This window comes from Rattus rattus, chromosome 8 (assembly GCF_011064425.1).
Source record: "Rattus rattus isolate New Zealand chromosome 8, Rrattus_CSIRO_v1, whole genome shotgun sequence".
Lineage (NCBI taxonomy): Eukaryota > Metazoa > Chordata > Mammalia > Rodentia > Muridae > Rattus > Rattus rattus.
In genome coordinates, this window is record NC_046161.1 from 56,148,067 (window position 1) to 56,208,279 (window position 60,213).

Genomic DNA, 60,213 nt, shown 5'->3' on the forward strand with positions numbered 1-60,213 from the left:
TTTTACTTTTTTGAGTAATAAATACTCTAAAAAGCCATCTATGTCACCTTCCGCAAAGTTCAGGGAACACCACAGAAGAGAAGAAAGACTGTAAGAGCGAGAGAATGGTTCATGAGCCCCATCCCACTCCCACCCCTCCTGAGAACCCATAGGCAGCTAGTGGTGCCTGGAAAAGGGAACATATGTACATGTACACACACATACATGCATGCATGCATACATCTATGCACACACACACACTTGCACACACACAAGCATTCACAGGAACATGCACATACATACACATACATGGAAGATGAAGAGAACTAGTAGTGAAGAAGTGGGTCAGTGGAGGTGGGAGGGAGACAGGAAGGAAATAGGGATGAACATCATCAAAATACATTACATACACGTATGAAAGTCCCATCATGAAACCCATTATGATATATAATCTATACATGCCAATTAAAAGACATAAAAGTAAGTATCCTGGAAGAAGGGGCAGAAATAGTTGTAAGGCTTTAATTCTTTCCCTTTCTGGAAAGAGCAGAGCTCTACATGCCCAGACAGGACCACATGCTTTTCTGGTTCGAATTCTAGCACCGCCACCCCTCACTGAAGGAGACCGTGCAGTATACCCAGGTCCCTAAGTCCTAGCTTTGCTTCACAACATGAGAATGCTAACACTCACCTCTACCCACTGCAGAGGGTTCTTTAAGGATAAAATGAGCCAATGTAGAACAAAGGGCTTTTGTGGGCTGTGTAAATGTTAGGTCGTTCTTTCAATAAACATTTATTAAGCATGTACTCTGAGCCGAAGCCTGCGCTAGGCATGAGGGCCTCTCAGATGCACAGAACATAAAATGAACCTCTGCGGTGAATAATTTAGCAACATTTAGTACATTCACAATGCTGCCCAGCCAATGCCTCTATCAGGTTCCAAAAGATTTTCTCATCCCCAAGGACCGAGGAAAAGCCAGTCCCATTAAACTGTCACTCTTAAATTTTTTATTATGTTTATTTAGAGTGTGTGTGTGTGAGTGTGTGTGTGTGTGTGTGTGTGTGTGTGTGTGTGTGCGCGCGCATGTGCTCACATGGGGGATCAGAGGATAACTAGGGGAAGTTGGCTCTCTTTTTCCACTACGAGTGCCCCATCAAACCCAGATGACCATGCTTGGCAAACAAACACCTTTAACCACTGAAGCCTCTCACCAACCTCTACTGTTCTCATTTTAGGAAACGTATCTTGCCCTTTTGCTTTTTGGCCCTAGTAGATTCCTACCATCCCCTTGGTCACTTATGACTCCAAGCCAGCCACCAGATCCAACCTCAAATTTTATGAGGCCAAACCCTGGCTACTTTACCAATCCAAGAGATGCCAACGCCAGTGCCTGCCATTTTTAACGACCCCAGGCCAGAGGAGCAGGTAAACGGCCGTGCGTTTCAGTAAATTACCTTTCCTAAAGAGAGTGTCATATTTTTCATGTGCCCTTCTCTCCTGGAATCAGTTCCTATTTGACAACATCCTGTCTTCCCATCAGCCTGTGCGCTTGGCTAATGTCCTCCTTGTCAGGCTGGGGACTGTCAGGTGCTGGGAAAGTGGGGACGGGTGGTGTTTGGGCAAATATTAGACTTGGCCACACTCACTGTCCATGTCAGGAACCCAATTGGTGTTATTGATTGACAGATTCGGGGACCAACTGTTTAGAAAGCTGAGCCCCCTCGGATTGGACTAGGTGTTTCTGCAAACAGCCCTAATGCTGGGCAAACAGGCCTGTTGGAAGGAGTAGCCCGCGTGTTAGCAGAGCAAACCGAGTGCTGAGCAAACAGCTTAAAAGAATGTGACCACCTCCACGTAACCTCAGCCGAGGTATTGATCCCACTGGAGGCAGGAGAGAGGCCGAGTGGGGAACAGAGAGATACAGACCCAGGCAGAATGTAAATGTTATCTTTAAGCTTCGGCTGTCAGGGCCCTAATGGGCATCTGTTTGGCATTTGTCTTCTTGCAAATCTTTAAATCCAGGTCGGGGCCCAGCATAGAATTTAATAACAACTTCTCTGAGAGATGGGGGCTTGGGACTCACTTCTTTCCTCAGAAGCCCACGGGGCCTTTCTGTTTTTCCTGGAGGCAACTGCCTCAAGTGGGAAATATTTAAGTGGGAATTTCTGAATATGCAGAAGGCTTCAAGAAAGGAGAAAAGACTCCAACATAAGTCTCCCTCCCCTCTCTCTCCTGCCCTGCCTCTCTCTTCCCGTGTGGATGTGTGTGTGTGTGTGTGTGTGTGTGTGTGTGTGTGTGTGTGTGTGTGTGTGCCTGCATGCACATGGAAGCTCGGATATCAACATCTGAGCATCTTCTTCCAACATGCCGCTCCTTAGCCTTTTTTTTTTAATGATTTATTTATTTATTATATATGAGTACACTGTAGCTGTCTTCAGACACACCAGAAGAGGGCATCAGATCTCTCATTACAGATGGCTTGTGAGCCACCATGTGGTTGCTGGGACTTGAACTCAGGACCTCTGGAAGAGCAGTCAGTGCTCTTAACCACTGAGCCATCCCTCCAGCCCTCCTTATCCTTTTGATGCAGGGTCTCTCACTGAACCTGCAGGTCCTTGAGAAGTTGGGGCAGCTGTCCATGATGCTCCCCCTCTCTCTGCCTCCCAGCGCTGGACTGCAGGTGTGCACTACCATGCCTGACTTTTTCTATGATTTCTGAACATGTGAACTCATGTCTTCATGCTTGCTCAGCATGATATCACCCACCGAGCCATCCCCGCAAAGTGTTTCCTCTGACCCTTTAGCTGCATACACTTTGAGAGCCCTGGGCTCTGGCTAGCTGAACCCGGCCTCTCGGAGCCTTAGCTTCTGTTTGGAAGGTGGAGCATGTCCCTACAAGGGGCACTGAAGCTCAGATCAGACACATCCCTACCCAGGCAAAAGCACTAGACATAGCAAGCACTGTTTCAGGTCTCCTAAAAGCTTCCTCCATGACTGAGCGCTCTGAGGCCGCCTCCTACTGAACCACAGCCCTCCCAGTTCTTGGATCACTTCCCCAATCACAAAGGGGCTAGTGTGTGGGTCCATATAGAGTCTGGATTATTGAGATCCCAGAGATAGAAACTGTCCCAATGTCGTAGAAAAGGACACCAGCTACGCAAGTGATTTGTGACAATACAGAAGTGATGAGGCTAGGCCTCCTAAAGAGAGAGCACAGCAGGATGTCTGATGCAGAACCCAGAGGTGGGGGGTTGGCTCCATTGGTAATGAACGCACCTGCCTTGCAAGCACAAAGACCTGAGTTCCATCCCAAGAAGCAAGGTAAAAAGCTAAGAATGGTGGTGCACACTTGTAATCCCAACCCCGGGGAGGCAGACACAGTGTTCCTCTGTTTCTGGGGCTCACTAGGCCAACCCAGGCAAATGAGAGAGCCTTGTCTCAAAATAATGGGTAGCATACCCAAGTAACAATACCTGAGGTTGTCCTCTAGCCTCCATATGTACACACAGACGCACATGTGCACATGGACACACACACACACACACACACACACACACACACACACACACACACTCCAGTAGCCCAAGTCACAAGCAGTGGCAGGACTAGGCCTGATGCCCCTGATCTACTGTGCCCCAGCATGCACCACACTCCTGCTTCTAAAAGGGAAGGTCCTCAAGCAAGGAAAGCTGTCCCCACATTCATTCCCACACTCTCAGCCCATGTCACCCTCACAGTTGCCAACAGGAAAGGCGATCTCTGCATGCCCTGTCGGGAGGAGTTAATTGTTACAAGGCAGGGATGCTCCCGTGCCTGAATGCATAGTAACAAGCAAGTGACGGTTTAAAGCACTCAGGTTAGAGCTGCTTTCTCTTGGGATGCACCAGCTAATGAGAATGATAAGGACTACATATCAGTGAAAGCAAGCTGACAGATCACTGAGGAGGCTGAGGGATGCCCGGAATGCTCAACTAATGAGTCACTCTGCAAAATGCAACCTGGGGCTGGGGAGGTGGCTCGGTGGCTAAGTGTTTGCCAAGCAAACGTTTGGATCCCTGAAATCCAGAAGAGCTGGACACACTTGGAGGCTCCCTGTACTTTCGACTCCAGAAGGCAGAGACAGGGGATCCACAGAGTGAGCTGGCTGGAGAGACTAGCCACCGTCACCCTGCGCTCCGGGCTCAGCTGAGAGAGAGTGCCACAATGAATGAGGTAGGAGAGCAGAGGAGGATGACCCCTGGCTTCACCCTCGGGCTAACACACACACAAACACACACATGTTCACACATGCTTCACATACATACGTGCACACACAGGAAAAAAAAAACAGTTTTCCTTTTGTAAAAACTGCTTATCTGGGGCTGGAGAGATGCTCAGTGGTTAAGAGCACTGACTGCTCTTCCAGAGGTCTGAGTTCAATTCTGAGAAAGCCCGTGGTGGCTCACAACCATCTGTGATGGGATCTGATGCCCTCCTCTGGCGTGTCTGAAGACAGCTACAGTGTACTTACATAGATAAAATAAATAAATCTTTTTAAAAGGGGGGCTCTTAAAAAACAAAAACAAAAACAAAAAACCAACAACACTTTTCTGCATTAACCCAGGTCTGGCCCATGATGAAAACTGCAGTCATTCTTTAGCCACTAAACTTCATATTCACTTTAATATCTTCAAAACCCGCCAGACATGGTAGCACCCACCTTTAATGCCAGCAGTCAGCAGGAAGATCAATCTCTGTAAGTTCAAGACCAACATTGTCTACATAAACAGTTCCAGGCCGGCTAATATGCATATGGGCCTAGAGAGATGGCTCCATGGTAAAGAGCACTGGCTGCCACTCCAAAGGATGCAGATTCGATTCCCAGAACCATCATGGCTCACAACCATCCTTAACTCTAGTTCCAGGGAACCTGACAAACACTTCTGGCTCTGAGGATCCAGGCATGTACACAGTGTGTGCAAATACATGTAGACAAAACACAGACACATAAAATAAAAATAAATAGTTTAAGTTCTTTGAAGCGTATACCTATACAAGATGCGACCTTGAAAACGAGCAAACAAAGTTGGCCATAGCCCGTGCCAGCTTCACACGTGTGTGGCCTGCTGCCTCGGGGCTCCTGCCTGGCCTAATGCTCTCCTGTTGTTCTCTTGGAATTCAGACGAACTTTTGAACAGAGGCCCCAACATTTTCCTTTTGCCCAGGGATCTGCGAACAGCATCACTAGTCTTGTGCCAAACTGTTAGAGACAAAATGAGACGACACTGTTGGAACCAGAGATGGGGATTCATACACCATGTCCCCTTGGCTGTCGTTTGGGTTAAAATGGCCATTTGTTTTATAATGCTGAACCAAACTGAATTCTGCCCTGTGAAAATTGGCTTGTTTGTTTGTGGGAAAGAGTTTTGTTCCATTAGAAGTCTTGATGAGGGGCTGGGGAGGCAGCTCAGTCGGCAAAGTGCTCGCTGCACAAGTTTGAGGACCTGAGTTCAATCCCCAGCACCCACATAAAAAAGCCAGGAGTGGTGAAGCATGCTTGCAGTCCCAGTACTGGGGAATTGAGCCAGACGGATCTCTGGGGCCCACTGGAGAGAACACCTAGCCAAATCCTAGGGTTCCAGGCAAAAATGAAAGATAGATACTGTTTGGAGGAAAGGAGGTAGACATTTCCTGAAGAAGGACACCTAAGGTTGACATCTGGCTTCTGCAGGCATGTGCACACACATGCACACACACCTGCACACATACACAAGGCTTTGTAAGTGTAACCCTAAGCCAGTCTTTCTTTCCCTGACCACATTCTGAGAGGAAGCACCCTTCTCACCTGTTGCCTCTGCAGTCAGAAGCCAAAGTAAGGGGCCAGTCCCACCCTTGCCTGACAGCCCAAGTTCTAGTTGATTTCCTCTGCTATAAAGTGAGAGGGGATGAGGGTCTGGGCCCAGGAGGAACTAAGTCAGCTTCACCCTACCTGTTTCTCAGTTGCTCAAAACTGTTCGCCAAGAACATGTCTGATAGTGTTTTCTGTTGCTATAACAACATGCCAGAGACAGGATGATCTGTAAATGATAGTGTATTTGGCTCACGGCTCTGGGGTTGGAATGTCCAGAGGCTCGATTCTAACATCTGTCTGCTTAGGGACCACCCGAGGATCTTCTTGCTGCATTGTACAGCAAGACCATGCAAGGGTGCAAGCTTCGATCTCCCCTGTGCATCAAAATGGGCACCATTTTTACAATGCTGAGATAAACTGAGTCTGAATTGTGGAATTTGGCTTGTGTATACCAAAAAGTTTTGTTACACTAGAAGTTCTTCTGAGGGCTGGAGAGAGACAGCTCAGTCAACAATGACTGATGTTATCACTGAGGCCCAGGCCTCAGCACCTCATCTAACCTATTGTCAAAAAGGCCTCACCTCGACTGACCATTACTACATGAATTAAGGATAGTTTCCAACATGCAGACTTCAGGGACACACGCAAACCAAAACATATGTTCACAGCAAACCTCGTCCTGGAAGCTCTAGTCAAGTAAAATTCTCTCCGGAACGACCGGGCTTGTGGCCCAGACCATCCAGCGGTACTTCCTGAGTTTATTCCATTACAGTTGACCCTGTTCAGGAGGATTTGTCAGTTTTCAGCCTGATAACTGGACTTCAGGGAATAAAGATGTCTCATTGGCTAAGAGGATGTTCTGCTCTTGCAGACGGACTCTCATTTGAGTTCCAGCACCCGCATCGGGCCACTCACAACAACTTGTAAAGCCAACTCCAGAGGATCCCACACCCCCTATGACCTCCAAGAGCACTGGCACATGTATGACATTACACACACGTATACATAAATCAAAATTAACTTTTTTTAAAAACTGGATTTGGGGCTGGAGAGATGGCTCTTGCATTGGTTGCTTTTCCAAAGGTCCTGAGTTCAATTCCTGGCAACCACATGGTGGCCCACAGCCATTTTTAATGATATCTGAGTCCCTGTTAATGATATGTGCAAAGACAGAGTACATAATTTGTGTATGTATATATATAATACATGAACTAATAAATCATATATATGTGTGTACATATATGTGTATATATATATGTATGTGTGTGTGTGTGTGTATATATATATATATATATATATATATATATATATATGATCAAATCTCTAGAAGGCCCCTGTCAAAGCATTCACAGTTCATAGGTTCATGTGGGCCAGCAAGATGGCTCAGCAGACTAAGGTGCCTGCAGCCAAGCCTTCAGACCTGGGTCCTATCCCTAATGCAACCACATGATGAAAGGAGAGAACTGAGTCTCTCAAGTGTCCTCTGACCTCCATTCATAGGTACAGACACAAAATAAATAAGTAAAAATGTCGTGTGTGTGTGTGTGTGTGTATGCGTGTGTGTGTGTGTATGCGTGTGTGTGTGTGTATGCGTGTGTGTGTGTGTGTGTGTGTGTGTGTGTGTGTGTGTGTGTGTGTGTGTAAAACCTGCAAAAGCAAGACACGGCTATGTCTTGGTTCTTAAAGAAAGTCCCTACATGTAGATGAGCTTTTGTGACCCCCCCCAAAAATGTATGTCATCTTCTGCACCCATTTGTCATTAGCTTGATAACCTGAATTTCAGGGGCTAGAGAGACAGCTCGGTGGTTAAGAAGTCTTCCTGTTCTTCCAGCGATTGCCCCTAAACCATGGCAAACATCTTTAAATGCAACCACATCCTCATTTAATATAATTTATGGATAACCCTGAGTCAGGTTGCAATCAGCATAATGGCATTTACCTAGTAGATTTTTAAGTAAACATTCTTTCACATTGGTTATGGTCAGTTGCAAGGAATGTTAATTTTGAAAGCAATGTGTTTTAAACTTCTTCCAAGCCACAATCCTTTTTCTGGGCCCTGGAGAATCTGTGGTTCTTGGGGAGTGAGTCTGTAGTGCTTGCCAGGTGAATACGGGCTGCCCTCAGCCAGCCCCTGCTCCGAGAAAGGCCACCCTCACCGTATGGAGCAATCATTTGCACGGCCCTTGGAATTCAGCAGGACTGTCTATTTAAAGTCTACTTCAGACTAGAGAGAGATGGGAAAGGTGGGAGAGTCAAGTGTGGATTACAGAAAATTGAACTTTGATTATTGTCAAGACAGCCAGGTTAACAAGGTGTTATCTAACAAGACCTTAGGGGGCAGCTTTACTGGTTAGGACAAGATTGTTGTGTAATTAGCTTATCAACTCTGTGTATGTAAATGAAGGCTTTTAAAGTCCTTGAAACCTGCTTTTGCTCTTGAGTAATTTAACTGTCTCCTCTGGATGCTCTTCATTGATTCTCTCCAGCTTGGACACTTCCCTGGAAATTAAGCATTTATGGAAGTCCAGCTTTCTCCTCAAAGGACTGTGCCAGGGGATTGAGGTGTGAATGAGATCCAGCCCCTGACCTCGCCCTGCCTAGCGTCTAACCAGGGACCAGAAAGCTGTTTGTGCAAAAGACCGGGTCACTACTTTCAGCTTAGCATCTTTGATGCCACAACCCAGCTCTGGTCATCTGAGCCCCAGGTGACATACAAGCCACCAAGAGTAGCCACTGCTTGATAAAACCTTGTCAAGGGCTGTGGTTGCAACTTAGATGGTCAAGTACTTGCCTGGTACATATGAGGTCCTAGGTTCAATCCTCAGGTATGGTGACAAACCTCAGGACTCAGAACTGAAGGGGTAGAAGGCAGGAGGAGCAGGAGTTCAAAACCATCCTCGGATGTACAAAGAGTTCCATGCCAGCCTGAAATATGTGTGACCCTGTATCAAAAAACAAACACACATACAATGATATGGCTTAGTGGGTAAAGGCATCTACTGCCAAACCTGATAGCCTGAGTTTGAGCTGTAGGATTCGTGGTAAGAAGAGTGAATTGACTCCCACCAGTCCTCTGACCTCCACATGAACACTGTGGCATGTGCGCGTGGGCGTGCGCGCACGCACGCACGCACGCACACACACACACACACACACACACACACTCTATTGTAAAAAATATTACATATATAAACTACTTGGGCCACAGTTGGCCAAACCCTACTCTAATGAGGCAGACATAAAGAATTACTGTTGAGGGCAGAAGCTGGACAGGTGCAGTCAGGGAGGTGCTAGCACAGTGCTGGATCCAAACGGACAAGTCTGTGTTGTCCAGTGCAGCACAGTACTTGGGATATCAGTGTGTACAGGTACAGCCTCTTGACCAGCTCCTTGTGGCTCTTACCTACTCCTCTTCTTCAGACACTGAGGGATCTATGGCCTGGTGTCTTCAGTATCCCTCACAAGAACTAGGTGAATTCTGTGTGGTACCACGGTCTCACCCACAGAACCAGATTTGAAGAAGTCAGAAGCCTGTTAAATAAGATTGGCATGAGAACTCAACTGAAGGCCAGCAAGATGGCTCAGTGGAAGGAAAGGAAAAGAAAAGGCAGAGAGAGGACAGAAGATAGTCTTCACTGCCAGCCACCAGAGAGAGCTTTTGAGTTCAGAGTTCCAACCCCCGGGGAGGCTGTCTCTAAAGAGGAAGTGGGCTTGTGGATTGGTGAATGTATATGTTCATGTGTATTTGTGAACCCGCATGTGGAGTCATAGGCCATCCTTCAGATGCTATACCCCAGGGATTTTCCACCTTTTGTCCAGAACAGTGTCTTTTAAGTAGGGTAGCCAGCAAATGTCTATTGAAGTTCCAGAAGGCACTTGTATCTGCTCCCATGCCCCCATGACTGGGATTGTAAATACATGTCACCATGGCAGATTTGTACCTGAGATATGGGGATCAAACTTAGGTCCCCACACTCGTGAGACAAATACTTAACCACTGAGCTACCTTCCCAGCCCTTGAAGGCTTCCCTTCAAGAGGTGCTGAGTTATGGGCGGGACAGATTACAGCCATCAGACACCAGAGGAAGAAGGACATGCATAGAGGCAGCGTTTGAGGCTCCTGGTGTAGGCCGTTCCTGGGCTGGCTTCTCATCTAGGAAGGCTTAGAAGCCCAAGATTGGCATCCATCTGACCTCTTCATGAAGGAGCCCACACCTGAGGTGAGAGGAAGACAGAGCAAGGGTATTCCTGCTGCTGACTCAGTTGGCGGCATGGCCATTGGAAAAGGCTCCTGGGACCCAGCTCCTTCTGTGTCAGGCCCGTTACCGTCACACCCATACTCCTTAACTATGGGGCTATCATGTCTGCAGAGAGGAAATACTCTCCTCAGGTGTGTTGATTACCTTTCTGTTCCTAGGATAAAGCACCATGACCCAGACAATTCACAGAAGAATTGGGTTAGGACTTGTGGTTCCAGAGGTTGAACGGTCGATGGTGACAGAGCAGAGGGTGCAGGTAGACTTGGCATTGGAGCAGCAGCTGGCAGCTCACTTCTGCATCATCTGCAACAGGAAGTAGATCATACTTAAAACCTCAAAGCTCATCCCCTCAGTGACAAACTTCCTGCAGCAAGGCCACACCTCCTAAGCTTCTCCAAACAGCCACCAACTGGGCACAGAGTATTCAAATGTCGAAGGACGGCTCATTCAACCACACCAGGTCATCTTGAAAACAAGTTGCCAAGCTAGAGGTCAGGATGAGAGTGGCCTAAAGTCCACACCCTGGCCACTGTCGCTTACCTCAGAAAGCTGAAGAGGGTGTGTTTAATGAATGCTTGGAGTGGGAAGCCTGAGGCTTAGACTTCTGCGTGATAAAAATACATGAAGAGACGGAAGTTCCAGGAGGAAGAGTCTATGTCATCCTGTAGTTCAAGGGAACACAATCACCATGGCAGGAAGGTATGGCAACTCGTCACACTGTGCCCATGGTAAGGAAGTAGAGACAGAGCAATGCTAGTGTTCAGTTCACTTTCTCTTTTAAAAACATCACCATATACTTCTCCACAGGATTGCAGCAGCAGCAGCAGCTGCAGTGCTTGGCTTCCTGGGCTATCCAGTGTCATCCCCATCTCTGGGGTGACACTCACATCAGCTGCAGGCATGACCAAGCAGACGACCCTTCATGGGATCCTCAAGGACCATAAGAGTTGGGTAACACAGATTGACACCACCCCACGGTTCCCGGATGTGATTCTGTCCACATCTCAAAACAAGGCCATCATGGAGGGGGCGGGGGAGCCTTCTAGGGATGAGACCAAGTACCATGCACCACACTGTGCTCTACACTCCCAGTTCGTTAGTGAGGTCTCCTCTGATGGCCAGTTTGCCCTCTCAGGCTCCTGGGATCTCAAAGTAGGCACCACCACAAGACAATCTGTTGGCCATACCAAGGATGCGCTGAGCGTGGCCTCCTCCTCTGACAACCAGCAGATTGTCTCTGGATCCCGAGACAAGACCATGAAGTTATAGGATACTCTGGGTGTCTGCAAGTGCAGTCCAGAATGAGAGTCACTCATGTTGTGTCCACATAGACCACACCAGGCCAATGTAGTTCCACATGAGAGAGGCTTATTGTGGGGAAGGGGACAAAAGGGGGCAATGGAAATAAAGAGGGGAAAGAGAAAGAAGAAGGGGCAAAGGTCAGGAAGAGTCTGTCTTTTATTTAGGCTGTGATGTAACTGCTCTCAGGTAAAGGTGAGAGGTAAACCAAATGGATGCTGGGAATGTATGGCGAGTGCCATAGCAACAGATGCAGGGGTCCCTGTCACCTATAGGTGACTTCACCACTGGGTTCCGAGGTGATCTACTAAAGCCAGATCCTGATACCAACAACTCAGAATGGGTGTCTTATATCTGCTTGCTTCTCCAAGATCATCCGCCACCCTATCATCACCTCCTACAGATGAGACAAGCTAGTCAGGTTGGCCAACTGCAAACTGAAGACCAACTACCTTGGCCACATGGCTATCTAAACACGGTGACCATCTCTCCAAATGGATGTCTCTGTGCTGCTGGAGGCAAGGATGGCCAGGCTATTCTGTGGGATCTTAATGAAGGCAAGCGTCTTTATATACCGGTTGATGGGGACATCATCTATGCCTTGTGCTTCAGCCCGAACCACTACTGGCTCTGTGCTGCTGCAGTATCAAGACCCAGGACTTAGAGGGCAAAACCGCTGTAGATGAACTGAAACAAGAGGTTACCAGCACCAACGGTAAGGCAGAGCCACCACAGTGTACCCCTCTGCTGAAGGCCAGACTGTTTGCTGGTACAGACAACCCTGTGTGAGTGTTACAGGTGACTATTAGTACCCACTAGAAGTTTATGACACCATCTTAGAAATAAAACTAGCTTTCCGAAAGAAATATATCTCTACTTTAATTCCTGAGTATGGGTGTTTTGCCTTCATCCATGAGCCACACATTGTGCCTAGTGCTCACAGAGGTCAGAAGAGGGGGTTGGATCCTCAAGAATGAGACTTACAAGCAGTCGTAAGCCACTATGTGGGTGCTAAGAACGGAAGCCAGGTCCTCTGGAAGAGCACCCAGCTCTCACAACCGCTGAGCCACATCAACAGCCCTCGTTTTCTCTTCTTTATTCAGTCTTGACCCCAGCCCATGGAACGGTGGCACCCACAGTCAGGGTGGGTCTTCCCTCCTCAAGTGAACTTTCTGAAAACAACCTTCAAGGGCACACCCAGAAGTGTGGTTCCCTGGTGACTCTAAATCCAATCACGATAAACAGGCTGCTTAATCACCATGGTCTCCAATGATCTTCCTTCCAACTACTGCACCCAGCCTACCTGAGTCTCTCCGCCTACCAAGAACACAGAATATCTGACTGTTTGACTCTTGGGCATGAAGAATACCCTGGGAGGGAGGGAGTAAGGAAACCCATTTGTGAATCCTCATGGGATTTGACTGGGAAAACTTTAAAGCACAGCCCTTCCCTTCATGGTCTCCCACGCTATCTCGAACCTCAAGTCCTTCTCCAAGGTTGCCGAGCTCCTTCTGCTGTTTTATGGTCTCTGGGGTCTGCTAGCTTCAACCTGTATAAGCTGACCCCAGCTTTGCCCCTCCCTGAGGTACTACTTTGGATTCTGACTCTCCTGCTTCATCCGCCCTGACTCTCATCCTCATTTAGACGAGCTGACTCTACTTGCCCACCCCACCCCTGCCTTTCATCCCAGGCCATATGCCAGATCTGCTGACCCACTGGGAGTTGATGCCCACAGGTCAGGTTCTCTGCCTTTCTTAGACCACTGGAGCTCCAGGGCGAGCACGGTCATGGGCTAGCTGGCTGAGGAAGTCCTGGGAAAGTCCTTTCCCTTACCAGCCTCACTGGCTTGCTAAGAGAATCTCCCTGCTGCCTCTTTTGGGTTGAGGTACCTTGAGCGTGTCCCCGAGACTCGGCAAGCTACCATTTTCTCCCTACAAATGAACAATGGCTGTGATCAGCCTCCAGCTTGGAGCCCCAAGTTGTGGTAGGGAGCAAACAGTATTCAGTTCAGCATCCACTGAAGGAGAGCCCTCTCATCCAACCTATCCTAGGAGATAGGGATCAGCAGTAAGGGGGGTGGCTCCCTACTAGACTGTGTCCACTTACCTCTCTAGATGTGACTCTGGCTCCAGGCTTTTCCCATCATCTTCGCTGTCCTTATCCCAGGCTCAGAACCTTTCTCCTGCTCTCGGGCAGGCTCAGACAACACCACATTTAATGACACCCTGCCTAATCCCACAGGCTCTTCTACATATGTTCATTATGTCTTCCAGGCGGGAGCTCACTTGGCTGGAAACCAGGCCTTCACTTTTAACCCCTCGATGCATTACACATGGCTAGACAAGCCACAGGTACCTGACAACCACCTGTGCTGAACATTGCAAAGGCATCAAACGGATCTAAGCTTCGCTTCCTCCCCTTCTCAAAGAAGACACAACCCTAATAACAATGAACGCCTGGAAGGCGTTTTGTATTTGGCCAAGTCTGGCTGCAATCGTGGTCTCTACCTGTAGCCAAGGAAACTACAGGGCAGGTGTAGAAAGTAAAGGCCGGTGAGAGTCGGTGGTTTGCTTGAGAACGCAGCTAATAAATGTCAGAGTCGTGATTTGAACCCAAACCCATTATTTTTTCTGTCACATGGGCTGGCGGGGAGGTTTCAGAGCCAAGGCAGGTCCCTAGGGCAGTCAGTGTGTAACCGCTGCTATTAGGAAATACACACTCGCTCTAGATACCGGGCCACAGGGGAGGCAAGCTCACCAGACCTTGGAGAATGGCTTGAACACGTGGGAAGCACAGCTCAAGGCCAGAGAGTAGGTAAAAGGGAAGGGGTTCTGGATCATAGACTACAAGGGTGACAGGGATGATCCTTCCCAGAACGGAGAGGACATGTGAGTAAAAGGGAGCAGGCTGGGGAGATAGCTCAGTCAGTAAGCTGATTATACAAAAGCATGAGGGCCTTGGTGCTCACTGGCCAATCGGCCTAATTGATGAGCTCCAGGTTAAAGCTTCGCATCCCAAGCTGAGCAGAATGTGACGCAGAGGGACAGGACAGAGAGGCCTACAAGCAGCAGCTCCTTCACAAGACTTGAGACTCCTGGGGTTGGGGGGAGAAGGGGGCAGGTGAAGAAGCAGGTGAGACTAAGCCAGGGTCATTCTGAGCCCAGAAGCCAGAGAGATTTCTAAAACATAGGTGTCCTGCACTGACATGGGGTAAAAATGGCGGCTGGTTTCAACTGGGGAGGAAACAGGCTGTGTCACGCCATCTCAGATAATAGCCTGCCTCCGTGCGCCATCTCATTATTCCACACTTGTTCATTACCCGCCTGGATTCCGTGGTAGCTGCCTTCTGAAACCATCTTCTCTTTTAGCTCCCACAACTTCTCTCGTGCAGGGCTGAGTTCGTAGCATAGGAGCCCAGTAAAAAAAACCAATAGCTATAACTTTCAAGAATATAAAACGACCCTACCCACCCATCCCCCACAATCTGGGAAAGATTGTTCCAGAGAGACAGCTACTAACTCACGATTTCCCCCAAAAGCACTTAGCAACAGTTATCTAAGCCGTCCCAGGTTGCCTAACCATGAGATCCCACCACTGGAGGTAGAGAGCACTCCATCACTAGAGGCATCCAAGAAGAACCCAGATATCAGGGGCTCTGTGGGGGGGAGTCCCTGTGTTGAGAAGGACACTGGGCAGGACAGCTCCCATAACCCCCACCATGTCTCAGACGCCACGGTTCAGTAATGCTGTGAATTTGATCTCGTGCTGGGTTGGCATGTCCCATTCAGAAATAACCAGACTAACTTATAAAAAGAAATCTCTGTGCTTTATTCTATTTCTTTCAAACTCTTTAAATGTCAAGTTCCAGCCCAGTGCTCTGCCTTGCCGGGTGTTTGGATACCAAAGCCATGAGCGCCGGGTTTAGAATAGCGCCTGGCCGGAGGGGGAGGCCGACTTCATGCGTGTCTATTTTTACAGCCACGAGACGCGTCGCCTTCCCTCGCTGTTCACATCAATATCGCACGGGGACGCTGACACAGGGCCATCTGTCCTCACAGACTCACTCTTTTGGGGAGGGGAAGCAGAGAGAGGGAGAGGGGGGATATGCATTTTTGTTCTAAGTCTGAGAGTTTGGCATGAGCTGTGATAAATCCCAAAGCTGGCCAGAGAGGGCTGGGGCTGGGAGACAGCGTGTCCGTGTCCTGCGTGGTCAGCTCCTTCTGAAGTTGACACTTTGTAGGAGAGTCCATTCAAGTTCTCAATCACAGGATCGCTTGCCTGTGACACGCTAGTTCCAGGTCACATAAATCTTTCCCAGGCTGAACGTCTCTGGGGGTTCTTGCAGGGGATGAGAAGGTGGGGAGGGACAGTAGCTGGCAGTGAACAGAGGAGATAAGGTTCTTCTGAGACTATTTGTCACACCCAGGGTGGACCTGTTACTGAAGTTGTCATTGTCATACCTTAGCCCCTGAAGCCATAAAGGGCTGGGCTTGGGCCACTTCTCCTCAATAGGTCAAGTAAAGACACAATGAAAAGCAGAGAGAAAAGGTTGACTCAGAGTGGCCACACTGGGAATAGAAACAAGGTGGTCCATGTGCGTGGCCACACTGGGAATAGAAACAAGGTGGTCCAGCAGCCTCCCTCCCACCAAGTCCATCTTGTAGTCCTGACAGAAGACTAAGGTTTCGATGAGGCAAGAGGTGAGCATAGCTAAGCAGTCCTGGACAAGGGGTGGCGTTGCTCATCATCCGAGCTCCAGGCTCTCCTGCAAGGTGGTCTGACAAGGTATGGGAGCTGTGTGAAATCTCTTCCTAGAGACAAGGTCCCCTCTGGTCGGCAACTGTCTTCAGCCTTTTCCTTTCCCCTCTGTGAGACTCCTGGAGAAATTCCAATTTTTTTTAATAGTCTGATTTCCAAAATGAGGGGCACAGGCGTCTCTTCAGAAGATCTTCATTCCAGCCAAGATGCTTCCGTGCCCAACCTGCAAATCCTACCCAACCCTGAAGCAAGGGTCTCCAACTCCGGCTGATACAGGTGAGTCCAGGCCTGAGAGCCAAGCCAGAAGAGCTCCTTGTGGGCCCACACAAAGAAGGGTGTGGCTCTGGGCTCAGTACTGTGTCCCCAGACCTGGCTTGAGCTGGAGATTCTGAGTGCATCCCGCATTGAGGATAGGACCCTGAAGGCTCAGACTCAGTGAGTGGGCCTGCTGGAGTCTACCCACTGGACTCTTGCTATGGACTTTACCTCCCAATGTCTTTGTTTGGGCACCATGGGTTTGTATATGCTTGGCCCAGGGAGTGACATGATTAGGAGGTGTGGCCTTGTTGGAGTGGGTGTGACCTTGTTGGAAGAAGTGTCTCACTATGGGGATGGGCAATGAGACTCTCCTCCTAACCACGTGAGAGAGAGTCTTCTCCTAGCAGCCTTCAGATGAAGATGTAGAACTCTGAGCTCCTCCGACACCATGCCTGCCTGGATGCTGCCATGTTCCTGCCTTAAGGACCGAACCTCTGAACCTGTAAGCCAGCCCCAATTAAATGTTGTTCTTATAAGAGTTGTTCTTATAAGACACCTTGGTCATGGTGTCTCTTCACAGCAGTAAAACCCTACGACAGGGGTCTACCACACTTCTCCTCTTCCTCCTCCTTGACCTGTGGCCCTAACCTTTGCTGATGGCCTGAGATGCTGTCAGTCAGGACACACTCCTACTTTTCTCAATAACAAATATAGGTCTGGTCCTATCTCATTCAAATACTCCTTTGAAGGGGGACATGGTGATGAGTTCAGGAGACCTTGGTACTGCCAGTGTCACCAATTCAAAGCTATCTTGGGAGTTTCCCATCATTGCCAACCCAGAATAACATCTATCAGGAATCAGTGTATAACCCCAGTCCAATCTTTCCAGCTCCATAGGAAAAAAAAAAAAAAAAAAAACGTGCGAGGCTGGCTAGGGATGCAGCTCAGTTGTGCTCTCCTAACATGCATGAAGCCCCAGGTCTGTCCCCAGCACAGTATAAAACTAGGGATAATGGCACAGAGCAGTAATTCCAGCAGGAAGATCAGAGGTTCAAGGTCAGCCTTGGCTACAGGAGGACCTCGGTGCTAACCCCGCCCCCAAAAAGAGAAAAAGGAAACACACACACACGCACGCACACGCACACGCACACGCACACACACAAACACACACACACACACACAGAGTTGTGAAACTTAAAGCCAGCCAGAGGCTACAGAAGGCAGAAGACGAGAGATGTGATTTAATGACTTGGGTGGCTTCACGCCGGCTGCAGTCGTTTATGAACGCTGGTGTGTTATTTCCTCTTGAACAAACTGGTCTTGAACTTACAGGACTCCTCGCTGATTGGTCCAGATCATTCTGGAGCAAGGAAGGTCTTGGCAACACTTAATTCGCCCCCTGAGGAAGGGGCGGCTGTAGACCAAGAGCAACCCTGGGGTCTCTGCCTGGCCCCTCTCAGCCCTGAGGTACTTCTCAGGTGACCACAGGCACTACACACGCCTGCCTGCAGCTGCAGCCAGTGAGACTGAGCACACCCCAATCTTTGGATGTTCCCGCCTGGGGAGTCTAGACCACTGAAGCATCTTCTGGGTCTAAGAGTGCCGTCACTCTGCTATCGCTCGGGGGACATCATGGGCCAGATGTACTTGTACTGTTCAAAAATATCTAGACATGTGGGGCCTCAGATAGACAGGAGGCCCCTGGGAAATGGCGCCCAGGGAGGGGGCTCAGCCCTGTTTTGCAGTCCTCACTAAGCGGGTATCATTGTGGGTTATGAAGCTGTCCACCTACTGTGTTCTACACAGCACAGGCGCTTCCTCAGAACCCCAGATCTTGGGGAAGGGGCAGGGGAGACGACTACAGGCAGATCCATGCAGTGACAGATCTGTCTCGAAAAATGGCATGTAAGGTACAAGAGGTGGCTCAGTGGGTAACAGTACGTGTTGCTCCTCCAGAGGGCAAGGGTTAGGTTCCCAGTGCTTACGTCAGACAACTCATGACCATCTGTGACTCCAGTTTCAGAGGATCCAGCACCCCTTTCTATCCTCCATGGGTAACAGGCACACGCACAGTCTGCAAACGTATATGTAAGCAAAACATCCGTGCATGTAAAATAAAAATAAATACATCTTTTTTTTAAAAAGTGGACATCGCCAAGTAATGTCAGCTGAGGTGCTCTTATGAACACAGACATACATATGCATGTGCCTTTGCACATACACAGGCACATATTAATTCTGCAAACTGTAGCCAAAGGAACACTCTATAACCTGGCAAACCCCTCTCTGTGGGCTGTGTAGGCACCCGTGGCCACCTAAGAAAGTCACTCAGAATTTATAGCTTCAAATTCACGCCCGTGAGGTCCAATTCTGTGAGTTGCCATAAGTTTCCAGCCAGCCTTGTCTTGCTGTCCAGTATGACTTGCTGCCCTCCTAGGTCAGCCCCTTCCGAAGGGGAGTCTCGTGGGCCACCTTGGTGATGACTACAGGCTAAAGTCACAGAAGTGCTCAGGCTCTCCAGCTGACCAGCGTGAGGCACAGCAGAACTGCTGACCTGTGTGAGTGCAGGGTACGGGGTCTCTGAGCACAGAGGAGGAGGTGGAGGGTGCCTGCTCTGAAGTGTGTGTATGAGGCAAAGGGAAGGAACAGGTCAAACGTGCATGTGGTGATCTGATGGATCTTAAAGCCACGAGGAAGGAAGCACTCAGACCGAGGACTGTGATGGATAACCCATTAAAGATGCGAGGTGGGATCATTTTGTAAAGAGTGTGTGCGAACAGGTTAATAAGAAAGCCTATCGGAATGGCTGCTGGAGACGTGAGGGGGAAATGGGAGGGGGGAATTAACTGCTGGAAACGGATTAATAAACACAGGGCTTGTAGAAAGCAGTTGCTGTGGAGCCTCATGCAGGAAATTAACTCAACCCTCCACACCTGAAGTGACAGGAAGCCGCCCTCTTTCCACCTGGGTCGCTTGGGGTGACACTACCTACTGCACTATAGCTTTTGAGGGAAGCTTCCTTCAGGGTGACTGGTGGCTGATGCTTGGTTTTATTGTGTATCCAGACTTCAGCTCTTTCTCTCTCTCTCTCTCTCTCTCTCTCTCTCTCTCTCTCTCTCTCTCTCTCTCTCTTTCTCTTTCTCTCCCTCTCTCCCCCTCGTGTGTGTATCTGTCTGTCTGTCTCTCTGTGTCTGTCTGTCTCTATCTCTCTGTCTGTCTCTGCCTGTCTCTCTGTGTGCCTGTCTCTCTGTCTCTCTCCTGTCTCTGTGTGTGTCTTTCTGTCTCTCTGCCTCTGTCTCTGTCTCTCTGTCTCTGTCTCTGTCTCTATCTGTCTCTGTCTGTCTCTGTCTGTGTATGTCTGTTTGTCTCTCTCTCTCCCTCTCTGCCTCCCTCCCGCCCTCCCTCCCCAGACTCCCCACTGTGTGGCACAGACCGAGACCCCTTCCTCTCCAGATCTGCTCTTCTGCAATAGACCATCTCCCCAGGAACCCCACCAGCACTCAACAATCTAATGGCAGATCTCTTTCTCTGCCCTAGATCTCCAAGGCCCTCTGGTTGCCAGCTTAGGTTGCCACCATCTCCTTCACGAATCAAGCCCTCTTGACTGTCAAGCAGGAATATGAAGGACACTTGCTCTTATAGCAACTATGACTCTTCAAGTTGCATGTAACAGCATACAAACAACTCAAACTCACTGAAATAAAAAACTATTGGACCCCTGGGCAAGCCTGGTTTCTAACTGCAGGCCCAGGTCCTGCCCACTTTGTGTGGGAACCGCCCAGCAAACCTCTCTGACACAGTGTCCTCTAGTGGTCACTTCTGATCTTACACCTTCTGCGATGGCTAGAACCAGGAATCAAGTAAGGGCAAGATTCCTCCTCAGTTCAGGGAGGAATACTTCAGGGAGAGAGCGATCTCGTTCCAAAATGTGACTTGTTTTCTTTGGGTCATACAACCATCCCAGAACCAACTACCTTGGCCAGGGAAATCTCTGATCGGCTGGGTCTGAATCCCACATCACAGCCCTGCAACAGGGTAGAATCACAATGCCTAAGAATGGAGCCAAATGGAACTCTCTTAACAAGAGAAATCAGGGCACAGTGAACACCAGAAGGGTATGTGAAACCCAGTGGCTCCATGGGTGACAACCACCACCATGTCATAGGACACGGTCAAATGACATCTCTGATCTCAGCGCATCTGCCAACCGCAGCTTTGGCTCACCTGCCAGCCGCTGACATCTGCTCAGCACTGCTAAGGTTGGGGTGGGAGGTGGGGCATTTAGAACACATTGTCTTAAACCTTAGAAATTCTAAACTTCAGAAGCTCTAGTAAATTCGAGGGCTGACAGTCCTCAAGAGTTCTTATCAAAGGCAGGCCCTACAGTCTGTGCACACACAGTTTTGTTTTGCTTTCATAGACAAGGACTCACTATGTAGACCAGACTTATCTCAAACTCACAGAGATCTGCCTGCCTCTGCCTCTCGAGCGCTGGCATCAAAGTAGTGTGTGCCACTAGGCCACTTTATAGCTCCTTAATAAATGAGTACAACGTTTGGCATCAGAGCATGTGCCTCAAATTAAAGACACTATGTAGCCAATCAGAATCTTTGTGAGAGGAAGAAATGTTCTAGTCCATCAGAAGTCCTGTTGGTGTGTGTGTGTGTGTGTGTGTGTGTGTGTGTGTGTGTGTGTGTGTGTGCATGCGTGTGCGCACGTAGAAGCCAGAGGTCAACATCTGTGTCTTCTACTGCTCTCCACCTTTTTTTTGAGTCAGGATCTCTCATCACACCTGAGGCTCCCCATGTGGGCTACACTGGCTAGCCACCTATTTTCATGCCTCTCCTCAGCCCCAGGGGCTACAGGCAGGTGCCACCACCCTGCCTTCCATGTAGATAGATACTGAAGATTGGAACTCAAGTTCTCATGATTATGCAGTAAGCACTTTGCCTACCACCTTCCCCCACCCTGTCTCTCATTCTTGAAGGCCTTTGTATGTCCAGGTCTTCCTGTCTCATCCAAGACGGGTGTCCCAGAAGGCTGAAGCCCTCCGCACACCTTTTGAGTGCCCCGAAGATGCCTGAGAGGGTGAAGACTTCCGAGTTGGTTATCGTGCCAGCTGACCCACTGGCCGTCTGGCTGGCAGTGCAGCCTGGATCCCAGCAGTTGGCGGAGTTCCCATCTGTCTGCACATCCCACATCCCCAGCCCCACTGCCAACCAGGACTTACGCCCCACCATTAGAGACTTCGTTTGTGCCATTAATGGAAGCGTGGGCAACAGCTGCTAGAGCAGGTGCAAAGACAAACAGAGCCCAGCTCTGGAGAGAAATCTTTTGCTTGTTGGAGCCAGCTGTAGAGACAGTGTGTCGAGGTGGGAGGGGGAGTTCTTTCTGAAAGCCACAGAACAGGGTAAGTAAGTGTGGTCTGGGCCACTGTCATCTTGGAGTCAATCAGTCTGATGGGCCAGCTGGTTGTCCACACAATCACCCCAGAGCGGAATACCCTTCTCAGAGCCTGGGATGTTCCCACCTGCTCTTCTCTCTCTACAAAGAAGCTCTTACTCTGCTCCAAACCCCAGAATTTCATCCGGAAGCTTTCAGAACAGGGACTCTCGGGCCCGCCCCAGACCTCTGTAAGACTAAGTTTGCAGCTTAAGTTTTCCGTGGTGCACACAAAAGGCTAAGAAGTACTTGTTAGGCAATCAAGGTTCTACTAGCTGCCTGGTGCTTTTGCAGCCACCAAGGGTGCACCAGGGGTCACAGACACTCTTTAGGAGAGGAAGGTTCCAGTTTATCGGAAGTCCCGCAGTCCCCCTCCCCCGTGTGACTCCTGACACACACGCTGGCTCAGACTCAAGTTCTTGGGGAGCCCAATAAGGTCAAAGGAGGGACCTGTGAGATGGCTCAGTGGGTAAACGTGATTGATATCAAGGATAGGACCCATAATGGAAAGAAAGAACAAACTCCCCCAAATTGTCCTCTGACTTCTTGTAGAAACTGGGTTTTACTCTTGCCACCCTCCCCCCAATAAGCAAGTGTGAAGCCTAACGGTGTCAGGGAGGTGAGCCTGGTGGCCCACATCTGTGGCTCTAACTCTCCAGAGGCAGAGGCAGAAAGATCCTGAATTCACAAGACGAGCCTGTCTCACAAGAAACAAACCAACCCGCTGGGGAGTGACAAGTGAGCAGGAGGCCGGTGGGGGAGGAAGGGCCTGGGGAGGAAGGGGAGGCTCAGCAGAGGGAAGGAGAGAGGGTAGCCAATGGTTCTGGCTGATCCAAGGCTTAGGGGAATTCCTGGGAGGTGGAACTTTCAGTTTGAAAACCAAGGCAGTGCCAGGCAAACCAGGACAGTGGCCACTCTGCAAAGATGTGGGTGGATGGACTCAGAATAGAGGTGTCACCCAGCTGGCTGTCTTGTTCCCCGTGAGACTCCCCAGTTGCAGATTCATGACCCGGAAGCTCACTGAAATGGAGACTCCTGGGCCCCTGCCAGACGTCCTGAATCAGATATGCACCTTCACTAGATCCCTGGGGCATCTTGTCCACTTTGGCAAGGATTGGCCTTGCTTTGAATTGGTCAGAGTTTCGCCGCTGAGAGAAATAGCTGGATGCAGGAAAGATTTGTTTGGGCTCACAAGCTCGGAGGCGTCAGTCCGAGATCAGCCGGTCCCGTTCTTTTTTGACCTAGGATGAAGCAGCAGACACAGCATAAGCCATCTCAGGCCCCAGTTGCTTCTTAAGTTATAGATCTTCTGTGTGTGTGTGTGTGTGTGTGTGTGTGTGTGTGTGTGTGTGTGTGTGTGTGTGTGTGTACACAGGTACATGTGCTTCTTTGTGGGCCTGAATCCAGGTCCTCACACTTGTTCAGCAATCACTTGACCAACTCTGCTCCCTCCCCAGCCCCTCTCCCTCTTCTTGGAGCAAGCAGCCCATACACAGGGCCCACCAGAGCCCACACACCTCTTCCTGACACCCTCCAGAACCTAGAATCCTGGAATTCCTGTGCATCTGGGACTCTTCAGCCTCCCTTCAAGGGAAGCCTACTAACGGGGATCAGGTATATGTACAGTGGGGCTGTGGTGGGGACAGGGACATCATCACTAAAGAGTTTACAGAGAGAGGATCGAGCCGTGGTGGGAAGAGGAGCAATGGCCACAGGTCCGCGGCTTCCTGACACACAATGCCAGTCGTGAAGCTCCTCGGCGGATGCCTGCCCTCCAGATTATTAGGTAGATCAGTGTTCAGATGAGCAGATAAGCCTATTTCCCAGGTCAGACTGCTTCTGAGCCCTGCTTTTGTTGATTTAGACATTTGTGCAGTGGCCTGCATTTGCACTTTTACCGTGGGCCTCACAGATGTTCTGGTCAGGCGAACGACATCATTCTGACCCTCCCATGGAACACACCACCCCTCCTCTCCCGGCTCCGCCTGATCTGAAATCTATTCAAGACCCACAGAGATCAGCAGCGTGCTGCCTGCATGGATCCTTTTCGGCTGTTGCCTGAAGCTCCACTTTCTGGAAGAGACTCGTTCATTGTGGTTTGGTATGACTGAGCTCCTAATGGCCAGTCTGTCGGAAATGTTACAAAAGACAGCCCAGTACAGGAGGAGGAAAGCAGACAGACCAGTCATGGACAAGGAGGGAGAAAGTTCCCCCCAAAAAACTGCTCGGGCCTCTGGACCCAGCCACACCAGAGCCTCTTCTGCCTCTGAGCTTCACAATTCCCCAAACCAGTTACTAGCTAGAGCTGAATTTCTAATAGCATCTCTGATTCATAGAATATGTGGGTTTCAAAGCCCGAGGGGACCTCAGACCTTCATTAAAACTTCAGTAGGACTGGAGAGATAGCTCAGTGGTTAAGAGCACTTGCTGCTCCTCTGTAGTACCCAGGCTCGGTTCCCAAGATACACATGTCAACTTGCAGTCATCCGTAACTCCAGTCCTAGGGCACCTGATGCCCTCCTCTGGCTTCCACAGGCACCTGGCAATGGATATCCATGCAGACAAAACAACCATACATATAAAAAAAGTTTTTAAAAAAAAATTCATTAGTAAAGTGTTAGCCTTGCAAACACTCTAGAGGATGCAAATTGAAGCCTATGTTTAAAAACAAAACAAAACAAAACAAAACAAAAAACAAAAGAAAAAGAAAAAGAAAGAAAAAATCCAGGAGCCAGAGAGATGGCTCAGCAGTTAAGAACACTGGCTGCTCTTTCAGAGAATCCAGGTTCAATTCCTAGCACCCACATGGCAGCTTACAACTGTCTGTCACTCTGGTTTTAGAAGACCCAGCACTCCCACCTAGACATAGGTGCAGGCAAAACACTGGTTCAGGTAAAATAAAAATAAATAAACCACTTAAGAAATCCAGCAGATTTGCAATTCCAGAACAGAAAGGCAGAAGCAGGAGGATCCCTGAGGTGGGCAGCCAGTCGAGCCAAGTCAGAATACCCGAGGTCCCAGTGAGGAAGTCTGCGGGGCCAGCAAGATGATCAGCAGGTAAAGGTGTTTGCCACCAAGCCTGATGACCTGAGTTTGTTCCCTGGGACCCACGTGGTGGAAGGAGAGAATCAATTCCTCTAGGTTGTCCTCTGACTTTTTCACATTCACCATAAAACACACAAATTAATACCTGTGTTCCTTTTAAAGAGTAGCCTTGTTGCAAAGGACAGCTAAGGCTGTCCTCTCGCCTCTGCATGTGCACAATACAGGTGCACACACACCTACACTCACACACATACACTGCACCTACACACACACACACACACACACACACACACACACACACACACACACATACATGTTGTACCTATACACACAAAATTATGCACACAAATGAATAAATAAGCTTTTGCTCATTGCTACGGATAGAGTTTGAGGCCAAGAAAGGTGAGATGGCTTTATCCCTATTGGCACCATGCATCTGAACCAGAGCCCATGTCCTCACCCTTCAGCTATGGCCCCATGTCTCATCTCCTTGTCATCCCTAGGTAAGAGCCATCCCCTCCTTCCCACAACAGCAGACAGAGTGCCTTGACTCCAGTCAGCCATATCTTGTGTTGCATTTCCAGATCATCCACTGTGTCCTGAATGAGGGACAGCAGATTTCACTCTCCCCTGATTACAGGACCAACCCCAGTCTGGGCACACTACAGGGGAGGAAGGAGGCTCCCTGGATTTCAAAGCAGAGCCTCCATGTGTGCCTGGCTAAGCCTCCTCTTTTCCCATCTAACCGGCGTCTCTGAGATAATGTCTCTCACGGGCCAGCTTCTTTTATCTAACGAGCCATTTCCCAGGCTATTAGCGAAAACTCCAAGTAGAAGCAGGAATGCTCCCTGGCTTCTCTCCCCTCCATCTCCCTTTGTTTCCCGTGTTCTGCCCACGGTGCTCTTTCCCTCTCCGTTCCCTTCTTCTTTCACAGCCCGAGTTGCTAAATTGCACATCGCCAGCTACTCCTGTGAGCTCGGTCCTTAAGTGTTACATGTCTGTAACAGACACCCCGCAAGCTGCACTTATCTTCAGGAGGGGCTGGTGAGGCGTGCGCTAAATTTACATTTCCATTTCGGTGCCTATGTTTTTAAGCTGTTATTTTAGCATTTCTGACTACTTCACAGTTGACACCTACTGATGGAAAATTAAATGAAACTTGGCCAAGAACAAGCCTTCCCTCTCCTCCCCAGGCTGGGATCTAGCTCATTTTTACAAAGATACCCACCCAGCTGTAGAGGGGCAGAAGGATGCTCAGACGTGGAAACCAAAGGTTACCGTGCCGTCCCAGCTCCTGCAACTGAAAGTCCCCTAAGCTCTGAGTGGTGTCTTCTCACCTGTGAATTGGAACTACACCTGCCCCCGAAAGGTTTCTGAGCTGTAAGACACCTGACCAGGCAATAATTTGAGCATTTTCCAAAGCCCCAACACATGCTAGGTCAATTGTTTCTCCTCTTATTTTTTTTCTTCATGGGTGTTATATGTCCATGTTCGCGTGTGTACACATATGCACACGTACATGTGAAGACCAAAGTACAATGTTGGTGTCTTTCTCTACCACTCGGTGCCTGATTTTTTGAGGCAAGGTCTCACACTGAACTTGGAGCTCACTGGTTGCTAGGCTGTGTGTCCAGTGAGCTCTAGGGGTCCTCCTTCGTTCCCTCCCTCAGCACTGGGGTTACAGACACACAATGCTACACCCAGCTTTTCCAAGAGTGCTGCAGGCCTGATCCAAAGCCCCATCTGCATAGCAGGCACTTTCTGGACTAAGCCCTCCCCCCAGCCCCTGTCTCTTTTTCCTTCGCCATTAAATCAGACAAGGGCTAGAAAAGACCATCAGGATGGTTGTGGAGGAGAGGCAATTAGAACTGGCTTGTTGTCTAAACTTCTTAAATGATTACACAAAATAATTGTAAGGTCTGTCTCCTCCCTGCTTAACTTGACAGACCATGCCTCAAATGTAGGTGACACCATGAGGGGTGCCCAAGTGTGCTGTGGCAAAAACAACTTCCTGCCTGCAACCTGGTGGCCCCTCTTCACACTAAGAAGCATTTTCTGTAGCTGCCGTCTTTGTGCTCCCCCGACCCGGTACCTCTCCCTGAGGACCATCCTGATGGTCTTGTCTAGCCCTTGTCTATCTGAAATGTCTCGGTAACATTACTACACTTGCACACTGATACCTGTGGGGCTGGATGAACACTTGTATGAATGCTGGAGGAATTCAGGGACATACTCTTTTTAAAGGCCTAGAGAGGGCGGAGAACAGGACTATTGAATCTGTCTCAACTGATAGAGTGCTTGCCTAACATGCATGAGACCCTGGGCTCAGTCTGCAACATCATATAAACCAGGTGACTCCTGCCTGGAATCCCATCAGTCCGGAGGTAGGGGCAAGAGGATCAGAAGTTCAGGGTCATCCTTGTCTTTATGGTCAGTTTGAGGTCATCCTGGGCTACAAGAAACCCTGTCTCAGGACACGAGGGAGGACACGAAATGGTGATTGTATATGAAAAGAGGGAGATTCAATATGTAGACACAGAAACTCCTTCAGTTATGTTTAAATATGTGTGGTGGTTTGGATGAGAACACAACTATAGGCTCATATATTTGAATGCTCTGGTCCATATTTGGTGGACCTATTTGGGAAGGGATAGGCGATATGGCCTTGTCGGAGGAGGTGTGACACTGGAGGTATATCCTTCCCACCTCTCTCTCTCTCCGTCTCTCTCTCTCTCCCTCTCTCTCCTCTCCTCCGTCCCTCCTCCTCCTGCTGTGGGATTAAATGTAAGCCCTCAGGTACAGCTCCAGCATCATGCTGCCACACTTCCCACCATGATGGTCAAGGATGTTAATGCTCTGAAACCATAAACTTCCCAAGCAAATCCTTCCTTTAAGAAGTTGCCTTAGTCATGGTGTTTCGTCACTGTAATAGAAAAGTAAGATAAATTCTAACCCAGATTCCAGTGGGATATTTTTGTGAAACTTTAAAAGTTTCTAACTTGTAGGCTGTCCAATTTTGAAATGTAAATTCATGAAATGAACAAGAAAAGGATGCTAATTCGTTTTGTGTCAAGTTGACACAAACTAGAGTCCCCAGGAAGATGATGAAATGCCTCCGTCAGATTGCCCTTAGGCAAATCTGTGTGGCATTTTCTTGATTTGTGATTGATGGGGAGGCCCAGCCCATTATGGGTGGTACCATCCCTGGGCTGGTGGCCCTGAGGTCTATAAGAAAGCAGGCTGAGCAAGCCATGGGGAGCAAGTCAGTAAGCAGCATCCCTTCATGGCCTCTGCATCAGCTCCTGTTTCCAGGTTCCTGCCTTGAGTTCCTGCCTTGGCTTCCTTCAATAACAAACTGTAAACTAAATAAACCCTTTCCTTTCCAAATTGATTTTGAGTCAGGGTTTTATCTTTGAATTAGATAGGTAGGTAGATAGATAGTAAAATTGCTAATCCTGAAAGAAAGCACATCAGACAGATAGACAGACTGGACCAAATGTACCAATGTACAATGGCCAGATGTATGCTTACCTATGTGATATGTGGGACAGGCAGGCACACATCTTCTATCAGCAGGTAAGAGTAGCTACAGACAAACAGGTGGAGAATCAACTTTCAGCTTTCTACATAGGAAAAGCAAAAGCCAGATACCCTCAAGGATCATCAAGGGCAGGATAAGCTATACTGCAGCCCCATTTCCAGGTCTCTCCTCAGTGCCCCTTGACAAGCTATCCCCTCCCACAGCAGCAGGGGTGCTTGACCCCACACAGCCCTCTTTCTTGTACTTCATTTCTGTAACCACTTTCCTTCTCCAGTTCTTATGGAAGAACATCAGACTTCTGTCTCCTGCTGACCTCACAGCACCAGCCCCACACTGGGCATACTGTGAGGAAGGGCCAGGCCTAAGGGCATTGAGAAACTTCCCTGCCCTCATGGTTTGCATGGGCACTGTGCTGAGAGGCCAGTTGATCTTAGAACAGTGTTAAGCTGAGGGGAAGTGGAGACAGGGAGGGAGAAGCCCAAAGGGCAAAGGAACATGCGGCTGAGCCCAATGACCTGGGAACCCACTTGATGGGAGAATAGACCCAATTTCTGTGGATTGTCCTCTGACCTCCAGGCACAAACCTCCCCACACCATAAAATAAACAAAGCCCAGCAGGACAGGAACCCATGACATCCAAGGTGGTTCTAAGAAGTCTAAGAAACCAATGTAAGGGTTTGGCAACTAGGAACACAGGAATGAATGGGGTAAGACATGCCGCCCCTCATCCCCCCGGGCACCCAGACTAACCAATGTGGAAAATATCTTTTCCGCACTACATAAAAATGGGGACCCTAGCCCTGCAGGGATAAAGAGCATCAGTTGGCATCGACAAAATTCACCTTGGTCCCATTCCTGCCGCGTGACTGTGGCAACCTCCACTGCTCCCCCAACTCTTCCCCATCCCAAGGTTTCAATTCTTGGGCTGTAAACTGAGCTCAACCTTTGAGTCCCCTCTTGCCTGCCTTTTGAGGAGAGCCCTAGAATTTTCCATGGGGCAGTAGCACAAAAGAGAGCCATTGAGAACTAGAGCTGATGCCCGCTATGGGGACCCTGGACTGGGCTCTGTTCCTGAGAACGGCACAGACTGCAGCTGGGGACCACAGGGACGCCTCCGGAGGCCCCGCCAGTGGCACCGCCTGCCCGAGAGGCTCCGCTCTTGTCAGAATATTAACACCCTGGGTGCATTTGTGTGTCACTCATGATTGCGACCACGGTTCCAAAAGAATTATGCAGCATGCATATTTATGAGACAAGCCCAGACAAAGACTACCGCATTTTAAAAGATGCAATTATCTCTAAAAAGTTCGGCTTTATTTTCATGCTAATGAATACAATATTTTTAAGCAAACCTAATTGGTTTGCCTGGGCTGCTCTAAAGGCCCTCAACTCATTAGAGCTCCGAGGTCCCCTTCAGAAGGGGCTTTAGAAGGAACCAGGAGATCCAAAGGGGGCGGAGGCACAGTGCCCCAGCCCCCTTCCTGAGCCTTCTGTCTGGGTGACCAGGAGGCCTCCAGGAGGGCCACCCTGGTAGTCTGGGAATGAGGAGATCAGGGAAACTGAGGGGCAAAAGAAATATCCTCCCTCCTCTGCAGGGTAGGAGGAGCCACACCGCCCACCACAGAACTTGGGACTCTGTCTTCCTAGCAGTCACTGAAATGACATCTAGAAAGATTTAGAAAGGAGATCTTTTCCTACCGAGCTATCAGCCAAGGGCTTCAGGTTGAAGTGGATCCGAGGGTGGCTAGCCCAAGGCCCTTGTCCCAACCCCCAACCTGAGTTTTGATGTCCACCTGAGGGCTGGAGTTGGTACTAGCTGACTCCTGAGACACTGTCTGCTGTGGAAGCCTGGCTCCGTGTTTTCTCATCACGGCCTGGTGAAGGTCAGATTGCTTTCACTACTTTACAAATGAGGAAAGGGAGCCAATGAAACGACCTGCAGACCCTAGGTGTTCTCCGTGACAAGCCTAAATGCACCCTGCCTCCTTCTGTGTCTCAGGCCCCTTACTGCAGTTTAAGCTGGGTCCTTTGCTTACACTCCTGCTTATTATGCCCACACCCCCAAACGCACACAGGGCATAATGCACAACTGTGCAGGCTGGACACCGTGCAGGCAGCACACTGCAGTGCCCTCACTGATGTGGTCTATGAACAGTGCCTCTGGACTCCTGCAGCACCATACCCAACTCAGCAGACTTTGCTTCCACTGGCTTCCTGTGGGGCCATTTGAGGATCATATGCCTGCGAGTTGTACCGGAAAGATTTATGGGTCCAACCTGCACATTTCTGCTTGAACAACTCCCCTTAACCGAGTCCTCAGGGCCAAAATCCAGGAGCCCAGTAACAGAACGCTGTTCAGGAAATGACAGACAGGCTGGGGAGGCTGGGGAGGCCGGGAGACCAGCAAAGCAGAAACCCAGGCAAGCAGAGGCTAGGAGTTGGGGGCAGGGCAGCCTCCAGCCAGGAGACCGAGAGCGGGAGAGCCAGGCCTGGTGTGGCCAACTCTGAGTCTTCATGCCTCAGCTTTCCCATCTGTAAATGAGGAGCCTGAGCCTGCTGACCTCTGAGGTTCTACTCTATGCAGACATCTTTCATTTCTAGGAAGACTTTGCACAGAAGAGTGGAGGGAAGAAACAACACCTCAAAGCCAGAGTCAAGCTGTAAGAAAACAGAAAAGGGGCTAGCAGGATGACTAGTGCCAAGTTCCAGAAGTTGCCCTTTGACCTCCTCGAGCATGCGTGTGCATGCACGTGCGCACACAAACACACACCCACCCACACACACACACACACACACACACCACACACCAATTTTTAAAAATAAAAACGGGAAAAAAGAAATGTTTGCAAATAAGCCAGCTAGGGTATGATTCTACCCAACCCTGTTGGAGATGCATTCTCCATGTCTACCTCATAGCTGCAGAACCACCAGGGAAGGCTGATTCAGGAGAAGGAACGTGGATGGATCTTTAGACCAAGTCACTGAGCAGAGAGCAACAAGGAGGTTTCCACCAGGGCTGGGTCCCAGCAGCACAGCCAAGACTGAGGCAGAAAGCCACAGGCTGTGGCATGGTCAGACACTGCAGAAGGAAGGTTTCTGTGGTACTTGAAGCCTCACTGCTACCTAAGAGGAAACATCTCCCACTGTGTGAGGAAGTCACTGGAAAGCAAGAACATCGAGTGGCTGGTCTGAGGCTACCTCGAGTCTACCCTCTGCCTAACACCGCCCCCTCCCATTTGGTTATTGCTTTCACAGGCTAGAGCTGCAGGTCTTTGGACAAGAAGATGAAGATGTGTCCTGTTGGGCTGGGCATGGTGGAACATGCCTGTAGTTCAGGAAGCTGAAGCAGAAGATTATGTCAACGTCAACCGAGCCACCGGGGAGATAGCTTAGTCATCAATGTGCTTGCCCCCAAAACATGAAGTCCTGAGTTTACATCCCCAGAAACCACGTAAAGGTCAGTCGTGGTGGCACTTGCCTGTAATCCCAGTCCTGGGGAGGCAGACAGAAGACGATCCTCCATTAGCCTCGCTGAACTGGTGAGGTCCAGGGTCAATGAGAGACACGATCTCAAAAACTAAGGTGGACCGCCATCAACAAAGGCACGAATGCCGGGCTGGAGAGATGGCTCAGAGGTTAAGAGCACCGACTGCTCTTCCAGAAGTCCTGAGTTCAAATCCCAGCAACCACATGGTGGCTCACAACCATCTGTAATGAGATCTGATGCCCTCTTCTGGTGTGTCTGAAAACAGCTACAGTGTACTTATATATAATACATGAATAAATAAATTTAAAAAAAAAAGCACGAATGCCAATGTGCACAAAGCACGTACGTGCACATGAGCACGTGCACAAGCGCGTACACACCCACGCCCACACGCCCACATATTTCTCTAAGCAAAGGGATGAACTGGAAACCCTACTCAGTGAGAGCGTTCACATCAGAGGCTAGATGAGACAGCCTAGCCAGGGAGGTCCTGATTCTGAGTCTAGCCACAGGCTACAAGACTCTCCATACTTCTCTCTGTAGAAACTAGAATTCTGCTACCCACAGAGCCTTCCAGGGGTCAAGTCTGTAAATCAAATGCTTCAGGAGCTGGACTCCTGACCTAGGGGTGTCCCAGCAGGGACCCAACCAAAGCTCAGAGCCACCCCCACCCCCCAGAGTCTCTACACCCGCCTAATAGGCTTGGATTTATCAAAGTAATTTTAAGGGGGAATTTTATATGAAAGTAATTATGCTCCACTGAACTAATTTTATTAAATAGTGCTGCCTTAATGACAAACAAATCTGTTATTAATTTGTAACTGAGCAGCTATTTCTTTCAATTTGTAGCATCTGTAATGAGCCCTGTGGCCACTGCAGCCCAGAAGCACTGTTGTTGGGGGAAACAGAAAGACCTGGGAGGGGGCAGAACCTGGGGCCTGGCCCTAGTGCAGCTAAGGACACCATGTACCTCCAAAGGACCCTTCTGTCTTTGGGCTGTTTTTCTCTGCAAGATGAAAGACTGAGCCAGCAGCGCCCTGGGGATGGTCTCAGGACAGTATTGGGGGCTGGTGGTGCTGGGTGGTGCCTGAGTTCCTCCTCTATAAACCAGGGCTAACAACAGTGCCTATCAGTGAGCGCTGTGAGCTGAGCGTGCTGTGAGAGCATAGGTCAGCAGAGACTGTCACGTAAATCCCCCTCCTCCTCCTTCCTACCTGGAGACTGGCCAGGTAGCTCAGCAGCTGAGCGTACACAGAGCTCTTGCAGAGTTCGGTTCCCACAGTAGGTGGTTGACAGCCTATGTATAGCTACAACTCCAGTGATCTAACACCCTCAAGCACACACTCTCTTTAAAAAAATAAAATATTTTGAAGTAAAGATGACAGGGACCCAACGAGAGACTTAAAATGGACAGGAGCCCATGCCTACCGTCACAGTCAATTTTTGTCAACCTGACACAAACCTAGATCTACCTGGGAAGAGAGACACCCAGCTGATGAGTTACCTCCATCAGACTGGCCCAGAGGCAAATCTGGGGCATTTTCTTGATTGATGTTTGATATGGGAGGGCCCAGCCCGCTGTGGGTGGCACCACCCCTGGGCAGTGATCCTGGATCCGATAAGAAAGCAGGCTTAGCAAGATACAAAAAATAAACCAGTAAGCATCGATCCCCCATGGTCTCTGCCTCAGTTCCTGCCTGGAGTTCTTCCTTGGCTCCCCTTGTGATGGACGACAAAGGAAGGCTGGCAGAAGCCTTCCCTTCCCAAGTTGTTTATGGCAGCCTCAACAATGACAGCAACAAAACCTAACACCTACCCCATGCTAGCACCTCCTAAACCTGGGTTTTCTTTCACCCACCCCCTTTCCCCGCCCCCTCCCTGCTTCTAAAAGGGCAACAGCCTTCAGCCTAGAAAACACAAAGTGTGGACTCCAATCCCGGCTTCCATCCTTCCCTCAGGTCACCCTGTGGAGCTATGACCTCAGCGGTTTTAACCTTCTAAAGCAGACCACCCAGGCTGGCCTGTGTGTCACCATCTAGGATTAGCAAGTAGCTCTTAAATGTGCCACCTGGTACAGACAACCAGAAGCCTGATGGGGAAATGTGGTCCCCTTGCCCAATGTCCCCTGTGACTCAATCCCCCAGTTATCAGCGGTGGGGTGTCCCCCTGGAGAGTCCCAGCCTCTCTGGCAGTTTTCTGTAGGGTGCCATATCCTCCCTTCTGCCCTAAAGAAAGGGGCAAGCGCCACAGCAGGTGACACGTCAGTAGTACTCCAGGGTCAGACTCAGGAACGGGTGACTAGGGGTCGGAGCAGGACACAGAGCCTGCTCTGATCTCAATGTTTTGTCTCTTCTGCATAGGTGAAGATGGCTTGAACTCCTGAGCCTCCTGCCCCCACCTTCCAGTGCTGGAATTACAGGCGAGTGCTACCATGCTTGGTTTATGTGGTGCTGGGGATGGAATCTAAGGCTTTGTGCGTGCTAGGCAATCGCTCTACCAACTGAGCCGCATCAACAGAGCCCAGAGGCCCAATCCCCAGCCTAGAGACGGAGCCTCACTGTCAGTGCCCAGGGCAACAGTGCCCCACCCAGCTGAGGAAGCGGTCCCCAGTCCCACTTAACGACCTGCGCTTGATTTAATGTGAGCAGCTGATCTCTCTGCTTCCATTGCAAGTTTAATTTGGTGGGAAAGCGAGTTGGGGAAGTTCTAATAACACGGAGCCGCAAATAATACCAAAGAGAGTTTGCATTACGATAACTTTCCAATTAAAATGGATTAATGGAGGGGAAACAACGGCGGCGGCGTCTAGACAACATATTACCAAGTCCTTGGAGAGGGACCTGGAAAGGAGCTGGGGGAATGCAGGATCCAAACAGGTGAACTTCAGAAGCCGGAAGCACCGTCGGGTGATGTGGCGTTCCCAGGGACCAGCAGGGGCGCCCGAGCCCGGCTGTCCCATCAGCTACAGCGCCTGGCTTTCTGCCATTTGGGGGAGGGGTGATGATCAGCCCTTGAGGCCCTAGAGGCCTTTGGTATCTTGCATTCCTTATTAAAATGCAAATAGTACCTTCACTCTGCTGGCTGGCCCCCCAAGTCGGGAGGAGCCTGCAGCTACCAGAGGGCACTTCCTGTCTGGTCAAAGGCTGTGGAGTCGGGACATCCACGGAGTCTGCCTCTGAGCTTCACCGCAGGACCTTGAAGAAGTCCCCACTTCTGTACTAGAGTCCCCATGTCGCTGAGGGATCCAAGAGGTCCATCCTTACCCCTACCCCAACCCCACACCCTCCCCCTGAAACCTGAGCCTTTGGCTTTTGAGAGACACCAAGATCTGACCACTAAGGTTGGACTCCTTCACACAGGCACCAGGAGGGAAGAAACCAGCTGCCTCAGGCTCTCTGCCTCTCACCATCGGGTTAATCAATTCTCCATTCTGTGGGGTGCTATGGCAACCAGGGTCCTCTCCTTTGCAGGCATCGTATTCATTTGTTTATTTATCCGCTTACTTATTTTGAGGCAGGATCTCATGTATCCCGGGCCAGCCTCCAACCGGATGGGTAGCAAATGAAGTCTGCCTTGCCTCCTTCTTTCAAGTGGTGGGATTACAGAGGAGTGTATCACCATACCCCTGATTGTGTATCGCTAAGAATTGAACCCAGGACTTTATGCATGCTAAGCAAGCACTCTACCGGCTGAGCCACATCCCTGTCCACATAGCCAGGCCCCTTCAGAGGCCTTCAAGTAGACTTTGGCTAATATGCCACACCTCTTTCCTGCAGAACTCTCGGTCAGTGTCGCTTGACCTAGCTGGCCTCTGATTACCTTTCTGTAAATTGGGAACATGCAAGCCTCTTAGCAGCCTGCCTCCTGTGTTAGTCAAATGGAACATAAGAATTCCATCTCATTTAGGTCACTCTTGGCTTTGAAGAAGAAGATTTTAGTAGTGGTCCTAGGGAGTGAGGAAAGAGGCTGGCTGATCTAGAGGCCAGGAGACCATGAAGTCCAAGATCCCCCTATCTTCCCAGCATCTCCATCCCCCAGAGAACCTCAGCACCCCAAACTCCTTCCTGAAGTCACCAATCCTTAGGCCTGGGAAGGCTCTGGTTTCCAACCAAAGCCCAAGAAGCCTTGAGCCAGTCCTCACGGGTGAAGCGCTGGCCTTGTGCTGCCCTCTGCAGGCCTTAGTCCTCATTAAGTAGTCAAAAGAGTTGAAAAAACAAGACGCCAGTGGTGTTTACAGAATCTGGATAATTCCCTCTCTGAACCTTAGTTCTCTTCCCTGTAAAACAAGGATGTAGGACAGCAGGGTCTCAAAGGCCTTTTAGGCAGAAGTCCAAGTAGACAAGAGTCACTAAAGTCTGCACTGCGGTGAAGTTCACAGCAGCAGGTCACATCCAACACCCGCTCTGCAGGGTGCCAGCCCCAGTGTTTCCTACAACGAGGGCTCCTCCAAACTGTGCCTTTTAAAAAACAAGTAACTTGGTTACAATTGTAATTACTACAAAATTACTCCTGTGTGGTCCACAAAACATACTCACAAGCATCTCATCTTGCTGGAAAGAGGAGACTAAGCCCAGAGAAAGGCTGTCCCTAGTTCTCAGCCAGGCTACAAAGTAGTGTGTCTGGTCTGGTTCCCCTGTCTCAGATGCAGAGTGCTCACCAGTGAACAACCAGGTAGAGAAAATAGGATGAGGGAGGAAAGGGCTAGAAGGAACTCACATCCTATATTGATTTAATACAGTTAATTTTCTGCAAGGTCTCATAAATGAACGACCATGAGGTGAACTCAGAGAGTAACGAATGGCACACTAACATTTCCCACAGCCCTGTTCTGCTCTGAAAGAAAAGACCAGTTCTGCCTCCCACTAGACCTGGGTCCCTCTGTAACTCAGCGAAGCCTGACTCCCTTCCTCAGTAGCATCCCTTTGCTGGCTGAGGACCTTCTTGAACCACCCCTAAACCCCACCGCTCCCTTCTATATAGACAGGAACGCTATAACTACAAGACAGCAGTTTGTCAGAAAGTTAAATATAGAGCTAACACATGACCCTCCCCAAGGGTATTTATTTACCCCCAAAGATGAGAACATATGTCCACATAGCAACTGCTAAATGATTGTTCATGACGACACCGTCCATCCTAGTTGAGATGTCTTAAAGGTTGTAAGCCAAAGAGTGGATAAACAAACTGTGGTATATCCATTCAACTGAGTAGCATTCAACCAAGCAAAGTATTACCCCCTGCTACAATGTAAATGAGCATCGAGAACAGGATGCTGAGTCGGATAAGCCAGACACAAGAGGCCACATGTAATTCCTTCATAGAAATACTCAGGAAAACCATTTCAGAAGGCAGGGAAGTGACAGCCAGAAGCTGATAGGGGGAAGGTGAGTGACTAGCTGGTGGGGACGGAGCGGTCTATTGGGACAAAGGGTATAAAAGTGCACAGAAGGTGTGACTTCACATTACTGGGTGTGCACTGGGAGACAGCCGCTGAGTTAAACATGTTAAAATTCTCAAGACTGATTGCCTGGGTTCAAACCCCAGAAACCACACCCTAGAAGGTGGGAACGGACTCAGAAGTTGCCCTCTGATCCTCACATGCATCCCACACTCACCATCCCCCCACAATGCATACAATAAACAAATGTGAAAAACTTAATAAATATTTTTTGTTCAAAGTGACCTAGGGCCAGTGAGATGGCAGGATGGGTAAAAACACTTACTGCTGAGCCTGGTGACCTGAATTTGACCCCTGGATCCACATGGTGGAAGGAGAGGACTGACTCAGGGATTGACCTCTGACCTCCACAAGCACACCATGATCTATTTGTATACATAAGTGCATGCAAAAACATACAGTAAATAAATGTAATTTTACAAAGACATTTTTAAAAGACCTAGAGATAGCCAAGCCAAAACAGCAACAAAGATGGAGAGAGAGAGAGAGAGAGAGAGAGAGAGAGAGAGAGAGAGAGAGAGAGAGTGATGAGCAGTCAGGACAAACCATAGCCCGTTACCAGAAATTTATTTGTGCTGTTCGGTCAGTGGGTTGCCAGCTAAATTTAATATGGATCTATATACAAAGAAAACTCCTCGTTCTACATAATGAATATTTAATCATGCATGGGTCAGGCAATTTCACAGAAGTAATTAAAAGCAGTCTTTTGTTTATTGCTCAAAAATGATAGCAACCCACTGCCCCAAGCCGCAGATACACTGACATCCTGAAAACATTACCCACTGACACATGTTATTAAAGAGGAATTAAGGGTCACTTTCTTCCTGTCCCCTCAGAAGCTAATGGTCCCAAGCCCTTCTGTCTGCTCATATGCAGAGTTTAGTTCCAGGGAGGCCTCCCACCCCCAGACAAAGCTGGAGACTAGGCCAGCCTCGATTGATCCACACCCTCCCCAGACATAAGTCAGAACATATGTGAGGGACACTTGGGGAAACACCAGGAGAGCTGGGGCTGTTGCTCAGTCCATGCAGTGTTAACGCCTGGCATGAGTGAAGCTCTGGGTTTGATCCCCAACACTGCACAGAAACAGACATGGTGGTGCATAGCTACAAACCCATGCAGGAGGTAGAGGAAGGGAGTCTAGAAGTTCAAGGTCATTCCTGGATACAAAAGGAGCCCAGTCTGAGCTGCGTAAGATTCTAAAGAAGCGAACAACGTCAGGGATGGGGGTGGAGAATAGAACCCACCTCACAGGTGCTGTGAGCCTTGAGAGCGATCACCATAGCACTGCATGATGGTTTGAATGAGAAACGCCCTCATAGTCTTGGACATTTGAACACTTGGTCTCCAGTTGGTGGCACTGTTTGGGGAGATTTTAAGAGGTGTGTCCTGCCTACTTCCGATTTTTACTCTCTGCTTGTGACTCAAGATGTGAGCATACAAGTTCCTGTCCCTGGCCCCATTCTCACTGCTTGTTACCATGGCTCTGCCGGTCACCCTGGAACCCGTAAGCCAAACTAAACTCTCTTCCTTATGCTGCTTTATTTCGGCAGCAGAAAAATAACTATGTATCATGCACTCAGAAAGTGCTTCCCAAAGTGCTAGCCTTTGTTGCTCTGAGTTTTCAAAGCTAGGGATGGACCCAGAGCCTTCTGCATGGTAAACCAATGATGGACCACTGACCCTCACCCACACCCCTGTAGTGGTTTTATTTTATCACTTCTTCAAAAAGGAGGAGCCTGATTCCTCTCCCCCTAACTGTGCACCAGGCTCGGTGACAGAGCACCAGCAATTAGAGTGGAGTAACTGATGGTGTGTAAACTGATACCAGGTCATGAAGGACATCACTTCCTTCAGTTTACACTCTCTGGGGTGGGACGCTCACCGCAGCAGCTGGCTGTCATGTCATGGGCTTGCCCCAAGAGCCTGGAGGATGCTTAGGTGGGAGAGAGCCAAGGTTTCCTGCCAATGACAGGTGCTAACTTGAAAGCTATGTGAACCCTGCCATGCAAGATGATACCCACGTTCTATCTGCCTCTTCAGAGAGGACATCCCAGGAAGACATCTTAACTCTCTACCACCTAAGACCCTAACCAGAGCCTGCGACTCTCCCAAACTCATCTCTTGACCTACAGAACCAAATGTGTGTTTCAAACACAAAGATCTGAAGTGATTTTTTTAAAGTGGAGAAACATATAAATAATTTAGTCAACATTAGAAACAAGAGGAACCAAACCCACTCTCTTTAAATTCCCTGCTCATGTTCTACTGCTCCCCAAAAGCCATTCAACTTAAGAGGCTTTGTTGGGGCCAGTAAGATGGCTCAGTGGGTGAAGGCATTTGCTGCCAAACCTGATGCCCTGAGTTTGATCCCTGGGCCACATGGTAAGAAGAAAATAGACTCCTGTAAGTGATTCTCTGAAATCCACATAAATGCTATGCCATGCACCCTTACTTTCTTTATTAGGGTCCCTATTGCTGTGATGAAACACCATGACCAAAAGTAACTAGGGGAGGAAAGGGCTTATTTTGCTTATAGCTCCACATCACTGTTTAACATTGAAGGAAGTCAGGACAGAAACTCAAACTGGGCAGAACTTGGAAGCAGGAGCTGAAGCAGAAAACATGGAGGGGTGCTGCTTACTGCCTTGCTCCTCCTGGCTTGCTCAGCCTGCTTTCTTATAGGATTCAAACCACCACTTATAATTCCATCTCATAGGAAGCTGAGGCAGGAGGGTCACCAGTTTGAGTTCAGCCTAAGGTCAGAAAAAAATGATAGTTATACATGAGTGGGGTGAGACCTTAATCCAATATGCCTACTATTCTTTTTATATATAGAGAGATTTATCTTGTTTTTAATTATATTATGTGTATCAAGTGTCTCTGTGTGCATGCACATATGAGTGTGGGTACCTGTGGGTTTCAGGTGTTTGTGAGACACGAGATGTAGGTGCTGGGAACCAAACTTAGGTCCTCTAGAAGAGTAGCAAGTGATCGAACTGCTGAGCCATCTCTCCAGCCCCTTAGTGTTCTTACAGAGAGAGGAGACTCCCACAACAGTCATCCCAAAGAAGAAACAGCCAGGAATCAGCAGAGGGCGAAGCTTCAAGCCCAGGAACACCAAATGCCACCAAGAAAAAGGGACGCAACCCGACCTTCCTTGCAGTCTTTGCAGAAAACACAGCTCTACAGATGCCTTGGCCTTGGATGTCCAGCCTTCCAGCTTCCAGAACCTCGTGTCTGATGCAGGTAAGAGTGGTAGTCGTGGTACTTCCTGGCAACAGTCCTCAGACACCAATGTACGGATGTAGGAAGCTGCTTCCCGGATTGTATTCGTTGAGACCTTGCCTATCCGGTTTCGGAGGAAATGTGCCAGTGCAGATGACAAATCAGGCAGAACAAAAGGACGATGACAGGCAGAACCAGGGCAGTGGGCTTGGGGAGTGACAGGCTGAAAAGCTGTTGAGGCCCTTGAACGCCAGATGCAAAAGTCAGCAAGCCTGCCTGCATCCCAGGAGCCAGCTCCTAAAAATAGCCCTCTGTGGTGCAGGGTAGCTCATCAAGGGACCGTCTTGCCCCTGAACCAGCTCAGATGAAACCTGTACTCCCCGTGGCAACAGCCACCCCCTTTACCCTCCAGGGTTGAGCATGTAACTATAATTGCAGTACAGAGACCCAGGTGGCACCCGGAACCCAGGTAGAATAATTCTTCTGCACCCCAACTCCTGCTGAGCCCAGAGACTGGAGAGCTTTTGGCTAGAGCAGCGGGGCAATCAAGTCCTCACTGGACCGAGGCGCCATACGGCTGACCTTTCTGCTCGAAGCCCTCTCCTTTGCTGGGATGATACGCATAATTGAGATCTGCGAACAAAGAAAGATGAGACAGGAAGGGACTTGAGCGAATGACACCCTGCGTGCTGGGGCAGGGCAGGGTTCACGCCCTCACTAACAGAGCTGGCCCTCAGCCCAGTATCTGCATGATGAACATGAAAGCCACCAACTCAATTATCTCAAAGGCCTTTTCTGCCTCAATTTTTTTTCTCACTACAGGGGCTGTGCACCTTGCCAGAGGCCTTGTACCCTCTCATACTCCCTCCTGGTCTCCTAGCCCTTCATCCTGGGCCCACCGGCCGGCCCCACCCCCATCTCCAAACCGTGGTTAATGGCTGCCATGCTCCCGTCACATCTCAGGTTGCACTCTGCTAAGCAACAGGCAAAAATCTGGAAAGCTGATGGGGTCAAGAGAGGGGGCACAGAGCCTCTCTTTCAGATGTCGCCGTGAAGAAGGCTCCAGGATGGAGAGGATGCAGGGTCTGGAAAGTGCTTGCCTTACAGCATGAGTACTTGAGATGGCCCCACAGCATCCATGTCAAAACATGCAGGTGAGTGTGGTGGTGTCATCGTTGTGATCGTGGAATCCCGGCTCCGAGAAGGCAGAGACCGGTAGGTCCCTGGGACTCTCTAATCAGGCATCCAGCCTAATTAATAAACCTCGGGGCTCAGTGAGAGACTCTGCCTGTAAGACAAGGTGAATGGTTTCTAAGGAATGATGACCAGTACCAGGTAGACTCTTCTATCCACACACATTCATACATGTGAAGAGAGAGAGAGAGAGAGAGAGAGAGAGAGAGAGAGAGAGAGAGAGAGAGAGAGGAGGCCACTGAGAGCAGGGACTACAAGCCCTTTTGGTCACTGTAGAAACCTTGACCCACAGCAGAGACTCAGTAGATATTTGTGGCATAGACGAGAGACCACTTCTGCCTCTGGACATGCAAAACAAAAGGGAGCAGGGCATCATGGTCCCCAAGGTAAGGATCAGTTTCCTGTCCAGGGCCTCGGTGTGAATACCTAGTACACTCATTCTCAGATCACCTCACTCCTGCTTTAAGGAGCACCGCAGTCCCAAAGACAAGGATGTTGACACAACACCCGAAGCTGACCCAGAACATGTGGTGAGACCAGCGCGGCTGGGGGCTTGCGCATTTTCTCAACAATCCAGGCTAAATATAAACCAGGAGAAATGAAAGGGGATGTGGACAGGACATGCGGGAGACTGACCAAGAGGAGGAATCAAAGAAGCCGGCCACCAGCCTATGTTTGGTAATAAGCAAGATAATCACAGAGGAAATTAAAAGTGAGTTACCTTGAAGGAGCAAGGAGAGAGAAAAAAAAAAACTATAATTGGTTCCCTCTGCTTTTGTGTCCCAGCCCACACCCTCCATCTGCACCCAGAGAAGTTATGAGAGGTCAGAGGATTGCTCTTCTGAAACCCTTCCAGGCATCTGAGAAATGCAAACACATCTACACATGCATGCGCATATACACATACACACATACACAAACACACAGACATATACATGCATATACACATATGCACATCCATAAACACACACTCACACACATGCACATATGTAATACACACATCCAAAAACTCATACACACATATGCATATACACATATACACATCTATAAACATGTACACATGCTAACACACACATCAAAACTCCACACATTCATAAACACATATATACATGCAGCACACACACTCCAGAGAAATTAAAGACATAATATACAAAATAAAAAAATACTTCAGTTTTTGTTGCCTTTTGCTTTGTTCTGTGTTATTGGACAGTTTTACTGGGTTTTGTTTTGTTTTATATTACTTGTTTCGGGACAGCACATGCATGCCATAATACACATATGCACATCCATAAACACACACTCACACACGCACATATATAATACACACATCCAAAAACTCATACACACATATGCATATATACATATACACATCTATAAACATGTACACATGCTAACACACACATCAAAACCCCAAGATACACATGTGGAGGTCAGAGGACAACTTGTGAGAGTCAGGTATTTCCTTCCACTGTGTGGATCGTGGAGTAGAACTCAGGTCCTCAGGCTTGGCAGCAAGTGCCTTTACCCAATGAGCCAGCTCACTGGCCCCTGTGTTAGAGGGAGCTTTGTGTGGCCTTGTTTGTTTGCTTGTTTGTTTGTTTCGAGATTGAGTCCTGTGCATGCCAACTTGGCGACTGTTGGACAGGTCACTGTGGAGACCATTGTCCTCTTCTGCTCAGGACCTTCCTATGATCCCTAATGGCCTATTTGACAAAGCCCAAAGTACTGAAAAGAGTTAACGGAAACCTCCCCTTCCACCCTGACAAACCTTCTCAAGTGACTCTCTGTGGCCTACTAGACAGGCCATCTGCTCATCTTCCTGCCTGGGCTTGTGAGTCACTCTCTCCCCCAGTTTTTCTCTTCTCAGTCCTACGTCATCAGCCTCCTGCACCTGTTAAGATGGGTCATCTTGACTAGGATCCTGGAACCTGCTTACCTTCCAGGGCTCGAGTGTGGGCCCCTGAGCCCCTGCATGTGTCCCCTCCCTCCCTCCAGTCATTCCTTACATCTCAAGGTCAGCACCAGGTCTTCCCCTATGCCCCAACCAAGACAAGCCACTTCCTGCTCAGAGATGACAGCCACCCCTACACAACATGGGTCACCCCTCTGGCTTGTCCAGGGTGCCAGTGCACTATGGAGGGCTCCAGACTGAAGGGGAACTGCACTGCTTGCCCGTGGGCATCCCTTTCTGAGGTTGCTTCCCGGCTTCTGTGCACTACATCTCTGCCAGGTCCAGCCGCCGGGACCATCTTTGAAGACATTCCAGTGAGGTGGGAAAATTGACCGTGTCGGCTCCAGTAGCAGAGAGCTGGCCCCAACTCCCAATGCATGAATGCCCAGAGTCAAACTCCCAGACCCTCCGAGTTGCCATGCAGGCAGACAGCCAAAGGCCCCTAGAGGAAGCCCAGGGAAGATGCCATCAGAGAAGATGAAGGGGTAAAACAGGATGATATTGGACAGCAGCCAGAGAGGGAAAGTGCTGTGTTGAACGGTATAGAATGTTCTCACGGCGTGAGTCTGCCCCAAAGATAGCACAACACCAGTCTAAAGGTGAGGAGTCAGAAGCAGGACTCCTCCCTGAACTCCTCTCTCTCTCTCTCTCTCTCTCTCTCTCTCTCTCTCTCTCTCTCTCTCTCTCTCTCTCTCTCTGTGTGTGTGTGTGTGTGTGTGTGTCTGCATCCGACCTACGCACCCCACAATGAGCATGTAGAGGTCCGAGAACGCCTCAGGTATTGGCCCTCACCCTCCACTATATTTGAGACAGGGTCTACAAAGTATCTTACCGCTCCATGCCCTGAAAGCTGGCCTGCGATCTTCCAGGGAGTCTCCTGTTTCTTCCTCCCATTTTATTGTGGAAGCACTGAAATTACAGATGCGCACCACCACATCTGGCTTTGTGTGGGCTCTGGGCATCTGAATTCAGGTGCTCAGGTCTGCAGAGCAAATGCCCTATCAACTGAGCCATCTCCCTAGGCCAGCTTGTAATCTTTAAGAGGGCTTTTTTTTTTTAACATATTAAATGTATTATTTGTGTTCCCTGCTCCCCTATGAATGTGGTGGGGGATGGGCACATGTGCTGGGAGCTGAGGGTCAGAGTCTGGAGATCAGAACACACTCGGGAAGTCACGTTCTCCTTCCGCTTGATGTGGTTCTAGGAATCAAACTGAGGTCACCAAGATTTCACAGTAAGAGCGTTCACCCACTGAGCCTTCTCTTGGCCCATGGCAACCCCTTCCTATAGAATGCTCCCCGCACCCTGGAGTCGTTTTGCCCGGGAAGCTCCTGAAAGATGTTTTAATTTTTATTTTATTATTTTATGTACGCAGGTGTGTTTGCCTGCATGTATGTTTGCCTGCATGTATGTCTGTGAACCACGTGAGCAGCTGGTACCCACAGAGTCCAAAAGAGGCCTTCAAATTCCCTGAAACTGGAGTTTCAGACGGTTGTGAGCAAACATGTGTGCGCTGGGAACTGAACCCAGGTCCTCCAAAAGAACGACCAGTGCTCTTAGCCACCGAGCCATCTCTCCAGCCCCTCCTGGCAGGTTGTGATATGCGGACTTGCCGGCTGCGGCCCCTGAACTGTGCTGTGAAACAAGAGGGGAAAGAATTTGACATCCAAAGCAGGAAAGAGGAGTACATCAAAACAAAAACAAACAAAAAACAGAAAGACAGAAGGAGAGAAGCCAATGTTTGAAGGGAAACTTGAGAGTGTAGGGCAGTGGGAGAGATCCTAGTAGGATTCTAAGTCACGGGGTCAGCTCAGTTCACAGGCTCACATGTTCACAGGCCTCGCTCAGTACTTGGGAGAGTTGTCTCACATGTGCCTCTCCATGAGCACAGGTTCTGAGATGTGGAAGAAAGCAAAGGGCTGATTCAACTCTGGGCCTCATCTGTAGCTCAAGAGCGTAGGGACCCTCGGGCCTCAGCTGGAATCTATGCATAAACCTAGCATACGCTTCATCTTAGAGGTCCAGGACCGTCCGTCGGCAGGTCTGAGGCACCCCCTGCTGACAGCGATCACAGTGGCGGAACACTCAGCATCCCATGAACTTAGAGGAAGCCATTGACCTTTCTAAAGTGTGTCCACACACTCTCGCACATCAAGGGTTTGCAAGCCAGTGTGCGTTTCTACCCATGGGACGGTGTGACGTGTTAGACACTCCTTCCTTACACTCGGCCAAAGACCACAGCCACCCAGGGTTGGAAGTGTCCACAGAGAACAAGGGAGGCAGGAAAGGGAAGTAACTTTCTGGAAGGTGCACAGCTTTGGTCGAGAGCAAAGCTCCATCCAGACCACATCTCCTGACCCCTGGGTTCCAGCATTTTCCCCAGAGTGTCGTAGCCTCTGTGAGGGAGGTTGCAGGCAATATGGGTTTGAGGACGTTCCTTCAGATCATGTCCTGAGAGTCAGGAGGGAAGACAATCAGGCCTTGTTCCCTAAGTGACTCCCAGCAAACACATTCCTGAATCTCTGCCACCGTGCTGGAAGCCAGACTCCAAAAGTTATAAATGGGCTTTGTCTGTCTACAAATAAGAGAGCCACAGAGTGCTAGGGTCCAGAAGAGACAGGCTCTGGGCTGTCTCCCCTGCCAACTTCTGTGCAGCCTAAGAATCTGAGTTCTGGGCCAGACACCTTTCGAGTTCTACTCATACATAATAATCGTCTCCGGCAGCTACTCCTACACGGTAAATATTTTAAAATCTATTTTTACTTCCTTTATGAGGGAAAAACAACAATAGGCATTCAATGAACTGCAGTCAGTGTTTTGCAAAATATTGAATTTACTCAACCCATCAAGAATCCATTTCTTCAAGAACGGCAGAAAACTGAGGGTCGGGGTGAAGCTCAGTGGAGGCATGCTGAGCCTAACATGTGAGAGGTGCCAGGTTCAAGCCTCCAGCAGGGGAGGAGTGGGGAGGCAGAGGGGGTTGAATGAATCATGGACGTGTTATATCATTCTCTCTTTTGTTGTGTTTGTTTGAGATAAGATCTCATGTCACCCAGGCTGGCCTTGGACTTGCTATCTAATCAAGGATAACCTTGAACCTATGAGCCTCCTGCTTCTACCTCCCAAGTGCTGGGATTACAGGCATGTTCATGCTCTACTACACCCCATTTATGCAGTGCTGGGAATGAAACCCAAGGCTTTGTCCATACTAAGTAAACCTCTATCAACTGAACTACATCCCCAGTTCACCACGTGTGTGTGTGTGTGTGTGTGTGTGTGTGTGTGTGTGTGTGTGTAATTTAAGCTTACATCTCACATTAATGCTTGCTTTTCTATTGATTAAGGGGGGAAGGGGTTGAGGGAATAGTTAAGTGGTCAAGAGTCCATACAGCTATTTCAGAGGACCCAGGTTCAGTGCCCAGCACACACACATCAGATGATTCACAATCATAACTCCAGCACCAGGGGATATGGCGCTGCCCTCTGCTGACGTCCTTAGGCACTTGTATTCATATGCACATACTAAGACACACACAAATGCACAGCTCTCAGGAGGCAGAGGCAGAGGCAGGTGGATCTTTGTGAGTTCAAAACCAGCCTAATCTCAGAGCAAGTTCTAGGACAGCCAAGGCTACAAAAAGAAATACCATCTTGAAAAGCCAATAGATGCTATAAAGGAAGAAAGAAAGAAAGAAAGAAAGAAAGAAAGAAAAGAAAGAAAGAAAGAAAGAAAGGGAGGGAAAGGAAGGAGAGAGGAGAGGAGAGAGAGAGAGAGAGAGAGAGAGAGAGAAGGGTACAATGGAGCTCTGAGGAAGGAGTGCTAAGCACTCAGAGGGACCTCACTAGGGCACCATGAAGCAAGAGAAGCTGGTAATGTGAGTGCAGATCCCAGTTGCCCACTTTGCAATGATGTGACTCAAATTCACCTCACCACCATTCTATGTCCTACAAAGGGGAACACCTCCCTGGAAGGTTGCTGGGGGAAGTCTCAAAGATGACCATGTCTGGCTTGGCTTGGTGGCACACGCCTGTAATCCCAGTGCTCTGGAGGCTGAGGTAGAAGTATTGTCATCCAAGACTAGAGTGAAATTCAGAGCAAGACTCTGCTCCCAAGACAAGAACATGGCTGAAAAGTGTGACAGGTACCAGCATCCTTCTTCCAAAGTCCCATGCTTCCCTCACTGCGACTTCGTCACCCTGTGGACCACCTGCATGGACGTAATAGTTCTCTATAGAGTCCTTTCCTCTAACAACTTCACGTTCCACAGAGAGCAAGCCAGCAGAGCTGGGGAAACTCAGACGACCTCACTTGTATCAAGCACTCAACATGACTGTTCTAACAACCAGGGGGACAGCGGTGGTCCTTGAGCCTTTGCCCCCACAGAGTAGAACTTCCAGCAGAGAGGTGGGGGACAAACAGAATGTGACAGTGGGTACTGAGTGTCACACAGGGAAGATAAAGAATCAAGATCAGGGCCATTCTGGAGATCCTACTTCATAAGACTGGATGGAAACAAGCAGCTACATCCAAAAAGCAGCTTCAGGGTGACTTGCTGGCTTGGCCCCTCCCTGTGGCCACTGCAGATCAAACATCATTCTCCTTATTGTTTACTCTTTTTCTAAAGAGAAATGCTCAAAGATTGTACAACTGGACTCCTGAAAAGCTCAGTGGATAAAGACACTTATGCTAAGCCTAGCAACTGGCATTCAATCAATCCCCTGGGCCAACGTGTAGGGAAGGAAGGCAGAAAGCAACTCCCAAAATGGCCTCCGCATGCATGCCCTGGTGTGGCCTTCCCTCTCCTGATTAACAATAAGTGAAATAAAAAGAGTGTTTTTAAACTATTTAAACTCAGGCCTCACCGAGCCTCGTTTTGCTCCTAGTAGTGATGAAGGGCCTCTGAGATGGTGGCACTGGGACATAGAATAAACAGGAAGTAAATACCTCTGAACCAAACTTTCTGGGATTTTGTTTGTTTGCTTTTACTGAATGCTCTTTTTCCAAAACAGAGCTCTCATTTGTTTTTTGTTTTTTGTTTTTTTTTGTAAAGTGGGTCAGCAAGATGGCTCAGAGGGTGAAGTGTCCATGGCACAAACCTGACAACCTGTGGCACCACACAGGTAAAAGGAGAAAACCAACTCCACAAAAGATAGCCTCTGGCTTCCACCCACACCCCACACCCCACACCCCACACCCCACACCCTCCGCACATACCACACACACACACATAATAACAATAAATTTTAAGAAAGAAAGTAACCATGAACAAAAAGCCAAGTGGAGTTCCTGGCCCTGAGAGAGAGAACCAAGAAATTCTAAAAGGCCTGGTCTCTCTGCTTTGGTGAATTAAAGGCTCCATTTGAATTGATCTCTCGGGCCAGGAGTCAAAGTCAAGTAAATCCTGGAATTCCCACACCTTGAATGCCTGGCACTATGCCAAGGCTGAAGCTGGACCTGAGAAGCTGGTGTGGGAAACAGGTAAGAGAGGAGGACCTGGGACTCCAGGGGTTGGACTCTGGAGGATGAAGAAGGACAAACAGACAACATGAAGAGCTGATGAGGGTGTGGGGCCACAGGAGTGCTCATTCCCTTTGAGAATGCAAAGGGGTGGGGCTGGAGAGGTGGCTCAGTGGTTAAGAGCACTGACTGCTCTTCCAGAGATCCTGAGTTCAAATCCCAGCAACCACATGGTGGCTCACAACCATCTGTAATGGGATCTGATGCCCTCTTCTGGTGTGTGTGAAGACAGCTACAGTGTACTTATATATAATAAATAAATCTGACAGAGAGAGAGAGAGAGAGAGAGAGAGAGAGAGAGAGAGAGAGAATGCAAAGGGGTACAGGGTTGTGGCAAACAGTCCCACCGTTTCTTTTAAAATTAGTCACAGGGCCTAGTGGCGGAGCTGAGGGCATAAAGGCCCACACCACAAAGCCCAGTGGTCTGAGTTCTAGCCCCAGAATCCACATGCTAAGAGGAGAGAACAGACGCCCACAAGTTGTCCCCTGACCTCCATATGCATGTCATGGCACACATACTTATGTGTGCATGCACACATACAATAAATAAAATTAGGCAAGTATGTAGCATACATCCAAGGTATGTACCTCAGAGAATAAAAACTTACAGTCATCCCAAAATCCATACACAGAGAGAACCTATATCCACAGCAGCCAAAAGATGGAAGGCGAGCCAGGAAGCAGCCCAACCACCCACGCCGGGGGTCTACCCATGAGTAGAGCCTGCAAGCATGACAACGTACCAATGGCTGTTTCACTGTCACAAGTGTCATGAACACAACACAGAAGGAGAAAGGCAGACGCAGAAGAACTTACCTGTACCCTAGTTATAGGAGCTCCCCCACCACAGGCCGGAAAGCAGATGGGAAGTGAGGGATTTGACTGACAGGGGCATGGGAGAACCTTCTGGGGACATCAAAATGTCAGACACACATTTAGCCAAGCAGAGTGAGTTGTGTGCTTCCAATGAGTGCATGTTTCTATCTATGTTATCCGTCTTGGTAAAGTCATCAGGAAAGTCACACCAAGCTGGCGGACCAGTGTGTACCTGTGTCCCAACTCTTGCGGAGGTTGAGGTCACTGACTTGGAAGTGGGTGGGATGGGTCACGCCTGTAATCCTGACATTCAGGAGGCTAAAGCAGGAGAATGGCCACAAGTTTAAGGCCATCCTGCGCTATAAACTGTCTCGTAAAAGCGAGAAAATTAGCATAATGGATGTATATAAAGATAACGAACCCAGGAGTTCAAGAGTAGCCCAGGCAGTGTACAGGAGCTCCCTTCAAAGTGGAAGCAAGCCCTGTAAGATGAGTGGCCAAGGTCACATACGCAGTGAGTTAGGGCGATTCACAATGAGTATTTGGTTATTGTTGGAATGAGTGGTGGTGGATTTTTGGACTGGTTTTATTGTGGGATGGGTGTCATGTATCCCAGCTGGCCTTAGAATTGCTATGTAACAGAGGATAACCCTGAACTCCTCATCTTCCTGCCTCCCAAGTGCTGGGATTACAGTTGTGTACCACCACCCCTAGTTTATGGGTGCTGGGGATCAAACCCAGAGCTTCTTATATGACACGCAAACTCCCTACCAACTAGGCCACATGCCCAGCTAGACAATGAGTGATTGAATGGTTCCTGGAATTCTTGCCCACAGCCCTTGGTTAGCAAGTATCTTGGCTCTGGGCCACAGAAGTCCTACCAACATGGGATTAGACACCTACTCTGAGGTTCTAGACTATCAGAAGACACGGTCAAGATCACGCAGTGACCTACTTGCATGGACAGCTGCTGCCAGTATGGGACTACAAGCTTTTTTCCTCTTCACCACCCACCTTCCTCCGGGCAAAGGGCAGCTGGGAGGTCTTAGCTGACTCCCCCAGTGCTCAGGGCCCAGCTGGGTGCTCCCCACAGGCAGAGGGAACTGAGAGGAAGACTCGTAGTTCTTCGGGAGGCTGTGGGCTGACCACCACCACCAGGAGGTGCTTTTCACCCTTTGGCATGGGGAAATAGATTGAAGAGCAGCCGGGGCTTTGCTCAGAAAGACCTAGTTTCCCCTGGAAGCTTTTTCCAGCATAGTTGGCCAGCAGAGATAAAGATCTCAGAGACCAACGTGACTGCTGGAAAGGATTGGTCCATTCTCTGGTGCTTGTCTCCTGAGAAAGGCAGTTTGTTTGAGATCTGACTCCAACCCGCAGGGCAAAACTATGCCAGGTCCCACTGGAGCCGACAAGAGGAGAGAGGAGAGGGAGAGAGCAAAGGCCTCTGTGGGATGGAGGTAAACGAGCCTCAGGCCAAGCCCAGGAGGACCAGGACCTCTGGGTCCCTGAAGGTCCTCAATCTGTGCCTCAGGCTCTTCCTGCTGTTGCTGGGTCCTCTTGGGGGAGACCGCCAGCCTAGCTGATGCCTTGGTTCTACCGAGCCAGTCTGTGTTGAGAGGAATCCAAGGCTGGAGCCAGAGGGGAGGGGGAGGACAGAGGGAGAGGAAGAGCTGGGTGTTCCCAAGCTGGTATAGCCTTGAGAGTAAAGTCTACACACCTGCCGGACACTGTTTTCCACAGTGAACCCCTCCTGCAGAGACTCAGCCTCCACCCCCCCCCCCCGTTACAATGACCTTGGAGTAGGAGGGTCAAGAAGAAAGACCCAGGCCTCATATTTGGCTCAACTCTAGTGAAGAGAAAATGAAAACCGTAGTAAAGGAAAGCTGGATCAAGGCTGCTGGCTAAAAGCAAAGTGGAGACTTAAGCTCTTCAGGAAGTTGTACCTTAAAGGGCTGTGGGCTCCCCCAGAGCAGAGGATGAGGGGCCAGCCGCTCCCGTCAGACCCTTGGTGACTGCATAGCACCTGAGCAAGTCAGACTACCTCAAAGATGTAAGGGACAGGTATGTGCCCCGCTGCCCTGTCACGAGCAGGTAAGACAAGAAAGAGGAGACCGGAGCTGGGGAAGGAATAGAAACGGGGATGAAAGGAGCGGGGAGAGCAAGTGCTGACAGCTGGAGAGGACCGTGGGGGAGGGGGACTAATGGGCAAGGGGCTCATCCTGTAAAGTCAGGCCTGGCGACCTGAGTTCAATCCCCTCCTTGCAGGAAAGAACCAACCTCACACAGTCGCCCTCTGACCTCCACACGCACACCTATGGTCCACACACAAGTAAAAGGGATGCAGAGCAGCAGGAAGCCTGCAAAGACCGTGGGATAGAATGGAGCATACAGACTTCTAGTTCTGAAGACAGTGTCCTCTCGGGCTCTTTCCCTCTGTGCCCAGCTCAGTCTGGATCTCTGAGACTCATCTCCTCCGGTTCCTTGTACCCATGGCCTCTCGGCATCCCTCAAACCCTCAGCTTCCCTCATCCAGCTGGCCTTGGGGCCACCAGCTTCAGCCTGCTATCATCCGCTAACTGTCCCTCCTCCCGTCCAGCCCCTGGTTCTCAGCCTGAGAGGCTAGGAAGCAGGACCTGACTGGACACAATGTGTCCCAGGGGTGCAGTGGCTCCCTGCATCAAAGACGGTGTGGGAAGACAGCACCCCGGTGAGCATCCTGAGCACTGACAAAGTCAATGAGGAACATTCCCTGGGACTGCCTCCCGCTGGGTGTCCCCTGCTGCTATAAGCATCCACTCTGTTCTTCCACTCCCAGAGAATGTTCTAGAGGTAGGCATAGCACAGAGCCTGGGGAAGCCAGGTAAGAAATCTACAGTGCCACACCAAAAGAAGAATACCGGAAATACATTGTGGCTTTGTCCAAAGCCAGCAGCTCTGTCCTCCCCACTCCTAAGACAAACACATACACAGACAGGTTTCTAAGAGACCCTCACGCACACCCCAAGTCTGCTTGCCCGGGCACTCGGGCTTGCTCCCAGGGAAATGCCTAATCTGGTCTCCAGCCTGAGTTATGTAAACAACCAGCAGGTGTATTTGCTGAGAGCCCTGACCTTCCCAACAAAGGCAGGGACAGGATCACAGTCAGCTCCTTGAGTGCAGCCTGCGGTGTCCATATGCAAAATGACTTGTCCAGTAAGCCAGCCCAGTGCCCTGAATTAATTAGCACAGCCATTCCAGGGCAGACCTGAGGTTCTGTTGCAAAGCCCAGAGTCACCACCTAAGCCCAGGGAGCTTGACCTCCCAACTGAATCTTGCCACAGTCACCACATGACCCGGGAAAAGTGCCTGGACCTCTTGGTCTCTTCCCAGTGCAGAGTAAGGTCTTTCAGGCTTGGAAGTCAGTAGTGCATGCCTCCTCCTGTGCACAGAGCACAGCCCTCAGGTACACCCTGCAGAAGCCTCCTGGTAGCACGCTCCTACAGGACCACAGACTTCAGACATCTCCAGGAGAATGCTCCGTGGGTACATGAGAACAAGATGTTGCCTATGTGTCCAAATTTCAGTGTACCCTTTGTACTACACTTATCTAGTGTGTGTACATGTGTGTGCCTTGGGGGCACACATGTGGAAATCAGAGGACAACTTGAGAGAGTCAGTTCTCTCCTCCCATCATGTGGGTCCAAAGAATCCAACTCTGGTCCCTGACCTTCTGAGCCATCTTGCCAATCCCAGGGCAAAGTTTTGTTTTTGTTTTTGTTTTTTAACAAAACTGTGTGAGTGAGAGGGATGGAGGGACTTTCCCAAAACAATTAGTAGACTGGATTAAGTTGTATTCTAAACTACATGACGGTGAGATGAAAGGAAAGGTGCCCTTGGCCATTGCTGACACGGATGGCAGAGACCTGCGCAGAGTGACTGCTTGTTAATGTCCCTATTAGTCTTGCCGTGACTGGGAAGCAAAGCTATAAGCTTTTTACAGCCGGACATGATTGTGTGTAGCACGTATAAACACGCTGGTTTATTTTATTAGATTTTAGGATATCAGTTAAGAGACTTCGGCTGACAGGTTACAATATAATTTTTCCCCTTTAAAAATAATAGAAAAGTGGGGTGTGGTGACTAATATCCCATGGCTGCAAAGCTCCAGAAGTAGAGGCAGGAGGATCAGAAGTTCAGGGTCATCCTCAGCTAGGTAGTGGGTTTGAGGCCAGCCTGGAATGTATGAAAGTCTGCAATAAAGCAACTCAAAATATTAAAAACAAAAGTTTTAAAATATAAAACTAAGAGGCTGTGAAGATGAGGCTTCAGTAAGTACTGGACCTGAGTCCAGGTCCCCAGCACCAATTCAAAAACCAGGCAGGGCTGCCTGCAGCTGTCACTCCGGCGCTAAGGGGACAGAGACATCCCATGTGCATGCTGGCCACCCAGCCTAGCTGAACTGGTAAGCTCCGGGGTCCATGAGAGACTCTATCCCAAAACCCAGTGCAGAGGAGATGTTAGCCTCTGCCTCAACAGAGCACCTTAGTCCCCTCGTTCACACTCATTCAGACTCCCACCCCCTAGTTCCCAGGAAACAGTGAACTCACACACTTCCAGGTCAGGGGACTTGGTTGTCTAAGGAAGTAGACTCACACAGCATGTGCCTAGCTTCATCACTTTCAACATCGGTCCCCATGGGAGTCCTGGGTTTGATTCCCAGCACTCACATGGCAATTCACAGCCCTCCGTAACTCCATTTTCAGGGGATCCGATGCCCTCTTTTGGCCTCTGTGGGTACCAGGCAGACATGATGCACACACATTCATGCAGAAAAAAAACCTACATATATAAAATTTTTAAAAAAAATTAAAGAAAAAAAAAAAAGAAGTGGACAGCTCCTGAGGAACAACACCCAAGAGACCTCTGGCCTCTGCAGACACATTCACACACATGCATGCATGAACACACACACACACACACACACACACACACACACACACACACACACACACACACACACACACAAAGAAAGAAGAAAGAGGAGATTCCAAAGTACCTACCTTATGAACCTCTGGTCCTCCGCTCTCAGGCGGACATTCCCTCACTGGCTTCACCCAGGCTGAGCCCATCCTTTCTCAGGGACGCAGCAGCTCTCTGCTGGTGCCATGGCGCCCCCTGCTGCCCACTCTCATTCCCTCCAGCTGGATCAGTTCACACCGAAGTTCAAATTGTTCTGAAGATTGAATCCAGAACTCCACTTTCTCACTAACACCTTTACCCTCTTGAAATCCCTCCTGGAGCATGGGGGACAACGGGGGAATGCGGCTATCTCTTGTCTTCTAGTCTATGACAAGAAAGGGCCAAACACCCCCATATACCCCCGAATACCCCAGTATTTCCCTCCCACCTGTCCCCAATAAGGAAAAGAGGAACTCTGGATTCTGTCAGAGACTGCAAGGCCACCCTCACCTCCAGATCTTCCTACTCTTCAGGCCTGGGTAAACTGAGTCTCAGGTTCTCATCTGCAAATCAGACCCCACGTGCGGGAGATGGGGTTGTGGGGAATGACAAGATACTGTGTGTCTAATACCCAGAGTCTAGCAAGTACCAAGGACAGACTCTCTCTTTCCTGACCCATGGCTTCCTCTTCTGGTAGTGCTAAACAGACACCATAGGCATCTGGCTGTCATCTGCTTCCTTCACTCAGTTATCACCCTATGGTACAAGGCACAACGGAAAAACTAAGGCCCAAGGGCAATGAGCATTTTGCCTCAGAGCATGCAGCTGGCAAAACCTACTGACAAGACTTCAACCCAGGCAGCCTGATTCTAGTTGTTACACTCACAATGACCCTGTCACAGGGTGTTCCACTGTGCAACAGAAACCATGGTGTCTCATAGACTGTCGAATGTGAGGAGTCCGTGCAAGGATGGGTAGGCAACGAGAAGAATTCACAGCACTGAAGAATTTATTATGATAAACAGGGTCATGGGTCCAGCCCTGCAGGCATCCTAGAGAAGCCATAGGCTGAACCAATTCTCCATTCAGCAGTTATGGAGATTTGTGGAACCAGTTGTCCTCCTAAGAAATGTGCACCCAGAAAGACTGACATCTCCCAGGGCGTGGGGAGATGGTCGGCTGGGTCGGCTACATAACGAACACATGGGAGGTTTAGCCACCCTGACCAGCTACAGCGCCAAGTCATCCTACCCTGACTGCAGTGCCCTTGCACCTAAGGAAACAAGACATCTGAGTGGGTGGCTTTCTCAAGGCCTCACAGTTTCGGGTGAAAACTCAAACGCAGGCAGCCTAGAGTGAGAGCCCTGTGCCACACACACCAAAGCTGAATGCGGCTCCCCTTCCTGGATCTTCCTTCGCTTCCCTTTTCAGCTCCACACGGGTGGTCCTCGTGGGCGCCCTCCCTGGAGACTTCGCAAAACTCGATGGAGAAAGAGCGAACCCCACCTCTTTCCCCAGCCTTCAGAAAGAGCCGAAGACGCCTGGATAATGAAGAAACCCAGATCTGATCCGGACGATGAGTCCCAAGTCGCTGCTGCCCCCTGCTGCCCAAAAGAAGAACGCCACAGGCTCAGCCCCACGGAGTCCCAGGGAGGCCATCTGTGAAAAAGACACAGGTAGGCCCTGAGTTTGTTATTTCTATCGTTAATCGGCAGATGATAATGGTGTATATTTTCAGTGTACCATGTGCCATGTGATAACTGTAGGACAAGTGGAGATAAATAGCCTATCCATCGCCCACACTTCTTATTTCCCACTGTGAGAATGTTTCATGCTCACTCAGGCAGTTTGGAGGTACACAAGACGTTCGTGTTAACTCCGACCACCATGCCATCTAACAGACCTCAGGAATCTTTTCCTTCTGCCTGAGTGGTCCATAGAGCCCAATTCTACTCCCACTCTCCCCTCCACTTCTGGTAAATACACTGCCTGTAGATGCTCGATTCTGAAGCCAGGTATGAGGACACCTTCCTGTAAGCTAAGCACTGGGGAGTCAGAGGCAGGAGGATCACCATGAGTTTGAATGCAACCTGGTCTGTGCAGTAAGTTGCAGGCTACCTAGGGTTGCATAGCAGGACTTTGTCTCAACTTACCTCCATCTCCACAGAAAGACCTATTCCAGCTCACCGTTGCTGCTGGCCAGTACCTTGCTGATGGGAAGCCACGTTCTCGGTGGTGAGAAAGTGACTCGCTGTCCCTGAGCTGCGTCCTCAGCTCAACCCAGCAGTTTCTGACTCTACATGAGCGGTTTCTCATGTCCATCCTCCTGTGTCTGCCATGAATGCCATGAATGTCATTCATGAAGGCTGACTGACAGCCCATTATGTCCCCGGAAAACTTCCAACCTACTTTTAATTTTGTGTGTTTATTTGCTTTATTACTGGGGGCACGCACACCCCAGCATGCACGCAGAGGTCAGAGGGCAACCCTGTGGAGCTGGGTCTCTCCTTCCACCTTCCTATGGGTTCTGGGGGTCAAACTTAGGTCATGGGGTGTTGTGTTTATAGCAAACGCCTTTTATTCGTGATCCACATCACCAACCTCCAATCTATTGAGAGTCATTGCTTCATGTAAAATGAGATTAAGATTAATTAGAGGAGGAGCCGGGAAGGCAACCGAGCGTGAGGTCCATAACAAATCCAACAACGCTGAAGGCTGAAGCAGAGAATCACAAGCTCAAGGGAAGCCTGGTCTACAAACCGAGTTCAAAGCCAGCCTGGGAAAGTTAGCCAGACCCTGTCTCAAAAGAAAAGTAAGTTGTTGTACTATGGTAGAACTCTTTTTTTTTTTTTTAAAGATTTACTTATTTATTTATTATATGTAAGTACACTGCAGCTGTCTTCAGACACACCAGAAGAGGGCATCAGATCCCATTACAGATGGTTGTGAGCCACCACATGGTTGCTGGGAATTGAACTCAGGACCTCTGGGAGAGCAGTCGGTGCTCTTAACCACTGAGCCATCTCTCCAGCCCCCTATGGCAGAATTCTTATCTGGAACCTGAAAGAAGTGGGGGCAGGGGGATGGAAAAGGAGAGAGCAGGGGAGGAGGGAAGACAGGGAGGAGGAAGGACTAGGAGGAAGACAGGGATGAGGAGGGGGAGGGGAAGGGGAAGAAGCAGAGGCTGCTTGAAAGGCTTCTCTTGAATTCACTAATTACTCACTGTGCCTTAGCCATGCTCTGTGGGCCGCATGTGTCCCCAGACCACAGTGGTCCTATGCACAAGGAAAGCCAGAGGTTCCTGGGCCAGCACTGGGGGGTCCATCTCCTGAGGGGTCACTCATAGGCAGCAGGGCTCTCCTGGGCCGCTCCTGTGACTCAGTTCTAGGTCAAAAGCAGAAGTGGAGATGTCTCAGGGGCCAGGGGACAGCCCTGAGGACAGCAAAGCCTGAAGTAGCTGGAACTACAGGTGTTGCACACCTGCAGGTTTTGTGAGGGAGGGAGGCGGCCTGAGGCTCCAGGAGGCATGAGATCAGTTTGCAATGCAAGGCTCGCCTGGGGTCAAGACCAGGAGAGTGTCAAGTCTCCAGGAATGGCTCCTCAACAGCTGAGGCAAGGCTCATAAGAGCACAGCACAGATATGGCCAGCACTATGGAGGGTGCGCAGGAAGCATAGGCCATCAAAAGCCTCCTCTCCAGAGATCGAGGTACACTTGAGCTTCAACACCAGTACTAGAAGAAGAAGGAGGAGGAAGAGGAGGAGAAGGAGGAGGAGAAGGAGGAGGAGAAGGAGGAGGAGAAGGAGGAGGAGAAGGAGGAGGAGAAGGAGGAGGAGAAGGCTTTACAAAGATCCACTCACCAGCCCTTCCCTCAGGAACCCATCGGTTGCTTTGAAAACCTTCTTGGGACTGGAAAGATGGCTCGGCGGTGGTTAAGAGCAATGGCTACTGTTGCAGAGAACCCAGGTTCAATCCCCAGCGCCTACAGGGTGGCTCACTACCATCTGTAACTTCAGTTCCATAGTCTGGCCTCCGCAGCCACCAGGATACACATAGAAATCAGACAAATGTCACAGCCATTCATTAATCAGGAAACACGATGTGGACTTCCGTGGCTATACAGTGAGGCCACAGACATATCAAGTGCCTTCCCTGAGCCCCATCTTCACAGATGTAAATGTCAGAAGGGCTGGGTGTACAGAAGTCCCTCCTAGATCTAGAATGTTCTGCCCCTCTCAGAAGCCTAGCAGCTGCCCTGTGTGGGAACAGCCAGCATAATGCACGGTGAAGAGGAGAAATGACACAAACAGGCATTCACAGGGCTTCGCCTGCGTAGGGAGCAAGGCTGATTCAGTGCCTTGGAGTCAGGGAAATGCTCTGGGCTGGGTGAGCATCAAGATGCTGTGGAAAGGAGCTGAGCTAGGGGTTGCCTGGCAACAACATTGGCTTGCAGCATCTGAAGAGAAATGAACCACACTCCCCACAAGAGGCACCCTTAAGACCTGGCCCCCATCCCAGAGACCTGCTTCCAAGTCTTCCTCACCAATATCTCAGCTTCCGGAAAGGAAGCAAATGCCTGTGCAACAAGAAGCAAACGTGTCCCCACCCTGAGGGCCAAGGTGAACAGCTATGGCGTTCCTGCTGACAGAGAAAAGTAATCAATTTTTCATTACCCAGGGAAGGTAACAGGATGTCTTGGATGTCAACAGTCTCTGGGAAACAAAGACAAGCCCAATACACAGGCGCCTCACCTGAAAAGACATTCCAGTTACAAGCCCTTGCTGGGATACAGAGCAGGGGAGGAGTCAGGCAAAGGCAGCGGAAGCCACCTCAGCCTCACATCTGAACCTGTGACTCCTTTGGCCGATCCTGTCAGACAATGACCCAAGTGGAGCCACCTTACAGAGGGTTTGAACACAAGACAGTGCGGGTTGAAGAGATCAGCCGCTGTGAAGTGTTCATTCACTCAACAAATCATTTTGAATATTTCAGCACAAAGGCTCAGACTAGAGGTACACACTCAGAAGACAGCTGCCCCTCGCCATAAAAACGGACGCTGCGAACAGTCGTGGTGGTGCATGGCTTTAATCTCGGCAATTGGTAAACAGAGGCAGGCAAATCTTTGTAACTTTAAGGCCAGCCTGGTCTACATAAGGAGTTGTCCAGACCAGCAAGTAGCTACATGGTGAGACCTTGCCTAAAGAAATAGAAT

The 60,213-nt window shown here is 49.5% G+C and overlaps 1 pseudogene; it reads left to right on the forward strand.

The window, feature by feature from the left end:
- The first annotated feature begins 10,969 nt into the window (after positions 1 to 10,969).
- LOC116908191 lies at positions 10,970 to 56,551 on the forward strand (annotated as a pseudogene).
- The last annotated feature ends 3,662 nt before the right edge of the window (positions 56,552 to 60,213 follow it).